Here is a 71,216-nt window from a genome sequence, read left to right as displayed (position 1 = left end):
GAAGAAGCTATAGAGATAGATGAGCAAGCGTGGATCAAGCATAGCAATTGGATGATTCCGTTAATCAAGTTTATGGAAAAAAGGGGTATTGTCGGATGACAAAGTTGAAGCTCAACGGTTAAGGTGCAAGGCTGACCACTATGTAATAAATAATGGAAGACTATACAAGAGAGGATATTCTCCCCCTCTACTAAAATGTGTTGATTCAGAGGGATTCTAGAATAAAATAATAGAATTTATATATTATGAAAAAGGTGGGTTAACTAACGAAAGAAAGATGGAACTAGATGCATTCTTAAAAGAAAGCGCTTTGCCTTACCTATGATGCAAAATCAAACTGGATGATGCAAGCTGGAGGGGATCCCCAGTGAATGTGAAATATAGGTTTCAGAAAAAGGAACCGAGGTTATGAGAGTAAGTGGAGTTTGATTACATCATGTGGGAAATTCACAAGGGAGTGTGTGGTAATCACTCCGGGGCCCGATCCCTCTCAAAGAAAATAATTCGCCAAGGTTATAATTATCCCACACTAGCTCGAGATGCATGTAAGTTCACCACATGTTGTGATCGGTGTAAGTGATTTGCAATTGTACCTAAACAGCCTCCTGAACCTATCACAAACATTATGAGCCCTTGGCCGTTGGCACAGTGGGGCATCGACATAATTGGACCCTTATCTCCAGGTAAAGGATAGACCAAGTTCGTCGTTGTTGCTGTCGATTATTTTACCAAATGGGCAGAGGCTGAAGCTCTAGCAGCAATTACCAAGCAAAAAATAACCAATTTCATTTGGAAGAACATCATATGTCGATTCGGTATACCACATGTCCTGATCACTGACAATAATCGTCAATATGACAACACGAAATTTCGCTAATTTTGCACCAACCTTAGTATCAAACATTATTTTTCCTCTTCACCTCATCTGCAAACTAATGGACAAATTGAAGTTGTCAATAAGATCATTAAGCGAGATCTCAAGGCTAAGCTGGAAGGATTAAATGGGTTGTGGCCTAAAGAGCTGCCAAATGTGTTGTGGGTCTATTAGACGACGTCTCGAACCTCGACGGGTGAAACACCATTTTCGTTAGCCTTCAAGACAGAAGTCGTGGTGTGATTGAGATTGGAATCCATTTCCTAGAGTCGAGCAATTTGAGTTAGCTGAGAATGATGAGGCGCTTCATCTAAATCTAGATTTATTGGAAGAATGTCGAGAGACGAAGAATCTAAGGGTGGCAGAATACAAGAATCATGTGACATGATACTATAATTCCCATGTGCGTAAACGAAGCTTTAGAGTGGGAGATCTAGTCCTTTGGCGCATGTCTAACACTAAATATCCAGGTAGTGGAGCTTTGGGACCGAATTGGGAGGGTCCTTACCGAGTAGCCAAAGTCATTCGACCTGGAACATACAACTTGATTGACCTAAGCGGGAAAAACTTACCCCACCCATGGAATGTCGAACACCTGAAAACTTATTTTCAATAGTTTTCTTTATGTTCTCATGATAAATGAATTTGTACTTCCCAGATTCGCTTCAAAATTCCAGCAAAAGATTTATAATTTCTTTCAGTTCGAGTGTTAATACTTATCACTTTTGAAATTGACGATGAGCATTTTGAATCTACTTCGTTACTCAAGCAACAACGTCCTTTCTTTTATGCATAAAGTTACTCGTGCATGAGTGAAGGGCAAGGAGCAATAAAAAAACGATGGGATATAGCAGATGTTAGGTTTTATGTCCTAAAACTCGTGGTTTGTAAACAATAAAACTTATTCTGAAAATTCAATAAATTGTTATTGAAAATATATATTGCTTATTTTGTTTTAGAAATAAATTCAATAAACTAAAAGATCCATGACTATAACATGAGTACTTGAACTTTATATGGAGACATAAAAGTGGATCAGATTCAAGTAAATAGTCAAAATGGTCTATAGTATATGAATGAGTTGGGTGCCTTATTCTGGTAACACTATTGGATGCGGCCCACTCTTTAGTTGTTACAAGGAGTTGTAAAGTGCTACAGACAATGTGATCCTAATTTGTACATGTTATTACATGAGGAGTGGAGGCGTCCTGTGCAATGGGTTTGTACAAGATCGCTTCACGAAATTAGTCACTTTTACTTTATAACACTGCTTATTGTTTAAGGCTGATTATTTCAAAGCGATGACCTAGATAACTTGACCTTAATCCTGAGCTAACTATGAAATTGTTTATTTGGGATTATCCTTAGATTTGCATAAGTGAGGGTTGACTCAACAACGTTGACTCAATAAAACTTCATTTCAGGGGTAAGATCGGGTAGATAGCTGGGGACATAGGGTGCAAGATGGAATTCACTCATACCTGCTTTCAAAGATAATAGAGAGGTTGTTCCCTTAAGTGCTGACTCTGGGTCTTAAACAAGGAGCCCCACCCTCTCATTGGCCCGAGAGGGACTCGGTTTGTTGATTGGATCATAAACCAATTGTTCATTAGAGGATCAGTAGAACTTAAGGAACAAGAAGTGATCTCGGGGGTAAAACAGACATTTGACCCAACCGTTATTACGAACAACCTGTGAAGGGTTAACTTACTAATCATGGTTATATCGAGTGGACATAATATATATATATAGTGTGGGGAGTGCAATTATGGGCTTTAGTGGAGTGACCCATTAGTTAATGAATGAGGGTAAATTCGGTGTAAAGAGTTTAGCCAATTAATCTCGGATCGTTGGAGCCCATGATCTATAAGTCCACGAGGTCCCTCTACTAGCTCATAAATGAATTAGCCTTAGAGTAGCGTGATAAGTTAATTTGAAACGTTTAAATTAGAATTAAGGGAATTAGTAATTATATGAGATATAATTACGCGTTTAATTTTGGCATAAACAGAACTGGAGAATTTAATTAATATTTAAATATGATTTAAATATTAAATTAATGAAGGTAGAATTTGTATAAAATTAATTTAATATTTGATATTAAATTAATTAGAATTAATTAAATTATTTAATTAATTATATATTATTAATTTTATTAGAAAATTAATTTATGAAATTAATTTTGGAAAAATTAATAATGTTTTCAATTTTGAAATCAAAATTATTTTTGAAAACATTTTGTTAATTGAAATCAAAATTGGAAAAACACAAAAATGGAAAATTGGATTTCTCCATTATCTTCAACCAAAGTAGCTCATATTGATCCCACTTGATTCTTGCTTCAATTCTCCAAGCATGAGCCGCACCTCATGTAGCCTTCTCCATTGCATTATTGTCCTACAACAAATAGAGAAGATTAAACTAGAAATCAGGCATGCATCAGTTGAGGTTTTGCTGAAAAACTTGAGTTGAAAAAGGTGTTATTCAAGATGGTGCAACAGTGAGTTTCTTCTTCAAATTCCCTTCATTCAAGCTTATTTTGAGTCTCACAAGTTAATCTAAGGCTCCAAGAGAATAGTAGAAAATACCTTGAGGTGGTTCACAAGAAGAATTGGAGAAGATTTGTAGCTGAATTCGAGATTCTAAAGGTTCTACAAAGGTATGACTTGAAACCCTTTTATTATTGTATGGGCATGCTTTATTTATAGTCAAAATTGATGAATTAGAATGTTTATTGATCCTTATTACTTCCGCTGCATGCTGATATACACTTATAACAAATTTTGATAAGCAAGCTACAAGCTTGACTTATGAGCAAAGTCGAGCGACAACTTTGGATAAGTAAGAGTTGAATAAGTAAATTCCCATAAGTCGAGTTGTAAACAAAAACCAAATATAAAACTCTACATTAAGCATTGAAGTTTCAAATCTTGCTTAGCTAAACTACAAGCTCAAACTATCAGCCTGAGCTACGAATAAAACAATCACACGCTTTAATAAGAATGATAATAAATTCAAAGACAACAAAAGAAAGTTTATTAATCTATGTGATCGATATCGCCAAGCTCCACGAGATTCCTCGAATCAGGAAAATCAGAAACTCCTTGGAGAAGAGCATTGAAGGCAGGCTGAGGGGCAATTGGCAAGGCTTGGCTGGCGAAGATGCCCACATTATCGATCCCTCAAGTCTCATCATTACGCCAAGCCTAAATTCAGATTGAATGAGATCACTATCAACGATAGGATGTTTTGCCTTAACGATGCCCATAGCAAGCATAACCCAACATTGAAGGCAGTCGTTCTCCATCTGGCTATATGCCTCCGTTTTTTGAAAACTCTCGGCCAAGTATTTGGCATCTGAAAACTTGGTCTAGGCCTCTTGTAACTTAGCTTTAACCGTGGATAGCATCTCCTTCAGCTCGTTGACTGAAGCGTCATGCTGAGCTTGAAGTGTGGCTAAGGATGCTTGAGAACAGGCGAGCCGAGTGGACGCCTTAACATACAAAGCAGAAACTCGATCAAATTCCCTCGAGAAACATAATTCCTCTTGAGGGTCTCCACTTCTTCACGCAGCTTTGCATGATTCAGCCGATAAACTCTATTTCGTTGCTTAATTTTTGGTAAGACATCATCATTTCATAGGATTCTTGTAAGAGTGAGAAAGATGAGAGTAGATAGACGGACACACGAAAGAGACAAAGGTATGATCCAACATAGTTACTTACCAAACAAAGATGTTGTTGGGCCTGTGTAATAACCGAACTAGGATCAGCATGCCATTGGGTCGGTATTTTCTCGCTCACTCTAATCCATTGAGCCATAGCCCGAGTTAGGAAGGCAATCTCATCACCATCGGACTCGTAGGCCCGTTGAAGTTAAAAGAGTGTGAAGAAGATGAGGTAGAACCTTCAGTAGTTGAAGGAGTTGGGACTATCATAGTAGGGGTAGAAGGGTTATGGTAGGGTGAGGTGCGAATGCATGGACATTGTGAAGGTGGTTCATCAGGGAGATTCTGCGCAAGATCAGACCCTCTCAACTCACTCGTGCAAGGCATGGAAACGGGGTTCGACAGGTGAAATTAGGTGGCACGTTCGTTGGCCCCCAATCCGTCACGTATCATTTGACGCAAGCTCTTGTGAGGTGCCATTCCTAAAAATGAAAAAGAAAAGAATAAACTTCAAGTTAATTCTCTACAAATATATCTTTTTTACAAAAAGAGCATCAGTCAGACCTATGTGGGTAGATGGGTCGAGCTCAAAGCTGCCTAAGAACTCTTGCTGAACCAAGTTGAGGCCATACGAAGCAAGCTGTTAATCAAGAGAGTTAAGTCTCAAAACGTAATAACCACACGAGTCACGGTAGGCTTCACTACAAGAATTATAGGCTTTAATGTCAGTTTAAAATCGACATTAAAGGGCTTTAATGTCGGTTGACAATCGACATTAAAGATAGTGTTATTAAAGCCCTTTAATGTCAGTTGTCTTTAATGTCAGTTTTAAACCGACATTGAAGAGGGTGTACAATGTCAGTTTAAAACCGACATTAAAGAGCTTTAATAACACTATCTTTAATGTCGGTTTTAAAGCCCATAATTATTATCTATTTTTTTCAATTATTATCCATTTTTTGTAAATACCATGTCCGTTTTGTTCAATTATTGTCCATGTATTCAATATAATTATTGTCCAATCCATTTTTCATGTCGATCAAATAGTTAAAAACGATATATCCTTAAAACCAAGGTAATCAACCTGTCCATGCATAAAATAAATTCTTAATTGATTTCACAAATCCATAATAATAAGTCACAAAAGAGGAATTGGATGATAGTTTAACTCTAAAACCAAGGTAATAAAAAAATTACCAAAACTCATAAGGGTTACATAGCAAAACTAAAATTTTGTTAGATCCAAACAACTTTTATTGGTGTATCAAAAAAGGGCAAGAAATTACTTTTAAACTATAAAATACAAACTAAAACTTTTAAATACCCCCCTCTCAAAAGAAAAAAAAAAAAAAAAAACTGCACACACTTGTTGCCATTTTATAGTGTTCTCGAAATAGTCTTTCAATTGCTCCTTCGTTATGTTCTCTCCACCATCCACCATAGATTTGATCCAAATTGAAAGCATGACTTCCTACAAGTAGAGAAAAATAGGCAAACATATAATAAGAATTCAATTACCCCACACAAAGAATTTATTAAATTCAAGCTAGGGAGCTATGGAAAGACAACATGGGAATTTATGATTTCAAGTCTTCATGAAAATTTGCAAAGAAGGCCAAGGTATCATGTTCTGTTATAAACAACAACACAGAAGCTCGAATCACATAATAAAAATCCAAAATATGCCAAAACATAAGCATAAGCATACGAAAGAAGAAAGGAGAAAATTAGCATCTCCAACTAAAAAGTTTTACATTATCCATATAACTAAAAGGTAAAAAGCCCCCTAAAGTAACATCAAAACTTCAAACAACTAAAAAGCACACCAAACGGATACAAGACTTCGATCAAATGAAACCATAAAAAACGTCTCCAATTAAAAGATGCTATCGAGGGTCAATCTTAGATAATGAAGAATTTGATTCAAATTGACGAAGAAGCACAATAAATGGCTAAACAAAAGATAACAAAAGATTCGACGATGATAATGAAGAATTAACCTCACCCACAATGCATGAATAATCCACAAACTACCATAGTGCAATCGGATTCATTTAGACAAACATAAATATAAACTACCAAAGGACGCCTAAGAAGTTCCATTACCATAAACCAACCAAACCATAAACTACCAAAAGATGCCTAAGAATCTATTCCAAAACTTTAGAACAAATAGACTTTTAAGATAAGCATCTTATAAATATTACCTTGTACTTGTTATTAATGTTGTTATGAAGTCCTTTTTGTGTTGGGTGCATCTTCTCCACTTGTCAACCTTCTTAAAGCATGTCCAATGCAATCTTCCTATCTTCCTTCCAAATCTTTAAGAATCAAAATTTAGCCTTACACATCAAACTTGAACCTAACAAAATGAAAAACTTCACTCAAAGTCATTTCATTATTACTCAAATAAGTTAAATCCCAAATTTTAATTCGACTAGTTTCCAAAAGAGCCTTACTATGAAATAGTTTCGTATCCACTCCCAAAGGCTAAGAAGAGACTATTTTGAAAAGAAAAAAAAATCGCCTTGTCAAGAGAGAAAAAAAAAAGAAGATAAGAAAACAAGTAACCTATCTTCTATATGGTTCAATCACCACAATATTGCTCTTTTCTCTTGTATATCCTATTCAAGTGAAAAAAAAAAGTGTAACAACAATTAGTAACCTATCTACTATTGAGATAATTTTTATCATAAACAGAATTGATCCTCATAGATTTAGCTAGTTTATCTAGTTGCAGTTTAACGCTCAGAGCATAAGAATATTATATTTTTCACAAAGGGACTTGAGTAAACAACAAAGTACCTTCTTGAGTTGGTTTTAGTAACCCACTTCTTTTCCAACCCCAGAAAAATAGCAATTGTAAGCATAACAAAGTACCTTCTTGAACTGAGACGTATGCATCCCAGCTGCTGCAGCACACCGACTCTTTCATGATTGTGTTTCATGCTTGATATGACATTCGTTCTTCCTCAAATATATTGAGAAGTGTTAAAATAGTAATTATTTAAAGTGAAACTGACATTTTATCTTACTTTTATCTCTCAACAAAATTATAAACATCCTATATATAAAAGATCTAAAAGAGAGAGAGAAAAAAAGAGAGAAATCAATGAGTTAGACGAATTTATCTGTAATATTTTTCCTTTTTTACTTCTCAAGAAATCTAAGCTCTTCTCGTGGACGTAGGCACCTCTTGCCAAACTATGTTAAAATCTTGTTGTCTACTTTTCATCCCTTACCTTGTATACGTAAATCTGCATTATAAGTCTTTTGATCTTAAAAAAATTGCCATTATTGCTAAGCATTGAGAGCTCTTAACCTTTCTCTTCCTTCTTTGTACAAAATAATTTCACTTTAGATAAAATCACCAGCAAACAAATCAATTATGATCTCAACATCTTCTTTTCATTTAATAGGAAACTTCTATTCAGACACAAGTTAGTTTCAAGGTGATAGTGAGGAGCATATTTTATACTTCACTTGTTCCTTAACTGAAATTTCAAAAATCAATGGTGCACTTTCTCCAGTAAAACCTGTAACTAAAGAATGCTTATTAGCAAATAGAAATTCAACAATTGTAGACGTGGAAAACTCGTCATCTGCAACAAAAACAAAACTCAGTAAATTACAATCCAACCAAATAGAACTCTCATATAACATTGAGCAACCCAATATAATCTTCTAAGCAAAACACCCCCACATTCCACTCTTTTTAGTTATTAGTCATCAAAGATTAATGCAAACAATTACACTTAATCAAAACTACGATTATCATAACTTCAAGATAGTTATAGCACATAATCTAATCCTACAGTTCATAATAATATGATAAAAAGAAAATAAGCGGGCTCATTCTTCAGCAGGCAATGATCCCCAAGTCATGTACTGCGTAACTGTTTTACCTTACTCTGATAAAAATTGGTAATCAAGCATATATTATCATATCAGTGCCAGTTCACAATCAAATTTTAAGCAAAGATGTAATGTATACCTTACATATAAGAAACATGTACCAAAATAGGCAAGAAAGAAGAAAATATTATCTAAGTAGAGCACGTGAAAGTTGAGGCATAAACAATACTGTAGTCATGAAGGTTGAGCTACAAAGAAGAAATTTCAACTAGAATATAAAATAACCACAAGAGAACAAGCCAGTTAATGTGTCAACATTAGATCATTTTCAGGTATCGAACGAAAACAGAGGTGAGACACAATTTTCACTGTGAACTCATATAAAAGTAACATCCACACACACCCCTTCGCAATACACACACGCTCCACTGCTATTAGTGTTTTGTTGGTCACCTACTAGACCATTAATGAATATTAGGTGAAATGAGATGCTCAAGAGCTTTATATTCCTAATAGAAGAAGAAGAGGTTAAGCCACCACCAACAAAATCAAACACAACAACAACCAATTCAGTATGATTTACTTCTTCCTTTTGTTGAAAACATTATTCCATTATCCCTCTTTAATACCAAATACAAAGAACATGACATTGTTTTTTTTAAAAAAAAAAAAGAAAGAAAAGAAAAGAAAAAAAAAAAGAAAGAAAAAACCTTTTCTTTCCTCTGGACTCCATTTACTCATTTTTAAGCCGCTACCACCAACAATACCCATCAAATAAAGCTTTAGAATTTCTTTTTTCTCAAACTGAACAAAGCATGCTCCCCATTTCACTTTTTCGCCGTTACCACCAACAAGCTTACTCTGAAGTCAGTGAGTCGTCGGTCTTCTCTCTCCGTGAAGAGTGCATTAAAGACCATCGGTTGCTGGAAATGGACAAGGAGGGGGGGTCGGGGAAGGTGTTGGCTGGATGCTTGGCCAGGTTGTGGGTTTCGCGTGGAAGAAAGAAAGAAATCACGTTTTGGAAGGGTTTCGCGTGGGTTGTGGGTGAGTGGAAGTCTGGGAATGAAAAGGAAAAGAAAAAATTATAAAAATAAGTCCCAATCGAGCGAACGTGCCAAAAACTTACTAAAAGTTCAAAAATCGGTTGGGCCCGGTAAAGAGGGCTCTTTGTAGTTCGAGGCGAACTAGTCATCGCTTCCACCCTTCGTGGTGGTTGGACAAGAGACAAAGAGTTCCCTTGCGAATAGTGACATAATAAAAGTTCGAGGAGGACTTTATTTTCTTAAGAGTATGAAAGGACATAAATTCCTCCATAGTAATAGGATTGTGTAAAACCCGAACTCTAATTACTTTAAGTAAGAATAAGTAATGTGATGTCTTCCAATGAGTTAAATAAAGCCATGTTTTAGGAGGGATAGAGGATGGAAGCAAGAAGAAATAAACTCTCGTATAGCTAAGTGTAAACCCTAAATTCTAAGTTTCCTAAACAAGTATGTTTAGCCAAAGGAATGATATATTAAATATCTAATAAGTGGAAATCCATGCTATTTATAGATGTGAAGAAAGGAAAAGAAAAACATATTAAATATGGAAACTCACTTATTGGTTTAGCTGGAAGCACTAAATATGGGGTGACGTGGCAGATAATCCTTGAACTCGGAAGGCGGTAGGAAGATTAAAAGGAAGAGAAACTTCGAAAGCTTAGTTTCGGCAATCTACATGAGCAAATTTATTGAAATTGATGCTATTTGAAAGATGGAAAAATCTAGTTTTTGAGGTTGTCTTGCCGAAGAAAGATTGCAGGAGAAGAAGAACAAGAGGTGAAGAAAGTACAGAGGAGGCAGAATCTCGGGTTAATCAGGGCCCGAGGTGAAGATTGGAAGCTCTAGGTCAAACTATAAGGAATTTTTGGCTGAAATTGTAAGGTAAGAAATTTAATCAATTATAAACATGTTTGTAGAAGGAAATTTCTTCAAAAGAAGTTTGGATTTTGAGTTATGAATTTCTAAAATTGTAACAGAGAATCTGTACATAAGCAGACAGCTACTTGGGAAGAACAAGCAAACAACTCACCATGGAGAGTTATAGCGAGATATGGAGAATGAGGATCTCGCTTATGAAGAAAATCTCACTGATTTTGTGATGAGGATCTCGCTCGTGAGGATCTCGCTCATGAGGAAGAATTCACTCATGATGAGTATCTCGCTAGTAAAGTTGTCTTTGATGATGAAAGTTCCATTAGTAAATGAACTATTTGAGGTATTTTGCTAAGAATTCTAAGTAGTTTAACCGGGAATTATGTCCTTTCAGGCCAAGAAGAGCTAGGATAGGCATATAACTCGTTAAGAGGCCAACGAGTTGTGAGTGACTATGTGATGATTTAATGTTATAATGATTTAGAAACCATGATTTCCTTGAAGTTATTTCTCATGCTAAGTGTTTATATGAAGTACCGAGCAACATATGTTTGAAGTTATTTCTCATGCTAAGTAAAACATGTTTTCTATGGAAATTGACATGATTTAAATATGTTATCTTGTCCAAATACTTTCAGCATGTTTAAGTAACTCCATTTTTATGATGAACTAGTATGATGGATGAACTAGTATGATGATTTGAGCACTAAGCCTTAGTGTTCAATTAAATGTTTGGGACTAGTTATATGACGGATACTGAAAAACAATGAGAAGGTATCCTAGTCAAGTACCTAAGGTATGACGGTACTCAGTTATAACCATGTGCATGTTAGTAATACGACGACGAATGAGCAAAAGGGTTCTCTTCGACTAAGGTTGACGTTGAGGGTTAGATCTAGTAGTTCACTCTCAACTAAGGATAAAGGCAGTTATATCTTCTCCTAGGCTAGAAGGATAGTTTGGAATTGCTAATGCTTATGAATGTTTATCAACGCATGATGTTACTAATGTATGAGTTTTCCAAGTATGTTTCCCATATCTAACACATGCTAATAGTTTTTATAAGCTAGTTCAACACGAGTTAAGCAAACTTATTTTACAAAGTATGAAGCATGCGTTAGGGTTGAAACTAAGATTGAATGAAGCTTGATGTACTGTGTTTAAATACCTAAGATTGCCAAAGTACATGCGTTGATACTTCTAAACACAATGAAGAGGAGTATGGAAGGTAAGAAAGGTATCTGAATAAATGTACCTAAGGTGTTGACGGTACATAGAAACCTCCACGTACACATAGGTAATTTTGAAGGAGAGGCCAAAGTATGGGTCTCCTAGGCCATAAACCAGCAAGGAGAGACCGAAGCATGGGTCTCGTGGTTGATAACAGACGAACGATGTATGCTCATTCTCAACTAGAGAATAATGATGTTTAATGATGTTTAAGAGTTGTTATCAATGTTTATGTTTAAAGGAAGTTGCTTGAGATGCTCATCGGTATATTTTCCCCTAGCCATAATTTAGTATGAACAGGTCAAAGTAGAGGTCTCATCTGGCCATGGTTTGGTGTTGGGAATTAGAGTAAAGAATGTTCATTAGAAGTCTCGTTTGGCCATGGTTTGGCGTTGGGAATTAGAGCAAAGAATGTTCATTCTCAATTAAGATTCAGGTTTCAGATACAAGGGTTTTAAAGGTTTTATATACACGTTTGCTTGGCATATTTTAGTTCCAGTATTATGTTTTCGAGCTTTCAGTTTAAGCATGAGATTTATGTTTTTATTAAGTCACTCACTAGGCTTCTAGCTCACGTTTTCAAATGTTTTCCTTTCAGGTAGCGGTCAGTTCCTAAAATACTTTTCTGCTGTTGCTCTGCCACTCAAAGAAACAGGTTGAAAGAAGCGTAATTGAAGACCTGTATTAGTTAGTACACATGTGTATGTCTAGTGACTAGTATTCTAGATGGGCTCACTAAATTGTAATATTCATGTATAGACAATGCTGTGAAACCCTGTAATGTAAATGTGTTAAGTTATGAGTTAATATGTTCGTATATCGATGATATGTATGTATTCAGGGCTTGAGCAAAATTTAACAAGTTAAATAGGCAGTAAGTGCCAGCAAAAGGGTTGGTAACTACTGCAGTCACCATTCCATCTAGGTTAAGAGGGTAATCTGGAGCGGGGGTGTGATAGATTGGAGTTACCTAGTTGGAGCCAGGGGACATAACACCCTAATAGCACGCAGTAAGAATTTGGAAGGGTGCTACATTTACATAGGTTAAGAATCGTTGAATAAAAGGGTGAAGGGGAAGTCTGACTCCAAAAGTAAACATGTCTAGGTAGAAAGCCACTTAAGGGTGGATTATATGGATCTTCACCTAGGGACAAAACTTTCATGCGAACCAAATCAGGAATTCGGAACTTGATCCTAAGAGAATTTAAGGCGTTTATGGTTAACGGACCTGGAGGAAGAGTGTGAGAAGTTAAGTTGTTACTTTGGAACCCACGTTCCCTCAAGGTTTGGAGCTCTTTGATTAGGAACGAAGTTAGAATCGTCAGAATTGGTCGACACATCAATCCTAAGAACTAAGACTCGAGTATTCTCCATGGATAGAAAAAAGGAAATATAAGTAAAAAAGATTAGAGTGAAGGATTAAAGATGGGGATTGGAGTGTGGTGGCCAAGTAAACCCTTTTTATAAGGGATTCTGGCACGAAAAACGAGGCTCTTCACCTAAGCCAAGCTAAGACATGGACGCCAGAAAAGCTTGAGAAGTAAATCTTGTGCTAGGCTCTAGCTAGAAGATTTGAGTCACCCAGCTCGAGAGAGGGGAAATTGTGGAGGGTGAAATTGAACCTAGATAACAAAATTAAATCCAAGGTTTGGGTAAAGACAGTTGAGCTAACAAGTGGGCTAAGGAAAGTCGGCTCGACAGGCAACCAGAAGGTGGAAGCTAAGCTAATAGACTTTCAAATAGTTTTTAGCTAATGCAATATTATATTTTATACATATAAAATGGTGTATGCATAAATAAGGAATATATATGTATATGTATATTTAAATAAAGAAATATATATGTATATGTATATTTAAGTAAAGAAGTATATATACACACACACACATATATATAAGAATGAATGAGGGGGTGGCAATTGGACTGCCCACCCCCCTCCATGGGCGAAAGGCCAACCTGCAAGGGCCTGGCAGTCGGGCTCGCCCGACTGGCAAGATAAAAAATGGGTCTGCCGGCCCCCCCACCTTGATAAAAGTGCCAACCCTTTAGAGGTTGGTAGCTGGGCCTATGGGCCCAACTGACCTCTGAATGAGGTTAGCCCAAAGATAATGGGGGTTAGCTACCAACCCCCAACCCATTTCTACCCTCAATCGAACTTGTTTTTCATGGTTTTTTCCAACCATGCATTAGATTTTCAAGAAAAGAAACATCAATGGAAACTTCTTTTAAGATGATTAATTTAAAGACTATTCATTTATCTAATTTCGTTTGTGCAACTCAATTAGTATATTATTAAAGAAGCATAACACATTTAAGACTAACTATTGGTAAATCAAAAGTCATAATTCCACCCAAAAGTCGAGCATATTAAGGGTTGAAGTGCATAACATCACGGATAATAATGGTTCAGGTGGAAAATGGATGAATTAATGATTAATGATGGCTTGACAGCCGAAGAGACAAGCTATGTTACGACCTATATAATTCAAGGGGTACCGTCAAAGAGAGGCATGCCTTTCAACTTATATAATAAATGTTACCAGTTGACTCAAATTCAAACCCGATTCTAACTTGAGCGTCAGAGTGGGTTTGGCTCAACACCACACCGGTATTAGCTTTACTCACCTTTTTTGCCGGATATCCAATTATTCTCCTCCAAATACAATTTTACCGTTAATGCAATTTTCGGTATCAACATGGTACAACATTGCTTATATTTGAACATTATAGATGTAATGGTGATTTTTTTTTGGCAATAGTGAGTTATTGTAAAATTGAAGAGAAAAAGAGACACGACGGAAATACGAAAAATCGAGAAAATATAGTACTAAAATAAATAAAATAAAATAAGATATAAAATATAACAACTAAAATTGAAATTATGAAAATAGAAAAAATTGAAATAGGAAAATATAGAAAACTCTCTTTTAATTCGCTCTAAATTTTCTTTGATTTCTCATTTTTTTTCACTACTTAATCTAATTTTTGTTGATGCCTATTGCCCTTAATTTAATTGAAAGTATACTTATCTAAAAAATTATGTTATACAGTTTTTTAACCTCGTACATCCCGAGGTGTCTTCTTACTACCAATTTTTATCCACTTTTTTCCCGACAAAATAAATTTCGAATGAAGGCCAAGGGCGGGGCATCGAAGGGCGATGATAAAATCCCCGTAGACATGGATTCACCGCCATTAAAAACTCGCCACGTCAATCCACTACCTACATTTGCACAACGGTCGATTAAGAGTCAAAATTTGGTCAAACCTCTCAATCTTTGTTTCTTCTATTATTCCAGATTTCCTTTTTCCAATAAAAACGTTCTCTTAAAAAAAAAAAAAAATCTTTACACTTATTTTTCTGGGTTCTAAAAACAGGGGGAATAATTGAGGGAAAAAAAAGAAAAATAAAAAAGGTCCGATTCAGAAATATATCCATCCCGATCTGATTAGTTCACACTCTCATGCTCCCGCCATTTCCTTTGCGCTCCACGGATCGGGTAAGCTTTCGTTCTCTCAACTCTCTTTGCTTCTTCAATTGGCTCTTACGATTCGTAATTATGGCGTTTCCACCAGATCCATTTCCTAATTCTTCCATTAATGATTTTGCTTCATCTTGATTATCCTCGTTGATGTGTGCGTCGATGGATTTGGATTTGAAATTAGCTCGATCTTTATTTCTTCTGCCGTTTTTGTATAATCTGAATCCTCATTGAGCTGTTTGTAGGTGTATTTTTGTTGTTTTCTATCCTATATCTTCTTTCGGATTTTTGGTGGTTTAGTTTTGAATAGTTGGAAGTTGAATGGATTTGATTGTTTAGATGTCGTTATTTAATTGCTGTGTTGCTGTTTCTATGCATGTTTATGTGTGGCGGTTTACTGTGGGATTGAGTAACTATGGAGAGTTCATTTACTCTGGTACTACCACTCTTAATGCTTCATGTTTTTTGTTGTAAGTGGATCTAAATCTAAACATGTGGTTTTGGTTTCTCTATGGCCGACCAACAAGAAAATATATTGAATACCTGTTGCATTTTATCGTGAAGAGAAGTAGCGTGTCTTGATCATCAATTGAAATTAGAATTTATTGAAGCTTTGTGTTTGGGAAAGAGCGGATTTGGTGTTGGATTATGGATTTGTTATGTTGTGTGTAGGATTTGAAACCGATATTTATGGGAGCTTTGTAGAGAGAGCTTAACGAGGACCGGGTAGTCTGACCCAACAATGCAAGACCTTAGAGCCAAAATCAAAATTGCTGTTCTTATAGCTGTGACCGTATGGATAAGCCTTGCTGCTACATATGGAATCCTAAAACCAATTGCTAATGGTTGTATTATGACGTACATGTATCCAACATATGTTCCAATTTCTTCACCGGTGGGCTTATCGTCAGAAAAATATGGGGTGTATTTGTATCATGAAGGATGGAAAAAGATTGATTTCAAGGAACATCTCAAGAAACTTAATGGAGTTCCAGTCCTTTTCATTCCAGGAAATGGAGGTAGCTACAAGCAGGCAAGGTCTTCTTCTTCATTTTCTGCTTCTTCTTCTTCTTTTATAATATAGATTTCTCGGACTTTATATTCCTTATTTATTTGACTGGAAGTCAGAAATTAATTGTAAATTTCGTTTTTTATAATCTGTAAATAGTAGTTATGATTTTCTTTTGGAAATTTTCTTGAATACAGGTGCGATCCTTGGCAGCTGAGTCTGATAGGGCTTATCAAGGAGGCCCTCTCGAGCAAACTTTTTATCAGGAGGCTTCCGTAGCTAAGGTGGAGGGCGAGACAGGCACTAATTTGGATGGCTTTCAGTTGCCAAACCACTACACGCGAAGGTTGGATTGGTTTGCAGTGGATCTTGAAGGGGAACATTCTGCAATGGATGGTGGTATACTTGAAGAACATGCTGAATATGTAGTACACGCCATCCACAGGGTATTTACTCTTCAAGTTTTGTAATCTAGTTGTCTAACAGATTACATCATTTTCAAGATTTTTTTCCTCTTTTCCACCAAAGTAAAAGGGGAGGGGTGGGTGCATGGATGTGTTATATGGTAGGAAGGAATATTGTTCCATCATTCACTCATTGCTCATTTGCATGTTCATCATTGATGGCACTCATTTGTTCTTTTCTGGGCCCCTCCATCCATTCCAGAAAATTTAGTTGGAAAAGGGACAATGAAACTTTTAAAATAATGTAAGTGGTCGAGATAGTCTTGAATGTATCAACATCTCTATAGGAACCTATGAAAGAGGAAGCAAGAATATTTATTGATTTTTAAATTTAGCTTGCTGGATTTTGTTATGCTGTCATAATGATTGACTTTAATCCAGATATTAGCCCATTCCTGCCAATTCCTTCGTGCAAGAATAATGCAACTAGTACCTTTTGTTCAGGCTATTTCTTTTTTTCTTTAATGTAATGGTTTCGCGTTGTAGATTTGTGCAATGAGTCTTTTGTTAACTTCTCCATTTGGTTACCAATCTACCTTGTTATGTGTGCAGATCTTAGATCAATATAAAGAATCTTTTGATGCCCGAGCAAAAGAAGGTGCTGCTAACTCTGCAAGTTTACCTAGAAGTGTGATACTGGTCGGTCATTCGATGGGTGGGTTTGTTGCTAGAGCTGCAGTTGTGCATCCAAGACTTAGAAAATCAGCTGTTGAAACAATTCTTACTCTTTCTAGCCCTCATCAGTAAGTTGCACTTACATGATGCTGAGAGCATTTTGGTTTGTTGATTTTGAGCCATCTGATGCTGAGAGCATTTTGGGTTTGTTAATTTTTTGCTTCATTTGGTTTTCACGTATTTTTCAGATCACCTCCTCTAGCTCTACAACCATCTTTGGGTCGGTACTTCACTCGTGTAAATCAGGAATGGAGGAAGGGCTATGAGGTTCAAATATCTCGAAGTGGGTACTTTGCATCTGATCCTCTGCTTTCACATGTTGTGGTAGTTTCAATTTCCGGGGGTTATCATGATTACCAGGTATATTTGCAGCCAATTAATGCATTGTGGGAAGTTTGTCTCGATTAAAGTACAATTTGGTCTTTTTAGGTTCTATTTTGAGGACAGTATTTTTCTCATGCATATTTGGTTTGAAAATTCATTAAAAAAATGCATATTTGGCTTAAGTACATAGAATCTATCATCTAACTTTTGACTTTGATGAAGGCTTGTGGCCTCGATATGTTTATTAGGTGAAAGAAAATCTGAGACCAATAAACACCAAAATAAATTCCTTTGGTTGTGTTACTCTCAAAAGATCAAATTTTAAGTGGTTTATGTTTCAACTATTCAAACTGTCAGAATCTCTTGTCTTCCCTAACCCATAGGAATCAAACACCCCAAATCTTAGTTGCAAAGAGACTTTGATTCCTACCCTTTGGACCTTGCCCACTTTCACCACAAAATGACTTTAATTCCTACCCTTTGGACCTATCATCTTTGGGATAATCTTGGTGAAGCCCACCAAAAGCCCTTAACAATCCTTCCTCCTCTTCCCGAAGACTTGGCTAGCCCACACCCTTCCTCCCCATTATCATTAATGGCCCCACCTTCTCCCAAAAATTTTCCTCTAGAATCATCTCATAGATCTTTAACTCTCAGTGATATGGCTGTTATCCTTACTGAACATGACCTTTGCATTATGGTAACTCCCTCTCAACCCCCACCAAAACCCAAAAAACACCATTCTACTACTGGAAATAGAATAAAATGCAAAGGGAGCTCCAAATTCTTCACTCATCGATACATTATGATAAATCCACTTTGGCCATTATGGAGGGCACAAACGCTAATCCAGGAAAATCATTTCTTGGAATGTTTGAGGCTTGAATTCCTTGAAAAAACGTGCCTTGGTTAAGAAGTCAATTCAACAAAATAATCCTCGCATTGTTATTCTCCAGTGAACCAAATTATCTGATGTAGATTCGTTTATGATCAAATCTATTTGGAGTTCTTCCTTCATTGATTAGACAACGCTTGATGCCATTGATTCCTTAGGAGGTATTTTAATCCTCTAGCCTGCTCCTGATTATAACGTCCAGGAGGTTATTACGAGAATCTTCTCTATTTCTGTTTACATCTCCTTGGCGTTCGATTTCTCTCTTTGGTTCACATCGGTATATGGGCCTTCATATAATGCTTACCAATCAGATTATCGGCAAGAATTGGATGATTTGTCCGCTATGGGTGGTGATAGCTGGATTATTGGTGGGGATTTTAATGTGACTCGTTGGTCCTGGAATAAATCTCACGATCATTCTATATCCTCAAGTATGAGGATGTTTAACCAATGGATATCTAATTATCATTTGTGTGATTTACCTTTGAGTAGTGGGAATTTTACTTGGTCAAGCTCTAGTTCTTCATGTTATTTGTCTTTGTTGGACAGGTTTTTTACTACGGGCAATTGCCTTGCCAAATTTGCAACTATGACTGTGCAATGTCTTGACAGAATTACATCTAATCATTACTCTCTGGTTCTCTCTTTAGGTAATATTGTTTGGGGTCCTTGCTTGTTTTGTTTTGAGAACTCTTGGCTACAAGTCCCTTCTTTTCGGTCTTTGGTGGAACCGAAACGTTGTTATTGGTTGGCCTGGTCATGGATTGATGATGAAACCTAAACGTTTAAAGCTCTTTCTTCGCGTATGGCGGCAAAACCAGGATAGTTTTGCTATGAGGCTTCCTTCACTTGTGTCTCAGCTTGACTATTTAGATAATCTGGAAGATTTCAATCCTCTTACTGAGGATGAGGTTTCTTCTTGCCGATCCTTTGGCGATCAGATTGAAGGTTTGACTACTCAAGAACATATTTCCTAGAGGCAGAGATGTAAGCTTAAATGGCTTCATGAAGGGGATGAGAACACTCGTTTTTCACCGTACTGTTGCTGCTCGTAAACAGAAGAGCTCCATTATGGAAATTCTCTCTTGAAATAGTCATAGTCTGGTAGCAACGAATGACGTTGAGCATGAATTCATTGATTTTTACTCGAAGTTATTTTCCAAAGATGGCAAGATCAACGTTTTCTTCTCACTAATATTTAGTGGAGTCGTATTAGTGCTGTACAGGCTTTTGATCTTGAACGACCTTTTTCTGAGAATGAGGTTTATAGAGTCATCTCTTCTTTGAGTGTTAGTAAGTCTCTTGGTCCCGATGGTTATACTGTTGAGTTCTTCAAATTTTTTTGGACTGCCATTAAAGGTGATATTATGTCAATGTTGACTAATTTATGATTCTAGTGTGATTAATGCCTTGTTGAATAAGATCGACATTTGTCTTATCCCGAAGAAAAGTGATTCAAAATTGGTTTATGATTATAGGCCTATCCGTCTTATTCCATGTGCTGAATGCTTATAAAATCATTGCCAAGGTTTTATCTAATCGTTTGAAGATTATTCTCCCATCCACCATTGTTGCCAATCAATTTGCTTTGGTGGCTAATAGGCAAATAATGGATGCTTCTCTTTTGGCAAATGAGTTGGTAGATGATTGGTTTCTAAATGACAAAGAGGGCGTGGTTCTTAAATTGGACCTTGAAAAGGGTTTCGATACTGTGGATTGGAATTTCCTTGATGCTGTTTTGCAAATTAAATGTTTTGGTCCCATCTGGAGGTCTTGGATTCATGGTTTGTATATCGAGTGCAAATTTTTCTATTATCATCAATGGTCAAGGGCAAGATTATCCCTTCTCGTGGTATCGGGTTGGGGGATCCGCGATCACCTTTCATATTTATTCTAGTTGTCAATTGTTTGAGTCGTCTTATGGATCATAGCACTTGCTACTTGTTCTATAGGCGATTCTACTTTCTTTTTGAACCACTTATAATTTGTTGATGATACTCTGCTTTTTTCTACTGCTGATCGTATTGTTTTGAGGCACCTTTTTGATGTGGTCCGAATTTTTGAGAAGGCCTCTGTCTTGGCTATTAATTTTTCCAAGAGTGAGCTCTTGGGGATTCATATTAGTGATGTTGATTTGGCTTGGATGTTGAACACTTTTGGCTATAATCAGGGTAACTGGCCTTCTACTTATCTTGGTTTTCCTTTGGGCGGGAACGCTTGTTCTTCTCGCTTTTAACAGCCGGTTGTTGAGCGGATTCAACATAAACTTCACAATTGAAAATATGCATATATCTCTAAAGGGGGGAGACATACACTTATCCTGTCTACGTTATCTGGTATCCCTACTTATTATTTTTCCCTTTTTCGTGCTCTTATGGTTGTCATCACATCTTTGGAGAATTAGTTTGTGATTTTCTCAAGGAAGGATCTCGTGGCGATGGTGGTTTGCATATTGTTAATGTTAATTGGGAGATTGTGTAGCATCCTAGATTGATGGGTGGTTTGGGTGTCGGCAATTTCCGTTATGAAAATTCCACTTTGCTTGCAAAATGGATTTGGCATTTTATTCATGAGCCTAATGCTTTATGGCATAACTGTATTGTGGCTAAGTACTATTCCTCTTCTTGTATTTGGCCTGCTGTTGTTTGGGGTGGTTCTTGTAAATCCCCTTGGCGGTTCATTTCACAGACCATTGATTTGATTGCCTCTCGTACACGATTTGTGTTGGTAATGGTTCTTCTACTTCCTTTTGGAAAGATCTTTGGCTGGATTGTGGTATTCTCTACAATGTTTGTCCTCGTTTATTTTTTTCTTACGCTTCAACCTGATTTTTCTGTGGCTAATGCTTGGATGGTTGATAATGAGGCTTGGAACATGTGCCTTCGCCATAATCTCAATGATTTGGAGACGGTTGAATGAGCTTCTTTGTCCCATATTTTATCATTAGTTAGGTTGCATTCTACGTTTGATTCTTCGTCTTGGACTTTGAATTCCTCTTCGACCTTTTCTGTGAAATCCCTTTTCGATGATTTGGTTGGGGTGGAGGAGCCTTTTATCAAAAATCTCTGTTATTTGGAAAGATTTTTATCCTAAGAAGATTAAAATTTTCCTCTGGGAGCTCAATCTTGGTGCGGTCAATACAGTACAGCTGATCATTTGCAACGTCAGATGCCTTATATGTCTCTCTCACCCTTTTGGTGTATTATGTGTCGGTGCAATGAGGATTCGGCACCTCACCTTTTTGTGCATTGCCCTTTTGCTCCTTGTTTTTGAACATTGTTTTGGAGGCTTTTGGCTGGTAGAAAATGCTCTAACCATATTTTTGATATTTTGGCATCTCTTATGGTGTGGATTCCTTTTGGTGGTACTAAAAGATTGATTTGGTTAGCTCTTACTCATGCTTTCTTTTGGACTCTTTGGTGCAAGCGCAGCGGCTGTCTTTTCAAGGATTCACCCTTTTAATCATTTTAGTTTATCTTATTTGATCTCCAATTGGAAATGCTTCTTGTAATTGCCTAATTCATTAATCAATGAAATCATTCTTTAAAAAAAAAAAAAACAACTAAGATTTAGGGTGTATTATATATCCCTCTTTGAGGCAAGGTTTTTTTTTTCAGCCCCTTGGCCTTGAGGTCGTTCTTTCCTCTCTTCCTAGTTTCTGTGGGGTAATTTTTTCCTGCCTGATCCATCTTTTGTACATCTATAATGCTACGATCTTCTCTTGTACATCTATTTCATATTATCAATGAAATGGTTTCTCGTTTCCTATCCAAAAAAAAGAAAAAAAGAAAGTTTCAGCTGGGTCTTGTGGATAAGTTTTCAATTTTTGGAACTGGGATGGAAGAAAGATTCTTTTTTGGAAAATTCCTTGGATAATATGTCACTTTGTTAAGTTGCAATTTTGAATCTTATTTGGTTCAACAGAAACTTTAATGGTTTCTGAGTCCTGGGTCGTTTCAGGAAACACAATGGTAAACGCAAGATGTATTTTCCCAAAAGTTAATGAGGGCATGGCTGAAATCTGTTGAAAGTCCAAGAAAAGTTAAAATTTTAGCTTGGTTGGTCTTTGGTTCATTTGGAGGGCTTAAATTCAATCCTACAGAATAAACATCTTTCTTCTAAATAAGAGGAAAGCCACAACCTTATTTAGGGTATTTGGACCAAAAAAGATCAAAGAATCCTTTTTGGGCTTGCCGATTGACCAACCAATCGATTTTTCATTTTAAAAAACCTACTCCGACAGAAAAATCAGGTAAACCGACCAACTGGAGTCTGTTTGGTCAGTTTTGATTGGTCGGCTTCGTTTTCCAGTCACTTTTGATCACCCCTAGCTCTAATTGTGTGTGCTTTCTAAACTTTTTGTAGTCATAAGGATTTGTCTGTCAATGCTATTCTGTAAAGTAGGAATTTTTTATCTAGTTATGCTTTAAGAGTATTATGTTTCTGTTTCATTTATTATTTTTTCTTTATATTCAATGCACGTTGATCTATCCTCGTCTATAGGTAAGGTCAAAGTTAGAATCCCTGGATGGGATTGTTCCTTCTACACATGGCTTTATGATCAGCAGTACAGGTGTCAAAAATGTGTGGTTATCAATGGAACATCAGGCGATTTTGTGGTGTAATCAATTAGTTATACAGGTGAGTGAAATTTCTATTCGAGTTTGGAACTTTGCAAGAATGTAAGCTGTCTTTAAATTGTTCTGAAAATTTTCTTTCTTGTCTAGGTGTCACACACCCTTCTTAGTTTGGTAGACTCTGGTACAGGCCAACCATTTTCAGCCACCCGAAAAAGGCTCACTGTATTGACAAGAATGCTTCATAGTGGAATACCACAGAGTTTCAATTGGAGGACCCAATCACACACTTCTCAACAAATTGCTCATTTTCCTGCTAAAAACGTGGAAGATGCACCTGGTAATTTGTTGCCTGTTTTTGTGTTTGCACATTGATGTTGCTGCTTGTTTTTTCTTATAACATTCTATTCCAATGCATGGATCGAATTATTAGCTATTGCATGTATCAAAATAGTGTTTGGGAAAAAGGAAACAAGTTCACTTTCCTTTCTGAATTCATGGATCTAAGTAGTTGAGCTTATACTTTTGCATGCAAGAGGTTTTTTCTTGGTCTTTTCTATTAAGAATTTTTTGTTCTCTTGCATCGGATCTGTGGTACAAATTAGAAGATAGAATCAGGATCAATGTTTCTTGAATTCATTAGTTTTTCTTTGAAGTTTCAATGTACAAAAAAAGTTGTCTAATACAACCTCTGTATTTAGAAGAATGATAGCTACTTATATATTTCAGGATCCGTGGTTCTATCTCCAGATGCTTGTCCCAAAAGCGTCCATTGGAGTGATGATGGCCTGGAAAGGGACCTATATATTCAGACAAGTACTGTCACTGTTTTAGCCATGGATGGTCGCAGGCGGTGGTTGGACTTGGAGAAACTGGTTAGCTTCAGTAATAATTACATCTGCAATCTTGAGAATTTTGACTCAACATGTTATCATTTCATTTCTTGCATGACATCATATATTTCCTGATGTGAAGTCAGTCTTACAAGGCATTAGAGTATATTTCATACAACTATGAAATTTGTTTCTTATAATCAAAGAAAACCCCTTATAAGATGAAGCATTAGATGTAGTTTAACTAACTTTGTTGACTTTGCTATCGCTCAAACGGATTAAGTTTGAGGCCTTCCCCACCTTCTAAATCTTATCTAAGTTGACACTAATTTGCAATCTTCTCTCCCATTAGTTTGACGATATTTATTCTTGGTTTTACATTATTCCTTGGGTACAGGTTCTAACTTTTTGATCTCTGTAGGGGTCAAACGGCAAAAGCCACTTTATATTTGTAACAAACCTATTACCATGTTCTGGGGTGAGGCTTCATCTTTGGCCTGAAAAGGGAAAGTCTGCTAGCTTACCTGTAAGTAAAAGGGTTCTTGAAGTGACCTCAAAGATGGTGCAAATTCCTTCAGGACCAGCACCGAGACAGGTACTAGTTTTGTTTATACGGTGGATCTCTCTCTTCGACATCTTTATCTTTGTGGGCTAGACGTATGACGGTCTAGGATTTTATTCTTGTATTGATCTGTGCTATGCTTGTTAGATTGAACCTGGGAGTCAGACTGAACAAGCTCCTCCTTCTGCTGTACTGATGTTGGGACCTGAGGATATGCGTGGCTTCAAATTTCTTACAATTTCAGTTGCACCTCGACCGGTATTGATCTTCACTCAGTCATTTAGATTTATCCTTTCTACTTCCATAAAAAAACAGACAGTCTTATAAAAGAAGAATAGTCTTTAAGATTTTCCCTCTCTACTACAATAAGTTTCTGAAGTGGTTTTTTCGCCTGATTTCTTTTTCCATTCTTATAGATTTAGGTTGGAATGCTTACAACCTAAAAATGTTGATTTCTTCTTTGAATAATTTTATAGCGTGTGAATTTTACTTTTCTTTTTGTAAATGAGCGAAATTAGCTTATTTATTTATTTTTAAAGAGCAATGTGTAAAAATTAGTGTGCATGTATTATAACTATTTTGATGTCAGACTGTTTCAGGCAGACCTCCTCCTGCAGTTTCCATGGCAGTTGGGCAATTCTTTAATCCTGATGCAGGGAGGGTGAAAATCTCACCTTGGTCGATGCTTCTTTCCAAGTACTATAATGATGTAAAAACCTCATGAAAATGCTTTCCTTAAGTTCTCCAATCACTCTGTGTCAACTTGATGACTAGACTATTTTAAAATTAATTGTGGTGTAGGACATATTTGTGAAGGAGGATCATTCTCTGGTGTTGAATTTATCATTCCCCATTAGCTTAGGACTTCTTCCAGTTACCTTGCAACTTGAAACAACTGGGTGCGGAATTAAGAGTTCTGGATTTTCAGATGATCAAGCCGGTGATATCGAAAACAATAGTAAGTTCAATGCTTTCTTGCATACATTATGACTTATGTCATGTTTTTTATGTATCTATGTTATGAATACTGTAACTTGCAATACATAAATTTATATTCTAGACATGGATTTCTTCATTTCCTTCCATTTTTTTCCAGACATGTACATCTTTCTATAGCTCTTATAAATCATATTCTCTCCTCTTTTGTTCAACGGGGGAAGTCTTTTGTAGCTCATTTGGTTCAGACTTTTGCCCTTCTTTTATAAATTTCATACATCAATGAAATTTGTTTCTTATCCTTTTTTAACATGAGGCGAGATTTTTCATTAAATAAGTGAAATGAAACTAGTGCTTGAAGATACGAACTTCGTAAGAGAGTGAAAAAAGATCAGAACAGAATAAAAAAGAATCAACAAAGAGACCCATCAAAGAACGAAATACTGAAAAGATCACAAATTTCTTCCATCATTTTCTTATTTCAATAAATTATATGTTTTGTCATCCTACACTTAGCTCAATTAGTAATTTACATATACCCTCAACCAAAAAGGTCAATGATTCGAATCTCCCTCCGCCAGTTGTTGTTTTTTAGATGAGAGTGATGAGAGCATTTCATTGATAAAATGAAATTACAAAAGGGCAAGGAATGCCATGAAGACTACAGAAGACAATTCCATCGAGAAATAAGAGAAGTAAGGTCGTAAACTCGTAATCACAAAAGAATGAGGTGAATTTACACCAAAATAAAGCTATATATGTAAGGAGTTAGAAAAAGATGAGAAATCCCTAGCTTTGTCTTTGAAGATGTGTCAGTTTCGTTATAGTCAAATGTTTCAAAGGAAAGCTTTAAAGAAAAAAGTCTACCTGACCTCTTTTTCCCTCTTAAAAGGATGACCATTGAGGAGCAAATAAAGAAGGATAAGAGAGTCATTTGAAAAGACCATGTGATAGTTGAAAGCCTCCAAAGACTTTGACCAAAAAGCACGAGCAAAATCACACGTGATGGAAAGGTGCATGGTAGTCTAGCTGGGGCACACCATCTAGGAGCAGAGACGATCCATGGAGCTATTTTGATCAATACATCCACTGTGTTAATGCAACCGTGACCGAATTCCCAGAGGAAGAATTTGACCTCTTTAGGTATGGGGCCTTTCCATAAGGTTAGTATAGATTCTTAAGGAGGAGGAGACCAGTGGAAGAAAGCTTGCTTTATCAAAGTTGTATATATTCCCTAGGGAGTTCATAGGCCATTTCCCATAGTCCTCCTTCGAGGGATTGGAAGGAGAATAAGAATTGTGGATAGCTGAGCTCATTTCGTTATCAGTGAGGTGTCTTCTCAAATGTAACTTGCAATACATAAATTGTTGTTGAACTCGAAGAATATATATATATATAAATTGGTTTTATTCCTCCTTTTCCTTGTGGGTGAGGACTTTGATGAATATTCTATCGGGATAATTATAGGATGAAGACTTCATTGATGTATGGGAGTTACAAAAGTCTTCTCCAATTGGACAAAAGAGTATAGGGAGAATCAAAGGGAGATACCTCTGATAATGGAGGTAGATTACAAGTTTTTAGCATTTAGATTTGTGAGGCTTCTGTTTCCTCTTCCAGATCCTCCTACCCAAGTCATGTAACATTCAGCCCAGAAGTGTAAAAGTTTTCAATGCTTCAGTGAGAAATTCCCTTCGCCCCTCTTTTGTACATCTCAGGAAATTTGAGCTTCCAAATAATCTCGGAGACGACAATTTGATCCATGAATGAAAGTAAAGAGCAACACGAGAAGAGAGGGGACATATATTGGCCTGTCTCGGATTCCTAGAATACAAATACATTTCATATGCTCATCATAGGAATACTAGCAGTATGATCGAGGAGTTCCTCCTCAATCCGCCTCGTGGGGTGAACGGTCGCTTTTTATGGCTTGCTCAGGTGTGAGTGATCTTATGGAGTTTGTGGGGTGAGCAGAATAATAAGACTTTTAGAGGGAGGGATAGGGACCCTAGTGAGGTTTGGTCTTTTGTTTGCTATCATGTTTCTTTGTGGGCTTCGATTTCGAAGACTTTTTGTAACTATTCTATAGACATTATTTTGCACAGCTAGAGTCCCTTCTTGTAGAAGGATGCCTCTTTTTGTGGGCTTGGTTTTTCGTATGCCCGTGTATTCTTTCATTTTTTTCTCAATAGAAGTTGTTTCTATAAATAAAAAAAAAAGAAAAAAGAAAAAAGAAAAAAGAAACATCCAAATATTTATTTAATCTTCCATTGTGCAACCGAGCACATAAAAATTGATTTCTTTTTTAGAATTTTTGTTATTGCAATCTATTTTGTAGGCTCAAGATTTGATTTGTCTGTGAATTCCATGCTTCGAAGAGATTCCTGTTTGAAGAGGCAGCAGCCGGGAAGCCTTCTTATTCCTTCTGCTTGATGGTCTGGTCTTGCATTTTTAGTAGTCTGTCTAGGCTTAATTCAGAGTTTCAAAGTTTGCCCATCTCATATGTTACGTACATCCTATAATGCCTGTCAGATGTCACAAGCCATTCAAACTTCCTATGCATCAATTAACACACGTATGTTTTTTTGTCTATCAGAATAGTTCAACTGATAAAAATTAATTGGTTTAAGGTACCTCTCATGGGTTCTAATCCCCCCAACCCCAATCCAGCTCCATATATATACATTTCATCTATTCCGCTGCTTTTTTACGACCTCCCCAACAGCTGACTGCTCCTTCTTGAGATTTTTCATTATCATTTCTGCATGTTGTCATTTAGAATTGTAAAATTAACTATCCCATAAATCATAATCATTGCTAAATTTTATGAGATCCATTTTTGTGGAGGTTGAAAGATTTTTTTTTTTGAAACGAAATGAGCCTCTTTATTAGAATAAAAAGAGACTAATGTTCAAGGTACAAGAGAGTTATACGAGGAGCATGAATAACAAAAAAAAAAAAAAAAGGAAACAGAATGAAACAAACAAAGCAAAACTAAAAGAAAGGATCAGGAAGCGCACCCAGGCATCTTAACTAGGTGACCACCCCCTTAGTGCCCTCATCATTTCCATACAACGGTACAAAGGCCAAAGAAATACAAGAAAATTGATAAAGCGATAAACCGAAAATAAATCTAGACAACAAGCCTAAGGAGTCGGGGAGATGAAAGCCTGCCAATTCAAATTTATATCTTGTATAGAGAAGTCCTCGAAGTCACTGTTTAAGGAGCACCAGGCTGAAGCATTTCTTTGAGCTGAGTCAAAACGAGCCCTCCAACAAGTTTCTTTATCGTGAAAAATTCTTTGATTTCTTTCAAACCATAGATCTACTAGAATAGCCTTAACCATATTGATCCATAATAATCTTGGCCTCTTTTTGAGAAAGGGGCCTAATAGGAGTTGGAGTATGTTGCCTCTAAAATTATCTCTAAACACCCCGACGAAGTTAAAGATGTGGATAAAGTTCCACCAACAGCTTTCTAGGTATGGGCAATTGAAGAAGAGGTGTTGCAAGTCCTCTCCTGCCTTTTTGCATAAAGGGCAAAAAGAAGGCGATAAACAGGCCGAGTGGAGTTTTCTTTGCATGACCGAGGAGCAGTTTAGGAGACCAAAGAGCATTATCCAGATTTGGATGTTGACTCTCCTCGGGCTCTTAGTCTTCCATAAAGCCTTGAAAAGGCTTTTATCCATTGGGGACGAAGGGGAGAGATGTGCAATGAGAGATTTAATTGTGAAGAAACCTGATGCTTCCAAAGACCATGATCTTAGATTTGGGCTAGCTGAGACTGATCTTTCTGAGAGGACAAGTAGCAAGGCCTGAAAATGAATTACTTCCTCCTCTTTAAGCAAACGGCAAAAAATGATGGACCAAGAGTTCAGAGAATGATCTCAATGAGAAGCTATTGAGCCCTTGGCAATAGGATAATTCTAAACAAACTTGGATAGAGTGTGGACAAAGGGGTTGAGTCTATCCAAGGATTAGACCAAAAACCTGTTCGAAAGCCATCGCGGAGGTTGAAAGAATTATAGTCGTCTTTTTAGGAGATGGAGTGGAGTTCATATGGAGACCATGTTCTTCCTCATGAATTGCTTTACATAAGTCTTTTTTGTAACGATGAATCCTATGACCTTTCTATAATTATTGACAGTTGGAGGTTTTCTTGCTCATTTGGCTTTTGTCTGCTCTAGCCTTGTACATTTCATTTGAAAGAAAAAAAACAGTTTCCCAAGTGTTTTTAGCACCCTTCATTGTAAAAGTGGACATCATATGAAAAGAAAAGGAGGGGATGAAACTGACATTCATTTGAAAGATCTCTTATTATTCCTCAATTTGCTGTGTTAATAGTTCAAATTTCATGGATATACACTTCATATTCATATCATTTGCGAACATTATGGAGCAGAAATTTCCTGACTATGTTTAGGGTTTAAACTTTGGCAGTTCTCGTGTTATCATCTGCAAACGTCTGTTAGGTGTTTTATTTCGCTATAAAGTGAGCATAAAATGTTTATGGTTAATCTACTAAGTACCAACCACTTTTATGTTACTTCGCGACTCATCATGGACTTGTGAAAGGAACTCCCTATTGTTGAGAGTTGGGACAGAGCTTAAATGACATTTTCATGTAATTATTCATCCACCCTGATTCACTTTTTTGGTAATCCAGGGCTGTGCAGACTGCGTTGTTTTCCCCCTGTAGCACTCTCTTGGGATGATATATCTGGTCTTCATATTTTCCTGAATCTTCAGAGTGAGACAATTCTTGTTGATTCCTCACCAGCACTCTTGAGTTCTAGTGCAGGATCTGAGAAAACAACCGTTCTATTGTTGGTATGAAGTTTCTTCCAGAATTCTTCTTTTATTTGTCCTTATGTAATAAAAATAAAAAAATGTTGATCTTGTTAACTCTTTTCATCTCTACAGGTAGATCCTCACTGTTCATACAAAACAAACATTGTTGTCTCTCTCAGTGCAGCTGCCAGCAGATTTTTGCTTTTATATAATTCACAGGTAACAGGCTTATTAATATCCGAAATATGTACTTGCTTATTTCTTTAGCCACTAAATGTTTCACATTATTCCCCGTTGAAAGAAGAGTCCTGCATATATTTATTTTATTTTTATGCTTCATGTTTTATTTTATCTTTTTTTTTTTTTTTTAAATATTTGGATGAGAAACCAAACTTTCATTGAGAAAGATGAAAGGATATACAAAGGACGGAAACAAGCCCAGAAAACAAGCAAACCCCCACACCCAATTACAAAGAGGGGTCCCAATCCAAAAGAATGAGGCTTTGATAGTTACAGAAAAGAAAAAAAAACGAAGAAAAAAACTCCATTAACAGATGTCATAAAGAGAAATTAAGTTGATAGTTACAAAAAGAAGTTCTTCCAATTCGTTGAACATGTTTCCCTCTCTTAGATGGAGTCCATTCATTAACAAAAAATTAGCTAAGATATCGTTAAACCGTCTTTGCTAATTGTTAGCTGCCGAATGGCACTCTTGTGTCAGCTAGCTTAAATTAAAACAACACTGAGTGCAAATCTTGATTTTCCGTTATGCTTTTCAAATGCTTCTCTTCTAGTATTCTTCCTCCCTTTTGAGTTTATGATATATTTTTGAATTGTTTTCGTTCTCTCATTGGTGAAGACTAAAGAGTCTTGGGGAAATCTTGGAAGAATCTTGGAGCTGAAGTTTTTATTCATTGATTAAAATGAGTTTATAAGCTTCCTTTAAATAGGCTCAAAGGGAAAAGGCTTATACACACCTAATTAACTAACTAACTTAACCTCCTTTAAATAGACTCAAAGGAGAAGGGTTTTGTTACGCCTATTCTAAAATTAAAACTGAATTTAAAAAGAGAATACAATCTGTCATTTTACAAGAAATGTCCAAAATACCCTCAATATCCCTACATCAACTCGGCCCCCTTAGAATTAAACTCGTCCTCGAGTTTTAAGTTGAAAGCTTGAGCTCATCCGAGGCTTGATAAGGGAAGATGTCTGCAACATCGAAAGTATTGCTTATGTTGAATGAAGATGGGAGGTCGATCTTGTAAGAATTATCACTATACTTCTCAAGGATAGTAAATAGTCCGAGCTTTTCGTCATTAAGTTTGTTGTATGCTCCTTTTGGCAAGTGGTCCTTTCGAAGATATATCATTACAAGGTCTCCCGGCTTGAATGAAACATGTCTTTTATGACTATCCGCTTGTATGTGGAGGTTGCTTTCTCTAGGTGGTCAAGGACTTCCGAGTGTAGTTCTTGAATACGTTCAGCAAGTTGTTTAGCTTCTTCGCTAATATCTACGTTAGAATGAAAAGTTGTAAGATCAAAAGTCAAATGAGGGGGTCTAGTGTATACAATCTCAAATGGACACTTCCCTGTTGATCTATTCTGCATGTTGTAAGTAAACTCTGCTTGTGCAAGGTTAGTGTCCCATTGTTTTGGTTGATTTCCACTTAGACATTGAAGCATATCACCCAATGTTCGGTTTGTAACTTCTGTTTGACCGTCCGTTTGTGGGTGGCTTGAAGAGCTAAATTCGAGGTTAGTACCAAAACGTTTCCACAAATTTTTCCCAAAAAAACCTCATAAATTTGACATCTTTATCAGACACAATTGTCTTTGGAATTCCATGAAGCTTGACAACATCTCGAAAGAAAAGATTAGCAATGTTCAAAGCATCATATGTTTTCTTACAAGGTATGAAATGAACCATTTTGCTAAACCTATCCACAACAACAAATATAAAGTCAAACCCCTTTTGTGTCCTTGGCAACTCTAATATAAAATTCATCGATAAGTCCTCCCAAATGTTAGTAGGGATTGGAAGAGGAGTATACAAACCGGTGTTTTGAGTGTGACCTTTGGAGATTTGGCAAGTAAAGCACCTTTTTACTAAATTGTTGACATCTTTGCGGAGTTGAGGCCAGAAAAATCGTGTGGCAAGGGTTTCATCGGTTTTGTCACGGCCTAAATGAGCTGCTAGACTGCCCGAATGGGCTTCCATGATGATAGCCTTGCGTAGAGATCCTTGTGGGATGCATAACCTATTACCACAAAATAAAAAACCATCCAAAAGGTGGTAGTCCTTAGGAGGAGAGTTAGAGAAACATTTATGCCAAATATCATGGAAATCAGAGTCATTCTCACAACAATTTGGTAGATGGTCAAAGGGAATAATTTTACTTTGAAGCATGGTAAGGAGAGATGACTTTCTACTCAAGGCATCAACAACTTTGTTAGTGATTTCAGATGTATGCTTGATGATAAAATCGAATTTTTGACCCTCCTAGGCAAATCTTGGTTTCTTTGAAGTAATTGATGCAGGTTTTCAGGCCTTTGTTGAATTTCTTGCAGCTGATCTTGATTGTTTCAACCAGCTTGGAGTCCGGCTAATGCTTCTTGATGAGTTTTTGGTTGATTTTCAACCATTCTTCCTGCGTCCAAAGTCAGTTTTTCAATTGCTTGTTGCAAACCTGCCATAGAACTTTGCATAGCACTCATATGATCCATGATGCCATTGATGGTAGTTTCTAGATTGCCTAATCTTCGGGTGGTGGTTTGAGGAGAGGTGGAAAAAGATGCTTCGCATCATTAGAAGAGAGAGGGAGAAGAGTGGGGAATTTACCGAGCCCTTTACTCGTCATGAGGCCCCTTCATGAGGTCGCTCTAATACCAAATGATAAAGACTAAAGAGTCTTGGAGAAATCTTGGAAGAATCTTAGAGCTGAAGTTTTTATTCATTGATTAAAATGAGTGATAAGTTCCCTTTAAATAGGCCCAAAGGGGAAAGGGCTTGTACACACCTAATTAACTAACTAACCTAACCTCCTTTAAATAGACCCAAAGGAGAAGGGTTTTTTCACACCTATTCTAAAATTAAAACTGAATTTAAAAAGAGAATACAATCTGTCATTTTACAAGAAATATCCAAAATACCCTTTTTACAAGAAATGCCCAAAATACTCTTAATATCCCTACATTACTCATTCTCTCACATGCATGCATTAGATTTGTCTAACATATTCCAAGTAGGTTTAGAAATCTTACGTTAGGCATTGTTTTCTTGCAGATAGTTGGTTTTTGTATTGTTGTTGTTTTCTTTGCACTGATGCGGCAAGCGCAAGCATGGAATCATGATTTTCCCGTACCCTCAATGCTGACAGCTGTAGAGTCCAACTTGAGAATACCATTCCCATTTTTTTATTTGGTCATCATACCTATTTTACTATCTTTATTCCTATCGCTTTTAACTTCTCAACCGTTACCTCCTTTGGCTATCTTCATCACAGTCTCAGTAGTCTGTTATTCATTTGCAAATGCTACTGTCATTATTGTGATTTTGGTATCCCAGCTGATTTTCTACATGATGGCGGTTGTGCATGTTTTCATCAAGACAAGGTCAGATTTTTATTCCGTTGTACAATTCACACAACTGGAATACTAATTGAATAGATGATATCTTAAGCATTTTCTGATAGATGAAACTTCTTAATCGAACTACACTAGGAAGGGGACGGGTAGGCTATTGGAGTGTCAGTGGTGTAAACATATTGGTACTAAATAATCAAAGGGTTTAAGGTCATTGATTCATTCATCACGCTGGCCAGTATATTAGCCATCTTTCTGAATGCCTATTACTGCATGCTTATGTGCCTGATTGACTGCCTGACATGTTGCAGGTGGCAAGTGTGGGAAGGAAATGTTTGCTTTGTGCTGTTTAGTTGGTTTGGCAAACTATTTTCACGTTTTCAATCATCCAAGGTGTGATTTTATCTGTGATAATAAATGCAGTTAATCATTTACCGTTCATAGTATGCTAGAACTAGATCTTCGCCAGACAAACCAGACCCTGTTCAAATGTTTGTCATCTTTATTTCGAGTCATGATGTGTTGTGTGCTTCGCTCGAGTTGTCCAATAACTATAATGTGCATTTACCTTTACTCGTTTGGTTGTGAACTAAAAATGAATTGAACAATCATTTTCGTGTGGACTTTCAGATTTTCTGATTCAGCAGTACTATGCCTGTTTGGTGCAACGAACCTTGAGTATCCGAACAAGGGTTCCCAAGTGTATCCTAGTTCTGTTTCCATAAGAAACTATGTTGTCCATGACTTGGACTATCATGTATGTTAATAACTTATCATATTAATACTTGAAAAGGAGCTTGTTTCCAAATTTATACCTTTGGGGAGAATCTAATTCTGAGAAGCATAGAATTTGTTGTCCCTTGTTGTCCATTTAACTTAACTTGCTTCTGTTTCGATAGTGTAAGGTTATGAGCTGTTGATTTCCAATTTGATCAGATTATCTCACTCATTTTGTAATAGGTTATAAGGGTGTTGGGAGTCAATCCGTTACTGGCTACTGCACTTTCTGCTATTACCTTGGCATGCTTTATTCACCCGGCTATGGGATTGTTTTTGCTACTCGTTTTCCATGCTTTCTGTTGTCACAATGCCCTGTCCAGGTACTTGTAAGCTGGCCCTTTTCATCATTATTTTGTCTTTTTGTGGGGGGAGCCTTTTTCCCCCATTTTTGTTTTTTGTTTTTGTTTTTTTTGTGTGTGTGTGTGTGACGAGAAACAGAAAAGTTATCATAAGAAAAGCCAACAAAAACACCCTGAGGGCAAGGGGTTGTGGGGACCCCTACCCAAGGAACTAACGAAGGAGAGCCTTCCAATTGTTAATAATTAAAAAGCTATAATTACAAAAGAATTTGGTATAATTTGTGCACCACCAAGTGGCTGTATGTCATACAATTTTTGTGGAGAAACCTTAATAATGACACCATTTTATTAAACCGGAAATACCCATGTACATGTAAGTTGACCCTTCCCATCATTATTTTCTTCTCTTGGGGGAAACCTTAAAATGCCTTCTAAGAAATGTAATGTTATTAAACTTGAAATGAATCGAGAAATATGAATATCAAGATTTCACCAAAAATCATTGGTTGAAAAAACTACGACTATTAAGGGTTTCTACAACAAAATAAAAAGTAACTGGCATCCGGGACTAAGATAAGGTTGTCAATCTCGTATGATACACACAACTCACATATTAGTAGATCAGAACGTGTGGTTGAATAAAAGATTTATGGCATGTACATTTCCGATGGTTTGATAGAAGGAAACGCTCAATAGTGTGATAATGGGGTGGCAAACAATGAAAACAAAATGGGTCTGGTCGATGAGATCAAAAGTTCTGGCAGCCAGTTTGAATAGAGTCCTTGTACTCCTGTGATGGCATGAAATCTTTGAGAACTGATGGGAAAAAAAAAAAAAGTCCACCTTCACAATACGTACAATCTTAGAAAAGACACTTTATTATTCTCTTGCACTTGCCTGAGTTCAGATTTTCATTTTCTCCTATGCCGCTCCAAGTGTTATTGCGTCATTTTTTTGACAGCTTCCTTTTGCAGCCATGTACGAAGCAAAAAATTACAAGGTGGAAATGGTTCTCAACAATCTGCATTTCCATTGCCCAATAAATTGAACTTGAAGGAGTCTATTGAAGATAACCTTTCCACCAGTCCTGGCTCTTCAAAAAGTTTTGGGGAAACACAATTGGAGATATTTCATCATTGTCATGGCTTATTGATCTTGCATCTAGTGGCAGCAGTAATGTTTGCACCCTCACTTGTTGCTTGGTTGCAGGTATGATTATGAACTAAATGATTGTCGAAATCTTAAGATATTATTTTCGTCTGAAATCTTTAGCATGACATAGTTTCTATTTGACATCATTTGGGGAAAAAAAGTCTTTTTATTTGTGGTTCCTTTTCTGTTTAATTGGATAAATAACAAAACAACATTGTTTGTTACATGTTTTTCTAATTGCATAGTCAAGTTCCTGAGTTTTTGGAGTTATCCTCCATTCTCCTCTCTAAAGAAAACGACTCTGATTTTTCACCTTGCATTTAAACATCTTGTGGGTTTTCATATTGCCTATTCTTTGGGATTGCAGAGAATAGGGACAAATCAGAGCTTCCCATGGTTGTTGGATTCTTTCCTTTGTACTGGAGTTATCCTCCACGGTGTCTGCAATTCAAAACCCGAGTTCAATTCCTATTTATTTTCCTTCTTTGGCCTATCACGGGCAGAAATTAGACTGGACTTCATCTATTTAATTGCTGGAAATTATACCTACATCTGTAGCCTGGCTTTGGCTCCATATAAAGTCTTTTATGCCATGGCCGCCATAGGGGCCATATCGTTAGCCTTGAGGATTTTACAGAAGAGGACCAGGGAGAAGTTAGAGCCCCATTTCGGCGGTCGAAAGCACTCTCACAGACATTGAGAACAATAACAAACATCAGCCTGAGTTTTATAACTGGCATTAAACCAGTTGCTCCCATTTGCTTGGTTCTCTAAAAAGGTTCAGATTTGTAATGGTTGTTCTAGCGACAAAACTTGCCATAGATTACATGTAATTGCAAAATAGGGTGAGAATTAGATCTTATGAGTCTTACAAGAGGCTGAGGCGTTTTTATCACATGGCCATCCCAGCTTTTATTCTTTTTTTTTTTTTTTTTAAAACAAAAAAAAAAAACACATTTAATTGTATTTTGTTCTGACATATGAATTTGGAGAGAGTTTGCTTTGGTGTTGCGGCTTGACAGGTAGCTAATTCGTTCGTGTATTGTAGAACATTAACAAAGTTGATTATCGAAAAAGAGGTACGCGTTTTTTCTTTTTTGTTTCAAAAACTTCATTTGATTGTAGTTTTTCCATGTCTGTAATTGTATGTGCATTTGATCTGTCAAGTTAATGCTCTTCTTTCCTACATCGCAAATACATAAGCTTCCAGATTTGTTTTGGCCTTTTTATTCCATGAGATTAAAATATCTAACATTTTGGTCGATATTATAATGTCTTAACCGGTTGAGTTATATGAACGTCAACATAGTTAAACTGACATAAAATTGTACTATCAATCTCGAGGTTAGAAGTTTAAATCTTCCACTCTACAAAATGACATAAAAAAAGAGAGAGAAAACTAGTCGAGTTATGTTCAAGTTGTCCAAATACATTTTTGTTCGCATAACAATAAGGGTTGTAATGTGCAGACAAATGATTTGCATTTATTTTTAGTTAATAGTTTAACCTTTTGGTAATTATTGCACATGAATTTCTATTTAAAATAATGTAACAATGTCTGTGATTTATATATAATGCTCCAAACTTTCGTTTATCTGATTTACAGAATGAGATATGGCGGCGCCATGTGTTTCTTTTTTTTTTTTTTTCTCTTTAGGTGGCTTCTTTGTTAGGTTGTCATTTTCAGTTTCTCTTTCTTCTATCATTGTCTCAATTGTCGGTCCTCCTAAAAATATCCCTTGTAAACAAAAATCTTGTGTGTTTGAACAAAAGGATTGAAAGGAGATGAAATTATAAAAAGGGATGAAGTATATGCACTATTAAGGTTAAAAATCTGAGAGACTGAATTGATTGTGTGACAAAATTGATCACTAAACTGACTGAAATAAATTGAACTAATCAAGTTCAAAAAAAGAAAAGGTCCAAAACGAACCAAATGGCAATAATTCAAGTTTATAATTTATGCAATTGAATCGATCGAGATTAGTTGAATGAATCAACACAACTTAATTGCTTGCAAAAACATAATATTGTATTATATGAAGACTGGCCCATAGGTTGCAAGGACCGAGTGATAAATGGTATGTATATATAATTTTTTGATAATACATCGAGTGAGAGATTTGATAATCTGATCTTAAGGTTAAGAGTACAAATTTTAAGTCACTTGAACTAATGATAAATGATAATTATATGAGCGATTTTTTGTTGAATTTAATAATCAACTAACATCCAAAAGTTGACAATATCATTGGGTGAAAAATAACACAATAATTTGATGTGTTCTATAATTACATATAATAAAAAAGACATTTGCAAATATAGTAATCAAATTCAAAGTATTTGTAGATATAATACAATATAAAAGGATTTGCAGCAAAATTTAGATTTTGTTTTCAAATTCTATTAGTGATAGACTATATTACTAATAGGGATCTATCAATGATTCATATCATTGATATGAGTCTATTAGCGATAGAGTCTATCACTAATGGATTTTGGTATATTTACAATGCTTTAAAAATATTGCTATACACTCTAGTAGTGCTATAAAATACAACTGCCTTGACAACAAAAAAAAAGTTGAGTTGATTTCATAAGATTTTTACGACTATCGTGTCTAATAAAGAGACAATGGATACAATGAAAATATCACGTACATAGCATGTATTAAATAGTGGTTAAAAGGGTCCCAATTTAATCATTTTCGCTCCTATTATATTATTTTTTGAAAGTTATAACTTGATCGCTTTTTATAGTCTAAGAGTACAAAGTTTCTAATTACCGCTCTAAGTTTTTTTGAAAGATTGACAGAAAGTGCAATCTTTCATATCTTTGCTTACAAAATTTCTTAACTGAATTACTATCAATTCACTATGCTGTTATTGAAGAATATTATTTTGGTCTTTAAATTTTGAATTTTGTTTATTTTGATTCTTGAATTTTTAAAAATATTTATTTTAATTTCTAAACTTTTAAGAAATATTTATTTTGGTCTCTGTTATTATAATTTTGTTAATTTGTTAACAAAATGGTATTTTTGGATGACTAAGTTATCAAATAAGATAACCACATTAAAAAATTTACAAAGCGATTTTCTATAGAATAACTTGAAAGTCATTTTTCGTTCAAGATTTCGATTGTTCACTGTTTTGGCGTATTGGGTGTTGGAATTTTACTTCACCTTTATCTTAATCAACACATCTAGAGCCTAAACATACAAGTCGTCTTACATTTTTGTTTAAGTTTTAACAAAATTTTAATTGTAAGGATTAACATAAATACTTTTTAAAAGTTTAAGAACTAAAATGAACGATTTTAAAAGTTTACAGATCAAAATAGAATAAGATTCAAAGTTGAAATATCAAAATAAGATTTAAATGTTTATTTTTTTTAAAAAAAAATTGAAACTAGACTGAAAAAAAAATCTCGTCAGTAAAATCAATCAATAAAAATAATATAAGAGAAGATAAGATATCAATTACAATCTAAAGTTGAATTAAAGAAAAAAAAAATACACGTATGGGGCCGTAAATATTGAGAGAAGCCAACTGAAAGATGATTTAGCAGTTCACAGCTTGCAATAATCGAGTCCACCGACAACCACAACCATTAGGTTTGAAGCTACCGACAATTTCCGGTGTTTCTCAGTACAGCCTGTTAACAGCAAAACCAATATATTTTCCTTTTTTTTTCTTCTAATTAAATTATCTTTTATCCTTCCACCTCGACAATAACACTTCAACTAAACCCTCCACGTGTAACAATTTCAATGGCTATTCTTTCAAAGTCAACTAACGCCCTAAAATTTACCGCTCTCCATCCAATTAGATCTTGGCACGTCGTCAACTGCCAAAGTATCCGAAAATCCCGTGGCTTACCGAGCCGAGTCGAGCCGTTTAGAGGACAATGGAAACCATTCGATCCGGTAGTAAGTAAAGAGACAAAGAGACGGAAAAAAAAATTAAAAAAAGACAAAAAAGCGAAATATAAAATATTTAAGAGACAGAGAGAGAGAGAGAGAGAGCAGCTGGTTTAGAGTAAAGTGCGATGGAGATGGCGTACTGAGTGGGAGAAGATTTAAGGAGAAAGAAAATCAATCTGTTCTTCTTATTTGGGTTCCGATCTGCTTCTGGTCCGGAATCTGAAGAAATTCCGACAAGATGGAAGCAAATGCGGGATTGGTGGCTGGATCTTACAAGAGGAATGAGCTTGTTCGGATTCGCCACGATTCCGATAGTGGGGTTAGTCTTCATCCACATTCAATTCATCAACATTTTAATCTGATCTTCTAACACTGAATTTGGTTTTTCATTGTTGATTTTATGATCTTAGTCACTTGTGTGGTGTGTTGATCTGTGAAGTGGAAGTTCAGATGTGGGGTTTTTTTTTTCTCCTTTTCTCGTTTGCGATCTTGGGGAATTTGGAACTGATTGCTACTTAAGTAGATTATATAGAACTAGATCCATTATGTTTTTTTTTGTAGTTTGTAATATATGAATCCGAGTGTTGATTTGATACTTATTGATGAGATGATTGAGCTTCAACTCCAATGTCTTAGCCGATGATGGACTATTGGTTTCTCTGTTTCGTTCATTAGTTGGATTTTGACATTTGGGGCTTTGATTTATGCTTTTTGCAGTTTGGTTCTTATTTGGCACTTTCCCCCTTCATTTTTTTGTTGTTTGGTGTATCAGTCTGTCATTCTTCAGTTCATGTTTCAGTACTGTTGTAGAGTTCGACTTGCTTTGCTAGTGCTTTTTGTGAAAATGCTGAAGATCTGCGTTTGTATCTCTTAGTTGAGATCTGTACATTATTTTGAAATTTTTACTTAACCTTCTTTCCATGTTATGGCCGCTGATATTGTAACTTACCCATGTTCCATTTTTCTTTGAATGATGCAGCCTAAACCTCTGAAGAATATAAACAGCCAAACATGTCAAATATGTGGTGACACGGTTGGTCTTACGGCCTCTGGTGATGTCTTTGTTGCTTGCAATGAATGTGCCTTTCCCGTTTGTCGTCCCTGTTATGAGTATGAGAGGAAAGATGGAAACCAGTCTTGCCCTCAGTGCAAGACTAGATACAAGAGGCACAAAGGTTTGATTGAATTTTTATGTCCTTTCTGATGCATGCTGACTGCTGTCTTGATCTGAGTTTTTTTTTTTTTTTTAAAAAAAACTCAATGATATGCTATTTCGTTGCAGGGAGTCCTCGTGTTGATGGTGATGATGATGAGGATGATGTGGATGACATTGAGAATGAGTTTAATTACATGCAAGGAAGTAGCAAGACTAAACGACAGTGGCATGGGGAAGATGCTGAACTATCTACTTCTGCGAGACATGAGTCTCAACCTATACCACTCCTTACAAATGGCCAATCAGTATGAATTTATCAATTTCCTTATGCATTTCCATATGTTGAGTTGTACATTCATGGTTATATTTTGCTTGCTTAACATCTTATGAATATGCTTCGGATTTTACATATTTCTATCACCTCCAATTGTTTAACATTTGGGTTCTTTAGGTGTCAGGAGAAATTCCTTGTGCTACCCCCGACAATCAATCAGTGCGAACCACATCTGGTCCTTTGGGTCCTCCAGAAAAGCATATGCAGTCCCATCCATATGTTGACCCACGGCAGCCAGGTATAAAGAAGCTTGAATTTTTCATGATCTTTGAGAAAGCTTTTCTGTTGTTTTAGGTTGGAACTAATTTCATTTTTTCATATCACAGTTCCTGTGAGAATTGTGGACCCATCAAAGGATTTGAATTCTTATGGCCTTGGGAATGTTGACTGGAAGGAAAGAGTGGAAGGTTGGAAACTGAAACAAGAGAAAAACATGATGCAGATGACAAGTAGGTACACTGAAGGGAAGGGGGACATGGAGGGCACTGGGTCAAATGGAGAAGAACTTCAAATGTAAGTACTTCATCCAAATCTAGCAGTTATATATACAGTTAAGTTATGAAAGCTGACAACAAATGAAACATGTTATTTTTCTTCAAAAATCATTCTATATACCATTAATCTATTCTTTATGTACTTAAACATCAGTGCTAATTTCATTGACTTAATTTATTTATTTCACAGGGCTGATGATGCTAGACAACCTTTGAGTCGTGTCGTTCCTATTCCATCCTCTCACTTGACCCCATATCGTGTTGTGATCATACTTCGTCTTATTATTCTGGGCTTCTTCTTACAGTACCGTTTGACACACCCTGTGAAGGATGCATACCCCTTGTGGTTAACATCAGTTATTTGTGAAGTTTGGTTTGCCCTTTCCTGGCTTCTGGATCAGTTTCCAAAATGGTCTCCTGTCAATCGTGAGACCTTCCTTGAAAGACTTGCGCTAAGGTCAGTCTAGTTTTTCTGCATTTTGTCTAATCTAAAGGGTTTGGTTTGGAAGACCAGTGGCAATTAGTTCTACTATTAAGTCAATTGTTGTCTTCACCATGCAGATATGATCGTGAAGGAGAACCATCACAGTTAGCTCCTGTTGATGTCTTTGTTAGTACAGTGGATCCGCTCAAAGAGCCTCCACTTGTCACCGCAAACACTGTGCTTTCCATACTTGCTGTGGACTACCCAGTGGACAAAGTCTCCTGCTATGTATCAGATGATGGTTCAGCAATGCTCACTTTTGAAGCGCTCTCTGAAACTGCAGAATTTGCAAGGAAGTGGGTACCCTTTTGCAAGAAGCACCACATTGAGCCAAGGGCCCCTGAATTTTATTTTGCTCAAAAAATAGACTACTTGAAGGACAAGATTAAACCTTCTTTTGTCAAAGAGCGGCGAGCAATGAAGGTAAGAAAGCTATGCAAATGATGATTTGATATTCACATAGTTGTGTCCATTGTTTGATATGCACTTTCTTTCATGGTGTGAGTTACTCATACGGAGTAATATGAAATAGTATGAAGCAATAGTTTCTCAACATTTAGAGTGTTTTGGAGCTGGAAATTCTTAGAATTTTATGTCTGCTTCAATAATGAGAATGTGGTCTAGAAACTGCAAAGCATGCCCTATGGAACCCCCAAATTCATTTAGCTTTGGAATAACATTGATTCATCTAATTTTAAAAGGCTAAGTAGATGGATACATATTTTTTATTCTCTTGACATTGAAAGTTAAGGTGTTGTTTCACAGAGAGAGTATGAAGAATTCAAGGTCCGGATCAATGCGCTTGTTGCCAAAGCACAAAAGATGCCTGAGGAAGGTTGGACCATGCAGGATGGAACGCCATGGCCAGGAAACAATCCCAGGGATCATCCTGGAATGATACAGGTTTCTTAGCTTTTAAATAGTTTGTTTCGCATTTTGTTTTATCATTTTTTGGGGCAATATTGATGTTGTGTATGTTCAAGTGCAGGTTTTCTTAGGCCACAGTGGAGGTCTTGATACTGATGGCAATGAACTACCACGACTTGTTTATGTTTCTCGTGAGAAGCGACCAGGTTTCCAGCACCACAAGAAAGCTGGAGCCATGAATGCATTGGTTTGTCATTTTTCTTTGATACAATCGTGCATAAAAGACACAAGAAATTGAAAGAAGAGGAAGAATTTGACTTATAAATGTCAGAAAAAGAAATACAACAGTAATAGTGAAGAGATGAGACTGCACTTTTGTGGTTTTCTGTAATTATTTAATGACTTGGTTTCATCTTATCTGCAGATCCGAGTTTCTGCCGTGCTTACTAATGGAGCATATCTTTTGAATGTCGATTGTGATCACTACTTCAACAACAGCAAAGCTCTCAAGGAAGCCATGTGTTTCATGATGGACCCTGCTTATGGGAAGAAAACATGTTATGTACAATTCCCACAACGTTTTGATGGCATTGATTTGCACGATCGATATGCCAATCGCAACATAGTCTTTTTTGACGTAGGTTATTTGACCTGTCATCAAGCATTTCAATCATATATTTTGGCGTAATTTTGATGCTTTTGGGGTTTGGCTTGTTACTTGTAATTGACATTGTGTTCCTTCTTGCTATGCTCTTCAGATAAACTTGAAGGGGTTGGATGGCCTCCAGGGTCCGGTGTATGTGGGAACTGGTTGCTGTTTCAATCGGCAAGCTTTATATGGTTATGATCCAGTTCTGACTGAGGCAGATTTGGAACCAAATATCATCATTAAGAGTTGCTGTGGTTCAAGAAAGAAGGGCAGGAACAAGAAGTACATCGACAAAAAGAGGGCTGCAAAGAGGACTGAGTCTACCATTCCTATCTTTAATATGGAAGATATTGAGGAAGGTGTTGAAGGTTGGTTTGCCCTCATAATACTCGTTCTCGTTCTTTATTCTTCATTTTAAAAACGTTCTCTAATAAATAAATGAAGGTATGTCTTACTTTTTTTTAAGAGACTTGGTGGAGAGTCCAGCTGCCACTTCTATAACTGTTGGACGTACGAGAGAGGGAAAATTATTTTTTAACCATGTGAATATTGCAACATTGTGACATCTGGAACTTCGTAATAGTTTTCATGAGATAAAGTGATAGAGATTGCAATTTTAAAATAGAATGTTTACCTTGTTTACTGTATCCTACAGGATATGATGATGAGAGGTCACTCCTGATGTCTCAGAAGAGTTTAGAGAAGCGCTTTGGCCAATCTCCCGTTTTTATTGCAGCCACTTTCATGGAAATGGGAGGTATTCCACCTTCAACCAATCCTGCAACTCTTCTAAAGGAAGCAATTCATGTCATCAGTTGTGGATATGAAGATAAGACAGAATGGGGAAAAGAGGTTAGTTGCTATCAGACAACATCCCCTCATCCTCCTTTCTTTTATATTTTTCCCTCTCTTCTACCCCTTCTTAAGAGAGAGCGCTTCAAAGATGAGACTGATTTACTCAGTTCTAACACTTATTTATTTATTTATTTATTTACTTCTAGATTGGGTGGATCTATGGTTCTGTGACGGAAGATATTCTGACTGGGTTTAAGATGCACGCTCGCGGGTGGATATCAATTTACTGCATGCCTCCTCGCCCGGCATTCAAGGGATCTGCTCCCATCAATCTTTCTGATCGTTTAAACCAGGTGCTTCGATGGGCTTTGGGTTCCATAGAAATCTTGCTTAGCAGGCATTGTCCTATCTGGTATGGCTACAATGGAAGGCTAAAGCTTTTGGAGAGAATAGCATACATCAATACTATCGTCTACCCTATCACCTCAATTCCACTTATTGCTTACTGTATGCTTCCGGCGTTCTGTCTTTTGACTGGAAAGTTCATCATTCCTGAGGTAATTTGATAGTTTCTTCCTTATGAAATTGAAGTTTGATCAATTATGTTTCCATGATAAATCATTTGTTTCATCTGATCTAAATGTGGGACTCCTCAAATATTTTGATAGTATATGCAACATTAACGATAATCGACATCCTCTTTCAATAACTTGTGATGAAATAACAATTGCATTTTCTAATTCGAAGACATCCTATATTCAATCTGTATATAATACACTATGCTTTCCTCTCAATTTTTATATAACGTACCGTTTTCATAACCTAATTTGCAGATAAGCAACTTTGCCAGTATGTGGTTCATTCTCCTTTTCGTCTCCATCTTTGCAACGGGTATTCTTGAACTCAGATGGAGTGGGGTTAGCATTGAAGACTGGTGGAGGAACGAGCAATTTTGGGTCATCGGTGGAACTTCAGCTCATCTGTTTGCCGTCTTCCAGGGTCTTCTAAAAGTTCTTGCTGGAATTGATACCAACTTCACTGTGACGTCAAAGGCTAGTGATGATGACGGGGATTTTGCAGAGCTTTATGTGTTCAAATGGACTTCTCTCCTCATCCCTCCCACCACTGTCCTTATTATGAATATGGTTGGTATCGTGGCCGGTGTGTCATATGCCATTAACAGTGGTTACCAGTCTTGGGGTCCTCTCTTTGGTAAGCTGTTCTTTGCATTGTGGGTTATTGTCCATTTATATCCTTTCCTAAAGGGTTTACTGGGAAGGCAAAACCGTACACCTACCATTGTCATTGTCTGGTCCATTCTCCTCGCTTCGATTTTCTCCTTGCTCTGGGTGCGAATTGATCCATTCACCTCGGCCTCGACAAAGGCTGCCAACGGTCAATGTGGTATCAATTGCTAGACAGTTACGTCATAGTTTTGTCCCGCGGTATGGTGATTTTCCTGTGAATATGACAAGAAAGAAATCAAGGCAAAGAAAAGAGCCCTCAGGAAGGAACGAATTTGAAGAAAATGAGAAATGATGACCTTTTCAGATTCTCTCACAGGTCTTTACACCAGAATTTGTAGGTGTTCTTGAAGTTGTATTGGTATGTTATAATGTTATTGTGCAGTATTGTGAAGTCTCATTTATTTAATGAAAATAGATAAAGGAATTATTTATATCAGGAGAATTTGTAAGAACAGACAGACAAGGAATTTTTTGATGTTTCCGAATTGTTATGACAGTGAAATTATAATTTATTAACTGTTCATGTTCAAGTGGTTCCCGATCAGCACCAGAAATGTGAAATTTATTAACTGATCATTTCACCTATATGTATATATAACAAATTTGGTTTCATACGTTTGGAAAAAATAAGAATTTGGTTCTTACGTAAGAATTGGTTCATCTAAATGGTTTGATAATAGAATTCAAGGAGGATTTTATCCAACTACATGGTCTATTATTGTTAAAGTTTATCAAGTTATAAGGATGAAATTTAAACTTAAGAGACTAAATTTTAGTTTTTTTTGAACCACGGGACTAAATTTGTAATTTAACATTTTCTAGTTCACATGAAAACAGATTCAAACGTTTGATCTTTTAGTTGAGAACGTATGCTTTAATCAGTTTGGACAATTTAATTATGCATAAGCATGCACATGTCAGATCGTTGTTCTTACTAGTTACCTATAGTTGAAGCATAGACATGTCGATTAGAAAGAAATCAATTTCTCACACTATAAGAACCATAAGAATAAAGAACAGTACAAATTTAGTATATATACTTTCACCATATTTTTACATTGTTTTATGAAAAGAAATCGATGCAACTCATTCTAAAGTTCTCTTACATCATGAGGCAAGTTCTCTTTCTCAGCATTGGGAAGATTCAAAATTCGACATGCCACAGCTGAAATCCGCTCCTTAGCTATAACGTTCGAGAGTCATGCAGAACAAACACTAACCACTAACCGACCAAACATTACTTTACTATTTAATCAAGCATATAAAAATCCGAGGTGGGTTTTGGTATTCTTCTCCAATTTTTAGCTAAGGTTTGATGTTAAAATTACCTTCTAATTTTCATCATCTTTGTCTACAAGAATCCTCTTGCAAGCTTCATAACACATGAATGAAATGCCTGCATTAGGCACTAGCTTGATGCAGCTGGGGCCAAGCCCTCTATATAAGCCCCGAATCCCTTCCCTTTCAACTATGCTTATAAGCGCATGAATAACATTCTTGTAGACTTGTCTTCCACTGAGAACCCCAACTTGCATCTGCTTGCGAGCTACCTCCAGCGGGAACGTTGCACTGCTCGAAATGGCACCAGCAGCTGATCCTATTAAAAGGGTTTGAATGTTGCCAATTTTTTCTTGCTTGAAGACCTTCCGGTAGGCTTTCCGCAATGTGTCGTAAGCAAAGTAATTGGTGGCAGAATAAGGAATCACTCCAATCAAACTAGGAGCAAGGCCTCTATAGAATTCTGCAGGCCCCTTCTCTTGAAGTATCTTTATGAAAGCATCTACCAGACCATCATAAACGCCTCTCTGCAAGAGTTTGCAAGAGATGGAGATTCCGTGACAACGTTTAAAGAACAAATAATGTTGTTTCAGTTCACTAAAATTTTCCAGCTACCTGTATGGTTAATCGGGTTTTGAGCAACTCGAGGGGGTATGTACAGAGGGTTGCACTAACTCCAGCACAGGCTCCAGCAACTAATGAAGCAGGGATTGGAATTTTTGGTTCCTCCCCTGGTCTGGGCGATAGGTTCTTGTTGACTGTATCAAAAGCAAAAAGCTGCAGAAAGAACAGCAGAGGAATCTGTAAGCATTGAAATAAATATAAAAAGCAGTTTTCACCTGAAGATGGGGTCGAGTCCTTCCTCTTATAATCTGGAAATGGATTTACTATGGAAAAGTTGGCACTTTCAGGGAGTTTAATCGTTAAGTTGGTGGAAACGAGAAGTTGGCTACATTAGATTATATTCTCAGGACTCATAAGAATATTAGGGAAAATGAAAAATTCTACATAGATGAGTTTCAAAGACACGACGGACTTCAAACCATAACAAATTGTTCGAGAAGGAAATTTATGGGTTCGATCTTCTAGAGATTTTATCATTTATGGATTCAATCAAAGTACAAGAATGATAATTAAGACGAACCTTATTTGTCTAACTCAAAACAGAGCCTAGGAAATATCCAAGCCGTAACTAGTTAACTACTATCAGGGTCATCTTTTTCATGGTTCTAAGAAGATGTTTTGGTTGACCATTTTGTGAGTTTTCTTCTAGATTGTGGGGCTAGCGCAATACTGGTCTTTCTAGAGACTCGGTTACAGTTTTTGATAATTTTATGAATTTGGTTCTATCTACAAGTTTGTATTGGTGCAAAACTAAGCACCCTTTTAAGCACAGTCTTTCTTATTTAGTTTCCAATTGGAAATCTCTTTTGTAATCACCTATAAATGCATTGAGGTTACCCCTTTATTTTCATTTATTCAATGAAATATTTCTTATCTAAAACAATACTGTCGAGGTCAGTTAGTTAAAGAACACAAAGGAAGGGAATTGTAGAGAATATATAAAATTATCAAATTTATCACATCATGACGCCATAAGCTTTTGGGTCCCAGTACATATACAATTAGACAGGAGGTCCTAAGTTTGAATTCCTTCAACAACTTCCTCCTCCAATTCATATTAATAGTTATAAACCAGGTCTTGTGAATCATACAAATATTCAGCCAACATGAAGGGATATCAAGAATGTACAAAAGGATTAAATTTAACAAAATCCAAAGAACCATTCTAGTAAGCAATTACCCAACAGGAAACCATCAAAAGCAAGCATAGATATTCTATTTCTATCCTAGTTTTCAAGTGCAATCCAATATCAACAAAATACAGAGCAAATTCAAAAGCAATAAATTAAAACAACAAGAAATCAGAGTTTCAAGTACCTCAATCGCTTTGCTGGGTGCAACCCGAATAACATTGACCAAATTCCCCCTAAACAATCCCTTCCACCCATCATTCTTCATAATATCATTGAACACCTCTGTGACAGAATGGCCACTATTACCCACCATTAAATGAGTCCTTATGGTCTCCAATGGCGCCACACAAGTGTTTGACACTGTTCCAGCAATTGCACCACTTATCAACCTCCTCAGTGAAGGATTTTCAACCTTAATTCTCAATTGAAAACCACCCTTCTTCTTGTTCTTGTTCTTCTTCAAAAACGTTTCCTCAACATTAACAGCCTCAGCAGAAGGAACATATTTCATACACAAATTGGTGTACAGAGAATTGGTGTCATCCGAATTTGAAGAATTCGGTGAGATGCCGAATCCGACACCCATCTGACCGACACTGGCGAATAAGCCTCCAGGGTGGAAGTGTCCTTCCTGGATACTCCATTGGGAGCCCAAATCGAAGACGGAGAAAAACCCATCTCTCTTATAGGCTAAAACTTGAGTTCCTTTACGACCCATCGGTTAGGACTCAGAACAAAAGAAGAAGAAGAAGGAAAGAGCGATTCTAATCGATGAAGAAAACCATAGTGGTGGTGGGAAAATTATGGGCTAAAGAACACGATCAAACAGTAGGGAATCGGGCATGAGAGGAGTTGATTCAACTGCAAATTTGAATTGAAAAAAAAGAGAGGAAATATGGGCTTATGGAAGGAGAAGGATGAACGGCGAGAAGAGAGAAAGAGTGAGAGAGACGAATCTCCCTCTCTTTGCCCGCCCAGCCTCCGATCCCCAGGGAACCCTTTTTCTTTTTTTTTTTTCCCTCTCTTTCTTTTTCATCTTTTTGGAAAGATTCCGATTCCGATCTTTTGATTTTTGATTTTTGACTTTGGTGGTAATATGTAGGTAGAGAAATCAACTCCTCTGCCTTTGACAATTCAAATTTCTTGATAGTGTATGCTGATTTTAGCTCTTATTAATCTAATCCATTTAATTGATTATTTTTTGGCTCGATGCTTTGTTTTAAATTTAGGGTTTATCATTTGGATTTTTTTTTTAATTTAAATTACGTTATGCTAATGATTTTGAAAACAATGAATACTACATATCATCTAAATTGCTTTGACGATTGGAGTAGAGCAAATGTTCATATTCTTCTCTTAGATTATCGCAATCACGATAAATAATTAGAAGGTAGTTAGAAACATGAGTATGAATATTTGTCAGAGCGTGTGATTTACAGTCAGTCGGTGATCTAAAGACGAGTGTGAGCATTCGATGAAATAAATGATGAACGGTCAGACGTGACCATAAACGCAAGTAAGAGAGGAGGGAAGAAGCAAGAAGCAAGAGATGAAGTGAAGAAGGAAACACGAGCGAGAGGGAGAAAGAAATGAGAGCAAAGTCGGTAATAAGCTCGGCCTACATAGTATGTGACATAAGCGAAACATTATTATTCATCTTTTTTTAAATTCTCTCTCTGTAAAAATAAATAAATAAAACAAATAAAATAAACTCTTATCATTTACCCTTTTTTGGAATAAAACGTTGTCGTGCATGCATAAATATGGTGCCTAACACGTGCATACTTCAACAACTAAAGCAACATTCCTACAAGCAATAATGTTTTAAAAAAATGAATAAAATACTTTATTTGAAACTATTTATTTTAGGCCTTTTAATTTAAAATTTTAAGTTTATTACTGTGCTGGTAAAATAAACTAAGGGACGAATTTCTACTCGGGAATGTAAAATGAAAAATGGGGATACCTTCGACTCGTTCAAAATTCTTCAGATGCCCAAACTTCATAGTTACCAACATATTCAAATATCAATTGAACTATACTTGATTTGGTTTTGTCACTAGTTGCACGTATTTACTTGTTTTTAAAAAAACAAATAATTAATAAATTAATAACAACTGAAGGACTACTCAATCTAAAATAAGTATTAGTCCCTATTAAACAAAAAACCATTAGTCCCTAACATTCTTTACTTTAATTCATGTAAATAAATTAAGGTTTAAATACCCTTTTGTTCTATTTTGTTCCTTTTTTTGAAATGTCTAATTCTAGTCTATATATTTTTGGTAAATCTTTAAAAAAATCTTAATTACAATATTTAATTTTAATCTACATTTTGAGTTTCTTAACATTTCTTTTATAAATTACGAAAATATAGTCGCATAGTCTCTCTCTTTTTCTTTTCATGAAAACTATTATTATTATTTAAGAAGCTTCAATTTATTAATTTTTGAAGAACTAAATTGTTGAAAACGGCAAGACCCTTAGAATGACGAACAGCAAACCATCAAGGTACGACGGTCAAGTGAAGAGTAAAACCTGCAAACAGAAACTCATTAAGGCTGAGTCGGGGAGCTCTCTTTAAGACGTTTTGCGGCTCTGCCCAAGTGTGCAAACAGGTCTAAAAATTGCCACGTCGTCCCCAGAATAAAACAACCAAATGAAAATCGATCGAAAATGCATCGTTATCGATCAGAACATACACCCTTTCTAAACTCACTGCTCGGAAAGCTAAGATGGAGGAGGAGAGGAAAATGAAGAAATGAATTCTATGTTACAAATTGCTGAAGGCCTCGCCTTTTATAGGCATTCGTTGAATTGTAGGGAGCGAGAAGGGCACTCCGCCACAGAACGTGCGCAGACCAATGGACCATTTTATCCTCTTTTTCGGTTAATAATAATAATAAAAAAAAAATAAAAATAAAAATAATCACACACAAACGCAAATGGCATGCGTGTGGGATGTCCGTTGAACCCATATTAGTCTATCTCCTCACTCCCTCCAAAACATAGGAATCCCTTGGGACCCAAACCTAAATCACAAGGTTGGAGTACATAAAGGAGACTTCCAACACTAAATTTCTCAATGTGGGATTCTCCAACCAAAAAAGTTGGTTCTCTCTAATTTTGAAAGTTAAATTTTTACCCTACATAAATTTAAAATCGTAGACCGAAATTTGTAATCCACATAAATGAAAATGTCGGGTAGAATGGGTTGTAATCCACCATTTTCCTTTCTATTCAATAAGTTCTTCTTCTTCTTCTTCTTATTATTATTTTTAATTTTAGACTATTTTTAAATATAAGAAAATGAGTCAACATATTTATAAATATAGAAAAATGTTACTGTCAGTAATAGAAAATGATAGACAATAACATTTTACTATATTTAAAAATATTTCCAATAATTTTGTCATATAAAATAGAAAAATAAGAAAAACTATTTACACTAAATAACAAAATTTAATATTTTTTTTATAGAGACTGATAAATAGTGATAGAAGTCTATCATTGATATTATGTGATAGACGTTGATAGATTTATCAGTACTTTTTTTACTATTTCTATAAATATTTTGACATTTTTCTATCTACGAAAATTTTCCTAGATTTTAATTTAATGTTTAATTTTATTCTTTTAAACACATTTTCATACTTTTTTTGTTTAAACAAACACTTTTTTCAAACAAGTGTGAATGATTTTTTTGAGTGTTATTGAAAATGACAAGTAATTTTAACTATTTCAAAATCATTTTTCAAAGATGTCATAACATAGTTTCCTTATTGATTCGAGAATAGAATTTATTTCAATTTTGATTTATGCAATATTATCATGGCATTGTATTATTCTATTTGGTACAACTAATGTAGGAAAGCAAATTTGAACATACAATTTCATAAAGAAAGGTCTTAACTGTGAAAGTATTTAATTCATTTTTGAGTTAAGTAATGCCGTACTATGTACTCTTTCATCCATACAATCAGGTACTAGAACGTTTTCCGAAGTATTAATGTCACAATTATATTGTCGTGAGTTTTTTTTTCCCCTTCCCTCGAGAGTTCTTTGCTAGGTCAGACATTGTTAAAAAACACTTCTCATCTCTAAGATTCCGTTTAATGATCATTTTGTTTTTTTAATTTTTGTTTTTAAAAATTAAGTTTATAAACACTACTTCCACCTTCAATTTTTTTTTATATTTGTTATCTACTTTTCACAAATGATTTAAAAAACTAAGTCAAATTTTGATAACTAAAAAAAAGTAGCTTTTAAAAAATTATTTTTGTTTTTAGAATTGGACTAAGAATTCAACCATTGTAGTTAAGAAAGATGCAAATCATTGTAAAAAATGTGAATAAAATAAACTTAATGTTAAAAAAAGAATCAAATGATTACCAAACGAGACCTAAACTTTCATGAAAATAACAATTTAGTCTCTTAACTTTGATTCATAACAATTTAGTCTCCGTATTTTAAATTTTGTAACAATTTAATTCCTAAATTTTAGTATGTAACAATTTAGTCCGTGTACTTACAAATTTATAACAATTCAATCCCTAACGTAAAAAAATTCATCAAAATTTAATGTTGATATTTATTATTTTATGTAGTTTTTGTATTTTATAAAAATATTGAGTCTAATGAGTTTTATTTATATAAGAAATCTCATTAAATCTTCACACCCATCTCTAAAATGCAAACTAAAATTTTATAAATTTGAAAGTATAAAAACTAAATTGTTACACAGTAAAATTTAGGAACTAGGTTGTTACAAAATTAACCATTACAAACTAAAGTCCAAGGACTAAAAATGATTTTGATGTTAACCGTCTATAAAACTGAAATGCCTTCTAAAGAGTTCTCTGATGAATCAATAACTTATCAACTTAAAGTTCCTTAATAAAAGTAATTTACGAAATAGTAATAATTGAAAATTTATTTCAAAAGGACAGTCATGATAGTTATATCAAAACTACCAACCATGGAATCTTGTGAGAGAAGTTCAGAAGTTAATATGAAAACCAATGGTCATATCTATTTGAGACTATGCAAAAAGAGAGATCAACTTTAAGAAAGTTTTGATATACCAGTTGACCTATTAAAAAAATGACATTGATCAAATGGCCTTCTGACTAAAAAAAATTATTCAATCTAGAAACATGTGTTTTTCTTCATAAATAGGATTAGATTTCCCCACATATTATCACAAAAGAGAGAAAAAAAAAACACTCATCTCAAAACTTTCGTAATTTAAACTTGTAACAATTTAGATCATATACAATCAAATTTGTATATAATAATGAATGTTGTAACAAATTTGTAGACTACCAATGTTGTAACAATCTAATCCCTACAATGAAGAATCTTATCAAAAGTAGGTATCGAATTTTTTTATCAGACAACGATTATGTCTTTGCATTCGGTACGCACATTTGATTCTCAATCAATCTATCAATCTACATATAAGAAACAAATCTCATTAACTTTTCATGATATGGACTCAATCATTAAGAAATTTACCCACTAAATTTTAAAAACTAAACTGGTACAAATATGAAAATTCAATTCAAGGACTAAAATGTTTTATAACCATTGAATGGAAACTTTATGATGTCAGTTCAGAAAAGAGAAGCAAAAGTTCAGTATGTGCGTAAGTAGTGTCGTTGGGACTTTGGGAGGTCTAGAAGCTTCCAAATTGAAATCCAAGAAAATGACTTTGTTAAAAAAAATCCAATAATCTGAAAAAACCGATCAACCCAACCTAATCCGTGTGGTTTAGATTGGATTATCAACTCATTTGAGTTAAATTGGATTTAAATAAATGAAAATTTTGTAGATTGTGTTGGTTCATGGATTCATCTAAGATAATCCAAACTAATCCAAATTTTATTGTTAACTTTAATATATATATATATGTTTCAACTTATGATACAATTATATATGCATATATTTATTTAAGTTTTATTTTTATTTTGGATAATTTATTCTTCAATAACTCCTAAAAATAGTTTTTTAGCACTTTGGAAAGAAAAAATGAAATTATGTTTAAATCTTAATTCAATATATGAAAATAATTCAAATAAATTTTTTCGTATTATCTTACTTTTTTTTAGAACATAAATTGAAATAAATAACCCAATTAACTGGACTAACTCAACCTGAATGTTTCATGGTTAGGTTGGATTAGGTTCATTTTTTAATAAAGGTTATTTGGGTTGAAGAAATTAACAATCCGAACAATTGGATTTGGTTTAAAAAATCCTTCAACCCAACTCACGAACAACCCTACTAATAATATTTTTCATGTATTCTAACCATGTCATTCAGAAATCGCATTGAATTACTTCAAGAATTCGTCACATTGGATCCCAAAGTGCATGTGCGAGTAAAATTATAGAGATCAAACAAAAAGGAACCTTACCAAGTATCTTTCAACTTGAGGTGAAAAGATTAACATTATTAATGGGTAGGAAGAGAGGGGAACAAAGGCAATGAGCATTATTAAAGCTTATTAAGTTACTATAATTTCTATTATACTACCTAATGTGATTTTATTTTGAACTCTGTTATTCAGATATTATAACAGGCCTCAGATGCAATACACTAGTAAGCTCTAGAGAATTAAATATATATTTTATCCCCACATGAGAGAGACTTTGAACATTGGAGGAGTACCTTATAAAGTCAAGATGATTCCTGAAACTGGAGCCCGGCCGTTGGATCAACTGACGATTCTTGTTCTCGTCTTTGGAAATATGGATGAAGGTTTCGCACTCCCTCCAAGTACAACGGTGTCTGCATCTCAATCAATCGAGAAACCTACACACGAAACTAACCTTAGAACTCAAGGACACAAGTTGTACAACCTATAGAAGAGCTAACCTGTAAATGACAAATCAATATATCCACTTCTCTTTCTTTATATATATAACTACCAAAGCATTCGTGAACTATGGAGTTGGTTTCGTGAACTATGGCAGTTGGTTTTAATAGTACCTCCAAACTTTTAAAAGTTTTATTTTAACCCTTGAACTTATATGTATAATTTTGCAAGACTCGTGGGATAAAAAACGACAGATGTTACAGCACAATTAAATCAATTGATGACTGATGCAGAGAAGAAAATGGTAATAATCAGAGAAAAGTATACAGGGCAAACTGTCTTCCAGATTTCCAAATCAAAGGATTAGGATGGAAAAGGGCATTGATGGTTGTATATTCATTTTTGTTACTATAAAAGCTAAAAAGGAAATATCAGCAAAACGTGATAGGGGAGTGCACTTGTTTTCCGTTCATTGTGAAAAGAAAAAAGAAAAACAAAATATCACAGTTTCATTGCAAATTAGAAGGTTAGATTACAAGTTTAGTCCTCGTCGTGTCTAATAGATCCTTAAACTTTCAACTATCCCCAATAAATCTCTAAATTTTCAATTTCATGTCTAATAAGTCGAAGACCTATTCAATATTTTTCAAAATTCATGAATCTACTAAACATAAAATTGAAAGTTATGAAATGATTAGATAAGTGATTAGATAAGATTCAAATTTATATCTAGTAGATCAATTGATTTTTAGTTTTTTTTTTTAGTATATCAGAGACCTATTACACACAATTAAAAGTTTAGGAATCTATTAAACACAAGATTTAAAGTTTGGTACCTATTAGAAACCAAATAGACACAAATTTCAAAGTTTGGGGACTAAAGTTACAGTACAACCAAAATAGAAATTCACCTTTTACTACCAGAGTTTCTTCACTGAACTTTCTATAGTCTTAACAAGCAATAAAGAGTCAAAATTACCGTCTGTATCCACAGTTCTAAATATGAATTAGCATTCTCCCTCACAACCTTCCCAAAATCAACCTTAAAAAATGGGCGCAATTACTGATAACATCAACCCCAACAATCACCACAGAGATGAAAACCACGTGTTTCAATATCAAAAGCAACCAAATCTAGAGCACAGCAAATATATAGTAACATATTTGAAATTGCATCCCACGCATAAATTTCAAACTAAGAGGAAAAACCAAACACGAACAGAACCTGTTGGTTCCACGGAATTAAGCCTGCTTCGTCATAGTATTCTTAGTGTAACGACATAAGTACAGGCACTTTTTGCATATCATACAAATACCATTATAGAAACCAAGGAGACAAAAGAAACTTACAGCTCGACGGAATGCAAACATCTCTTCTTGACCAGATAGCATTGACACAATTGCAGTCGGAGCACCCACTGATCCTACATTGCCTTCCACTAGGACATTTCGACGAAGCTTTCCCCCTTCTGCCTCTGTTTCAAACTGAAAACTGCAGCCAGAGATACTAAGTTTATAGCATAGTTGCAAAGCCTAAATTGATGCTCAAACGATAGAATCCATTTCAAAGTTGGTCTATAAACTGAATGATGTGGGTCAATTACTACTAAGAAAGGGAATCAAAATGATCCAATAATATGCATATACGCTCATCAAAGACCTACATATCAACTTAAATCTATCTCATGTCAAGGTTCGGAACAGAAGCAGCATGTAATCGATGTGGGGGTACTCAGTACACTTGGTCTTCTACACTATCACCAAAAGGCTTAGAAAGATATATAGTTATTAGAGTGTTGGTATAATACTAAATTTATCATAACCCATTAGCTAAGTTTTTGGATTGATAGGTGATTTAACATCATATCCGATTAGGAGGGTCTAAGTTGGAGTGTCTCAGTTCAAACCTCCTATAAAGTCATTTCCTCGTCAATTAATATTAAATTTCACTTATTGGACCTTCAACAAATTTTCAAGCCTATAAGCGGGTGTTAGAGTGTCTATATTATATTAAATTTATCATATTCTATCAACTTAAACTTTTGGATTGATTGATGAATGTAGTTAGCTTAGATGAATAGAATAGGAAACAATACTAATTAGAACTAGTACACTCTAGTGCATGCAAACACCATTACATGCTAAACAACCTGTTTTTTCTATTTTTAGGAGATTTGAACGCTGGACCTGGAGAAGCAAGGAATGCTAAAAGTCAACAGGCTACAAACCTGAACGCGTGTCAACAATCTTTAAATATACTGGAGGAAAGGACGGAAAGGGAAGGAAGACTACTTATGAGCGGAATAAAATTTTTATTCAAATGTAACACATTTGCCAAACTCTTCTAGCCGTTATTCATTTAAAAAATGCAAAGGTAAATAAGCATACTCGAGCATGAAATGAAATCTTGATTGAAGTACATACTTGACAAATCAATGTACTCCAACTGAAGTTGGAAAGTTCACGTAAAAATGGAAACATCTAAAACTGAAGATGGTACATCATGGCAGCCTTCACATTCAGATAGTTTCTCCAAAAACAAAACAAAACAAAACAAGACAAGACAAAAAGAAACAAAGAAAAGAAAAAAACAAATCATAGCAATATTCAACCCAAACATAGGAGGAACAATTACCTCTCTAAATCGAAAAGAGCACCCTCTTCAGTGCCTTGAAATAAGTCCTCAATTGACGTAGCTGCTAAGCAAAATAGGCAGCAATGGTGATTGTATAGCTCATCAATGAGAGTGATGAACCGCCGGGCCTGAGAAAAGGCAATTCACTAAGTTTAAAATGAGTAAAAATGGTGGGCAGCGTGGAAGATATTCAATGTTACACTTCAAATGTGTCGAAGGCCAGGCTCCAGAGAGAGCAATATTCAATTAAATATGCATGTAAATTACCAAGGGAATGTTGCCAATATGCACACTTAAATTGCTTTTAGCCACTTAGGCTGGTAAGATTTGCCAGATTGAAATTTGAAGCTTCATTAAGATCACAGAAAGTATATTGAAAAAATGCTTGCTCATACCTTGTCACGAATGCGCATGCTCATCATTGGGATGTCGGATATGAAGACAGTGTGGTAGTTTTTGGCTAATGCAATATAATCTGCAGCACCTACCTATGGAAACCAGTTAAAAGAAAGGTGATATTATGAAACATTTAACAAGCAAAGAACTAATACAAGTGTCACCATCCCCTACCAGAAAGTTACAACGAGAGAATTTTAGTCTTAATTCAGGATGATTCAAACATTTCTTTTTGCACGGTGAAGTATTTTGTGTTCTTGAGTCTTTTCTGTTGTAATGTCTAAGTCAATATGTCTTCTCTCTATATAGGAATGCATTGGTTCAAGAGATAAAGAAAACCTTGTAAAGTCAAAACTTTCAGAATCATAAAGAGCTCTGGAAAAATTGATAAGCCACAACTAATTACCATGGACCAATAATCCTACATATCAGAGCATATTTTACTAAAAGGTTGGAAGAACCTAGGAAAGATGTGCATGTTTTATCAGTTACATCATTGCAGATCAATAAAACTGTCTTGTTTAGGAGTTTTCTAAAGGTATCTAACCTTTCCCCTTTTACATTGATCTACAAGGCATTCATCAAGACCTTGTCTTTAAGATTTTGTAATTGGTACCACTTCCTCCTCCCTCAGGCTACAAGACCATGCGATTAATAAAGGGTAGGAGGTTTGAATTAATATAAGAAGGTGGACTTCCCACGTAAAACATTAATCACGACGTTGAGAAAGGAAAGCTAGAAACATTATATATGCCCTCACAGAAATAACTATACTAACAATTGATAGACATGTTGTCCACCATTCTGTACAACAGTCCTAACTATCAATTGTACACCACTACAAATGCACAGAAGAAGGCACATAGAACCAAATTGTATCCCATTGTGTCAATCATACAAAGATAAGCATAATACCGGTTGACCACAGAGAAAATCAAATGCAAATCGTGCCACTCCATTGCAGTTTTCTGACACCTCCAATTTTCTGATTGATATACATACAATCGGTAAAGCATCCACAATGAACAAATTTGAGTTAAGTTTAGTAAATACCTTCCAAACATCACAGGAATAGTTTTAGAGGTGATTTGTCCTCCCAATTGACTGGTGATTTCGACCCACATATTTTCAAATTTTCCCACTGATGTGGAATCTAAAGGCCAGAAATAATGCACCTACATGAGCATCCAATGATAAATGAATAAAAATCTGGACCACTGTAGGAAAGAAATAGCAACCAGTAAATGAATAGCGTTAAATCCATTGATGCAGTGCACCAATGTCGATAAAGATTGTTCAAGAAATTTAAAGATTGAAAAGTCACCCAAAAGAATGAAATATAATGGTAAGGACAACCACAATCCAATCATAATGAGAAACATCAGAATAACACGAGTGGATGAGAAAGCATCAGTTCCTGTAATCAGTAGCCAATACAAAACATTGACCACCCTCTCATAAGTCATGAACCCACCAATTCAACAATTTCTCATAAAATAGGAAAAGAAGATAATATATTTACGCATACCAATTGATTTTCATGTAGAAGAATTGCAATTTATGTATTCACATTAAAAATACAATATTAAAAAACATACAACATGATTAACAAAAACACATATTGGGATCATAGAAAAACATATACGATTCAGTATCTTATAGGAAAAGAAAATTCAGAATCAAATATATCCATATAATTAAAAGGTTAAAATGGTTTTTTTGTTTGTGTGTGTGAGAACCGGGAGTCGGAGTTTAAAGAACAAGTGAGATGTTTATCATTCGAATTTCATTACCCTCCTCTAATATTTCATATAATGTCTGTGCCAAAGTGGATTTAAAAACTCATAAAAGATCTAACACTCTAATTTAAGTATCCAAAATATATCGGGGAATTCAACTCTGATGTGTCATAGACACATCATCAAAACTAAAGTACTTGCACTTTATAACTCATGACTATGATAACATAACCTTGTGTAAATAATATTAAACAAGCAACTAAAGATAAATTGGGTTGGACAGGCAAACAAGTTTTCAAAATTTCAATTGTTCTAACAGCTTCAGGTGGAAATATTCATGTGGATAAGATGTACATTCAACAACATGTACGTCAAAATTGTATGTGCGGTTTTTCCTTGAATACCTAGTTACACTGTTAATAATCTCACCTGGTCAAAAGACCTTTGGGCTATAAAGCGCCGGTAATCAATCTCACTGCCAATAAGAACAAATTCACAATGCTCCTCCAGTTTGATGACAAAATTTTGGAAGATCTCCTTCTGCATCCCATCCTGGATTAACAAAATCCGTCTGACTCAGTCAAAATGATGATTTTTCATATACAAGTTCACTGCATACCTGCTTCTTGACTGGTTAAGTGGTTTATTATGAATTTTCTCCTTAACATTCTGCTAATGTTCTGCTACAGTGTGTCCATTTTGTTAATTATGGTTTACAACTGTTTATATCCCATAGTTCTATTAGTAGCTCTAATGGGATAAGAAATGGCCACTTAAAGAAGGTACTAATTGCATGGGAATATCTTGATTAAAAAATATATATCGGAGGCTGATCCCTCAAAGTACGCTCTGTTGTTCACAGAGTCACTTGCCCTAGAAGAGTTGATCTAATAATCTTTTAGCTTCCAATCCTCAAACTTTGGGATCAGATTATTTAGGTGACATAACCAGTCAGACTATAAAGGAACTCAAAGTGGCAAGCAAAATTTGGAGAAACCAATGAAATGTGTAGTCAAACCCAGAAGGAATTGCTATCTCAAATTTTGAGATGATTGATTGTAACACATTACAGATAACAGACATGAATACTTGAGGACAAGAGGCTGAAATCTATAGTCACGATCAATTCTATCATCTTAGAGTGGATGATCGATTCTTTTCCAACTTGATGTAACAGACGCATTCGGAGGAATGTTGGTCATGTCAGGATCTCTTCTACAAGTTTTAGGAAATGAAAAACCTCTCACATAGCACCAAAGAATAAAAGAAAACATAATTGTTGCAAATTTGAGGGAAAAATAGAGAACTGAAGGAAGATCTTCACGTTTCCACCAGTTGTGTAGCAGGACTGGAGTAGCAGCTGGCAGTAATGCAGGTGCAGTTAGTGATGGAGATTCATTTTGGCACTAGTGAGTGGAGATGACCACTAGTGGCTTTTATTAGAAGGGATTTTTCTTTCTTTCTTTCTTTCTTTTTGTTTTTGTTTTTTGTTTTTTGTTTTTTGTTTTTTTTTTGCACATAAGGATGGAATTCTTTCTGTTTCCCATCAAAGAAAAATAAAAGTATATCAAGGACAGGTTAATGCCTTATCCTAAAAAGAAAGGTCAGATGAATCCCAATCCCAAACATCTTATCAAGTCGGAGGAGACAGTACCTCCCAAATGGAGTTCTATGATTTTTCCTCTTTGTAATAGAATTGTTTTAACTAAAAGAAGTATTAAGTTATTCGCTCTGAAGGAAAGGGAAGAATGTCCTTAGTGGCCCCAACTAATTGATAGGGCTGGTGTTGTTTGTTTTGATTTTCATTTAGCTGTACTAATGTTCTGTTGCCAAGTTGATTTTTCAATTACTTTCTTCTGTTTAGTTATGTCCCTTCTCTGTAGTTTTACTAGTTCGTTTCAATGGGTATTATCAGTTTCCTATACCACGAAGAAAGTTGACTGATTATGTGGATGAAAAATATTGACTAGTTTATCTTTCCATTCCCTTAATCTACCATTCATATTTTACAGAGACTTGGCTCAATCAAAGAGTCAATTTCATCTACATAAAAACTCATTCAAATCATTACATTGAAAATGTAAATACCAGAATTCACCAGCCAGTAAGATTTGAAAATTAATAACATGGAAAAAAAAATTCCAGCGACCAGCTAGTTTATGTCTTCTCGTTCAACATTTCAGTTAGAATGGTACCTGATTCAAGTCCTTTGGAGCTCGATTGCTGGTGGCTACAAGAACTGTTCCAGTACTTAACAATCTGCTTACAATTCCAGACAAGGCCACAATAGCAAATACATCAACTGTCTGAAAGAGAAAGCAAAGTAAGACAACACATATCAAATAAAGCATCATGGATGAACAGAATCATTGGTAGCTAATTTCAGAATGTTTGCTTACACAAAACGTGTGTGAACAAAACTTGTTTCAGATATCAGTGACAAAAAAACAACCTTCTCCATAATAAACACCTCAAAATTCACTCCAAATTTTCAAAACTCTAGTTTTCCTAGGTTAACCTCCATATTTCAAAAAATATAGTTCTACTTCTACACCATACTGCATGATCCACTATTATTCATATGTTATTTTGACAGGGTCAGGAATACTACAATCATGAAGCAAACATGTCAACCAGAATTTTCCCTTTGTTTATTTCCATTTACCTGTATCTCGTCGAAGCAAAGAATGCTAGCTCCTACTTGGCCTGCTTGCTGATCAACAAGAAATTTATCAGCAACAGCAGGAAGAATGTTTTTCATCTGTACCTCTTGCTTGTATTTTTCTTCTGCAGCCAACCACTCCTTCACTTTTGTATCAAATGGGAGATTCATAATCCAACTCGAAATGCTTGATTGTGAAGATTTCTCCCTCATTTGATTTTTCCATATGTTGTGCATATCTTCGTTAATTTTAAGCATGGCCTGCCATACAATAGAGTAAAATTGAAGACCAATTCCAATCCTGAAAAAGGAGGCATGCATCTCTGAAACGTTGAAGCTTAATACAATGGTTGGAAAGAAATTGTTACTGAATGTTCCAATGTTTTCAATTTTCCAAACTAGAATAAACGCTCACCTCATGGAAATGGTACCTTTGCCGATGTTTAACAATTCCTTCAGTAGCATTGTAAAACATATCCATGAGCATAGTCTTCCCTAGATTATTAGAAATTAGTTCAGCAAATCAGAATTAAGTTGATTGTAAGATTACAAGCATAAATCAGAACGATAGTTAGATTATAAGCTTAAATCCTTATGAAGTGGTAACTAATATCCAAGCTTGCCACATAAATTTTATCGTCATCAGAACTTACCACTTCCAACATTGCCATATATGTACAGTCCTCTAGGAGCATGTGGAGCAGAGGGACAGCGACCTACAAGTGAATCCAACTTCCTCTCTCGGTTAAGGTATGAAACCCATTTTCCAACTCCAGGTTCAATATTTTCAGAATTTTTCCTAAGGCAGAACAAATAAATATTTGCAAAAATTAAATTTTACAAAGTTTATCACAATCAGAAACCAAAATGGAGCTGCTGAAGATTTTAAGCTCAGTAAGGTGACTGGGGAAAGGAGTGTGCCTAACCGAAACATCAATGTTTCAACAAGTTTGCTTCGGCGCTTGTTTACTGATGTCCACACATTACCCTGTTGTTTAGACTCAGCTTCCTCCATTAGAAGTCTGCGCCTCTCCTTCTCCCTATTCTGCTTCCAGTTAGCTAGTTTTACCTTAAAAGTAAGAAGTTCAGAAAAGTTCCTTAGTAGTAGGTTTCGACCTATTTGTAAGAATAAAAGCATATCTGACATTCAATCATCATAGTTTTATCATTTCCAATTAGTACATGATACTCTTCCATATCCTTTTCATATTGCTCCAACCTTCCAAGCAAACTCTCCAATTCGGAAGCCACTCTCTCTTGAAAAGGATCATGTTGTAGCTCCCCTCGCTCAACTAGAAGCCTGTACTTATTTAATAGCCCTGAAAGAATGGATTTCATATTAAAGTCTGAAATACAGCTGCGCATTACGGAATCCAGCGCCTATTCACTATCAACATGAATCACACACGAACTCGCATATCTAAAATAACTAATTATAACATTATCCACTTCCTAACCCGGCCTCCTTCCATCCGGAAACTAAACAAATCAACCAGCAAGTTCGAATCCGAGAAAATGAGATCAATCAATGCAATGCTTAAACGTCAATCGACCGCACCATAACGAACAGAAATCAAACTAAAGGAGCATCAGCGATCAAACAATTACCAAATCACGATCAGAAATACGACACATCATGCGAGAAATTCAATCTCTCATAAATCATTAACCATTAACCACAACAATAATACAGTACTGTGCATAAGCAAGAGAATGAACTTCCACACGCATACACTACGTGCTAATTTCATACTTCACATTATAATATGCAAATATCAAAAGCGAATGCCAAAGTGAGAGAGACCTGGAGGCTTCGTAGACGAAGAGAGGAATCGAACACGAAGCGGATCAGCGCCGAACTTCGAAGACTGTTGACGAGTGAACCTCAGTGACAGTAGCGAAGAAATTGTTGAAGTTGAAGGACCTCTTTTCATCTTCAGATCGCAATTTCTTCTTCTTCTTCTTCGATTCGAAGTATAACGTGTAGTTTTTCTGCAAGAGGAGAACGTTGCAATTTCCCGAAATCGAGAGTCCAAATCGTTGATGTACCTGAAAACGGCAACGAAAACGGAAAGTGACGACGTGTTCTTCCCGCTAACCAGCCACATATTGGCAAAAAGGTACTTACCGCGCGCAGATGACGTGGATAGAAATCTCACCGTTGGATAATTATAAGGGAAATTTGCATGGATGACCAAAAAAAAATTGGCCCAAATTGTCAAACGAATGACGAATGAATGAAGCTACAAATTTGCCTTTCTTTTCTCCTTCATTTTTCTTTGACACGATTTCCTTTTCTTCTCAAGCTCCAATGCGATTTTCTTCTTCCTATCCCACAAACTTCCACCCTTCCACTTGCTCGACAACCGAGCATGACCTTCATTCCATGGTTCTGACCACCTTCATCCATTCATTCCTCTACAAAATTGGGTCAAAATCGATGACCCTCCTTCGACTGACCAAAATTGACCATCCTCCTCTATTCCATGCCCAGATCTAGCAAAACGATGACCCTCCTTCATTCCATTCCTCAGCAAGAGCAAGAGCACGAACGAGAGCGAGAGAGAGCGAGAGAGGAAAATAAGAAAACCTATTTTGTGGTGGCGTGTGGTTCTACGATGGATGTTCACAAATTGTTCGATGGGTAAATGGTTCGATGAATGTTCGCAAATGGATTGTCGTCAAGAACGAGAGCGAAAGAGCAAGAGTGAGATGGGCTTTCCACATACGCTAGTTTATTTTGGTAATTTCACCTGAACTTGACGTTAGCATATGGTTGTTTGAATTTTTTTTTTTAGGATTGGGGTCATTTGGCATTTTGAGCCCAATTTTTGGGTTATCCGTACAAATTTCCTTAATTAGAAGCCCAAATATTTTTAGTATCCCAGAGTATGCAACTTGTATCTTGTCACGACATTAAATGATATATCATTTTAATTCATAGGTTTATACAATTCTTAAATATTTCTCTCATGTCAATCAATAAATAGTAGTATAAAAATTATACATCGGAGTACTAGACATTCTTCCATTAGAAATTACAAGGAAATACATTGTACAATCTTTATTAGGGTTTGTCTTGTAAGGTTTAGATTTTTTTTATGAAAAATAACTAGTTTTGTATAGAAATCTCACCGTTGGATAATTATAAGGGAAATTTGCACGTACAACCAAAAAAATTGGCCCAAATTGTCAAATGACTGATGAATGAATGAAGCTATAAATTTGCCTTTTCTTTTCTCCTTCCTTTTTCTTTGACACGATTTCCTTTTCTTCTCAAGCTTCAATACGATTTTCTTCTTCCTATCCTATGAATTTCCACCCTTCCGCTTGCTCGACAATCGAGCACGACCTCCATTCCATGGTTCTGACGATCTTCATCCATTCATTCCTCTACGAGATCTGGTTGAAATCGATGACCCTCCTCCGATATGTACAAAATTGACGATCCTCCTCTGTTCCATACCTAGATTTAGTGAAACGGTGACCCTCCTCCTCAACAAGAGCAAGAACGAGAGCGAGAGAGAGGAGTAAGAAGACCTATTTTGTGGTGTCGTGTGGTTCTATAGTGGATGTTCACAAATTGTTCGATTGGTAAATTATTCGATGAATGTTCGCAAATGGATTGTCGCCGAGAATGAAAGCGAAAGAGCGAGAGTGAGATGGGCTTTTGCACGAGTTTATTTTGGTAATTTCATCCGAACTTGACGTTAGCATAGGGTTATTTGGAATTTTTTTAAAGATTGGGGTCATTTGGCATTTTGGGCCCAGTTTTGGGTTATTCGTACAAATTTCCCTAATTAGAAGCCCAAATATTTTTAGTATCGCAGAGTATGCACTCGTATCTTGTCACGACATTAAATGATATATTATTTTAATTCATAGGTTTATACAATCTTAAATATTTCTCTCATGTCTTCAATAAATAGTAGTATAAAAATTATACATTGAAGGAGTACTAGACATTCTTCCATTAGAAATTACAAGGAAATATATTGTACAATCTTTATTAGGGTTTGTCTTGTAAGGCTTGGATTTTTTATGAAAAATAACTAGTTGTGTCCTAAAATATATTTATCTTTATGCAACCCACTAAATTTTTATCTATAGTTTGTTGTATCGCAAACTCTTTTTACTGTTATAAAAAATATTTTTGAGTTTTTTATTTGTTGTGCCGTTGGGGTGGGCTGTACAAAGATGAGTTTTGGATGGAGTAATATTAATGGTTGGTTTAGTTATAGGCTTGTAGTTATGTTTTGCTCCTCAGTGGTGCAATCATGTAGTGTCACGTGGCAATTTTATTTAACTCTTAAACTTTTTGTTATATATATATATAAGTATTCTTTAAATACAACATGTAGAGTACAAAGATTTGAACTCTAAATTCAAAAGAATAAGAATTCCTATTTTAGGAAATTGAAGTTAATAAAAATGGAAAGAAAAAAGAAGTCTAACTCAAATAACAAAATTAATTCCACATCTTATCCTACTAGAATTTTCCCTCACACAACTTTTTTTCTCCCTTTATTATTCCGAGTGTTTATTTATTTTAAATTGGGCCCTCAAATGTACAATGCTACATATATTTTTCACTTTTTAATACTTCGATTAAGTAGTTCTCAATTTCTTTAGATTTTTAGATTTGAGTGTTATTGAAAGTTACAAATATATATTGTTATAGGGTGAGAATTATTTTAGAAAACAATCGATGTGCATTCTAAAAAATACAACATGCTTTTACAACTCAAAACTAGAATAGAATTTAGGGTTTAGAATTACTTACTTTGAAGATAAGTCTCTTTGTAATCCTCTCTCAGTCTCGAACTCAACGATCTCCAACAATCACGAAAATTTCAAATCACGATGGTCCCAAAAACATTACCACAAGGAAATCTCTGTATTCTCTATAGGGTGAGAATTGTAGAGAGAGTTTTGGAGGTTTCTCTTTTTATTTTGGGGGCAATGAGGGAATTTAAGAGAATTTTGAGAGAGAAGAAAAAAATTGCAGAGAGAACAATTGGGATAATTCAATTATCTTGTGTGTGAGAAGTGAGGAAGAACATCATATCCCAAAAAAAAAAAAAAAAATCCACGATAGAGAGAATTAAAGGGAGGGAAGTTATCTCCATAACTTCCTCCTTTTAATTATTTTAAAAAATTAAACTTAAAAATATTTTAATCTCATTTAAATAATATACATTATATCTAATATAACATATAGCCCATAGTTTATATTATATCAAATATAATATAACTTCTAGTTTGATATTCTCTCATTTAACCTATAGTATTTAATATGAGTCAAATTTCATATTAAATCTAACCTATAGTTTTTTATATGAATCAAATTCATATAATTAGTATTTGAAGCATATTCAAATATTTACTTTCTCTCAAATAAAACTTTATATCATAATGTATCAAATACATTATATTAATTATGTCAAATATAATTAATTCTCTCAATTAATTTGAATAATTCAAATTAATCTAAAATTAATTCAATTCTCATTAATCCCAGTTGAGCTACCGAGGGGACCTTATGGACCTATAGATTAAAGTTCTAATAGTGCTTAATTAATTAGTTAAACTCTTTAATTAAATTAACCAACTTCTATTAATCGCCGGTCACTCCACTAAAGACCGACAATTGCACTTTTCGCATTTCAAATATATTTCTATGTCCATTGGATTAAACCAATCAACGATACGTTGACCCTTCACAAATTTCTCGTAAGTACAGCTCAGCCAAAATTTTCGTTTTGCTTTCATAGTTACATCTAACTCCTTAAGTACCACTGATTCCTTTAATGAACAATAAATCATAGTCCAACCATGATCAAACCCCTCTCGGATCAGGAGAGGGTGTGGCGTCACGTTGTTCAAGCCTTAGAATCAGCCCTTAAGGGAACAATTTTTCTACTTACTCTAACAATAGAGAAGTGAATTCCTTCATGTGAAGCTGCGTTCCTAGCTTCCCAATCAGACAAATCTCCAAAATGGAAGGCATATTAAGTCGGCTATACAAGTCACTCTCACATATGCAAATCAAAGGATTTCCTTCATAAGCAAGAATTCATAATTCACTTAGGATTCAAGTCAAGTCACCTATGGTCATCCTGGTGAAATGTAAGTCTCTTTTATCAATGGTGTTATATAGCGAGACTATTCATTTCGTGGTCCAGTCTTATATAAACTCTTTGTATAGAACACCCCACTCATATATCTCCACATGAATGATCAAGATTAGATAATTTGTATCACTTTACAACAATTGTAACAACTACAAAGTGGATAGTGTTCGTAGTGTCACCAGGATAAGGTACTTACTCTTATCCATCAACTACAGACCATTTAGGTTATCTCTTAAACATGATCTACATGTATGTCTCCACATACATGTTTAAGTTCTAAAAGATAACATTGGATCTTAGTTTATTGGTTTCGTGTGTTAATTCTACTAAATGTCAAATAAAACACCTCTTATTTCATTAGATAAGTAATTTTTTGTGCATTAAAATTACAAACTAAAGAACCCACAAGATTTAGGCTATCAAATCCAACAATCTTTCGCTTGTCCTAAAGCTGGTGGGGTGTACATCATAAAAGTAAAACTATTACAAAAGTACAGAAACAAGAAATTACGCGCCCAGTACAAAATCTACCATTTGCCCTAGACTAGATGTGGCCTATCCTATAGACTCATACTCTCTAGACGAATCTCAAACACCTTAGCCGTGAAGGTATTTGTAAACAGATCGATAACATTGTGCGCCATAGCTATCTCTATGATGATTACGTCCCCTCGATGCACAATATATCGAATCAGGCGATACTTTCGCTTTATGTGCTTCCCGCGCTTGTGACTTCTGGGTACCCTGGAATTGACCATAACACCACTATTATCACAATAAAGGGTGATGGACTTTGACATGTCTGGAACTACTTCCAGATCAGTCAAGAATTTCCTAAGCCAGACAGCTTCCTTTGCAGCTTCACAAGCTGCTACATACTCTGCTCCATGGTGGAGTCAGCAATGCACCCTTGCTTGGTGCTTCTCCAGACTACAACCCTCCGTTAAGAGTAGACACTGATCCTGAAGTGGATTTTCTGAAATTCTTATCAGTCTGAAAATCAGAGTTTGTGTATCTTATAAGGATCAAATCCTTGGACCCACACACGAGCATGCAGTCCTCGTTCTCCAACGAACTTTGATGATGGTTTTAATGGTAGTTCAATGATCTAATCCTAGATTTGACTAATATCTACTAACTACCCTTACTGACATAGTAGAATGTCAGGTCTAGTAACTAACATCGAATGCATCAAGTTACAATTTGCATAGGATCTCATCTCTCAACTTCTTAGGTGTCTTAAGACATGTTCCTTAGATGTAGCAACGTCCATGTCTTGAAAGGTGCAAAATCTCTGCCTGGAGTTTTGCATCAAAATTTGACAGCATCTTGTCAATGTTATGAGCTTGAGACAAGACCAGCATTTTTTCTTTTCGATCCTTAAAATCTGAATACCAAGAACAAACTGCACTTCCCAAATCTTTCATTTGGAAATTTGGCCGTCAACCACTATTGAAGGAACTCTTATTCAAGAGAGCCAGTGAGCGGAAGCAAGATCGTTCCAAACTCATTGTGAAGAATAAAGCATTTAATAAACATACAACCATAGTTATGCATTCATCGAGTAAATTTACAGCATGCTTTCAATTAAACACAACGAGAATTGAGTGACATACCTTTGAAGATCTCTTCTTTAAGTATTCCCTCGATCTACACCAGTCACGTCCAGTAAACTCGATCACGAGCATGAACACAATGAACAACCAGTGCAATTCACGAACTATTAGATCCTCGAACCCAATCAAGTAAGACTCGATCCTCGATCCTCGAATAGTAACACTCGACACTACCACTCAGTTGCCTTGGTATTCTCGGTGTGAGAATCCAAGAGGTGTGGGCTCTGTGTGGATTTGGTAGCGGGAAGGAGGAAGTATACGATCAAGTAAGTGAGAGAAAGACTTAAATCTATATAGACACTGGGTACTCGGTAGTAAACGA

General features: G+C 35.6%; 4 protein-coding genes across 10 annotated transcripts; 2 read left to right on the top strand and 2 right to left on the bottom strand.

Moving 5' to 3' along the window:
- The first annotated feature begins 14,886 nt into the window (after positions 1-14,886).
- Positions 14,887-37,009, top strand: LOC120084702 (GPI inositol-deacylase). 5 transcript variants are annotated; one of them, XM_039040515.1, is made up of 19 exons: positions 14,887-15,042; positions 15,697-16,057; positions 16,231-16,479; positions 17,050-17,240; positions 17,361-17,532; positions 22,895-23,032; positions 23,119-23,308; positions 23,719-23,843; positions 24,223-24,396; positions 24,511-24,621; positions 24,953-25,072; positions 25,165-25,321; positions 29,966-30,129; positions 30,223-30,309; positions 33,377-33,705; positions 33,987-34,068; positions 34,636-34,775; positions 35,729-35,963; positions 36,274-37,009. In XM_039040515.1, exons 2-19 carry the CDS (start codon positions 15,767-15,769, stop codon positions 36,604-36,606), a joined length of 3,288 nt encoding a protein of 1,095 aa, XP_038896443.1. In that variant the 5' UTR covers positions 14,887-15,042; positions 15,697-15,766; the 3' UTR covers positions 36,607-37,009. The 5 variants fall into 5 exon arrangements, with proteins under 5 accessions (XP_038896443.1, XP_038896439.1, XP_038896441.1 ...); XM_039040511.1 differs by having other exon boundaries at positions 23,698-23,843; positions 36,274-36,606; XM_039040513.1 differs by lacking the exon at positions 14,887-15,042 and adding an exon at positions 15,090-15,460 and having other exon boundaries at positions 23,698-23,843; positions 36,274-36,606.
- A 3,060-nt stretch (positions 37,010-40,069) lies between these two features.
- On the top strand, positions 40,070-46,387 carry LOC120086155 (cellulose synthase A catalytic subunit 1 [UDP-forming]). Its single transcript, XM_039042632.1, has 14 exons — positions 40,070-40,150; positions 40,811-41,006; positions 41,114-41,292; positions 41,439-41,559; positions 41,648-41,834; positions 42,006-42,272; positions 42,377-42,722; positions 43,065-43,202; positions 43,288-43,413; positions 43,591-43,803; positions 43,925-44,183; positions 44,471-44,667; positions 44,817-45,167; positions 45,444-46,387. The coding sequence occupies exons 1-14, from the start codon at positions 40,070-40,072 to the stop codon at positions 46,026-46,028; spliced, it is 3,246 nt and encodes a 1,081-aa protein (XP_038898560.1). The 3' UTR covers positions 46,029-46,387.
- A 478-nt stretch (positions 46,388-46,865) lies between these two features.
- LOC120086156 (adenine nucleotide transporter BT1, chloroplastic/mitochondrial-like) lies at positions 46,866-49,967 on the bottom strand. Its single transcript, XM_039042633.1, has 3 exons — positions 49,077-49,967; positions 47,751-47,912; positions 46,866-47,662 (listed from the first exon to the last, which is right to left on the bottom strand). The coding sequence occupies exons 1-3, from the start codon at positions 49,608-49,610 to the stop codon at positions 47,189-47,191; spliced, it is 1,170 nt and encodes a 389-aa protein (XP_038898561.1). The 5' UTR covers positions 49,611-49,967; the 3' UTR covers positions 46,866-47,188.
- Positions 49,968-54,105: 4,138 nt separating this feature from the next.
- Positions 54,106-65,212, bottom strand: LOC120087210 (AFG1-like ATPase). 3 transcript variants are annotated; one of them, XM_039044120.1, is made up of 15 exons: positions 64,949-65,212; positions 64,327-64,463; positions 64,071-64,213; positions 63,798-63,943; positions 63,560-63,639; positions 63,148-63,405; positions 62,678-62,788; positions 60,912-61,034; positions 59,797-59,918; positions 59,659-59,728; positions 58,743-58,835; positions 58,348-58,475; positions 57,063-57,204; positions 55,565-55,708; positions 54,106-54,345 (listed from the first exon to the last, which is right to left on the bottom strand). In XM_039044120.1, the coding sequence occupies exons 1-14, from the start codon at positions 65,076-65,078 to the stop codon at positions 55,574-55,576; spliced, it is 1,818 nt and encodes a 605-aa protein (XP_038900048.1). In that variant the 5' UTR covers positions 65,079-65,212; the 3' UTR covers positions 54,106-54,345; positions 55,565-55,573. The 3 variants fall into 3 exon arrangements, with proteins under 3 accessions (XP_038900048.1, XP_038900047.1, XP_038900049.1); XM_039044119.1 differs by lacking the exon at positions 54,106-54,345 and having other exon boundaries at positions 55,251-55,708; XM_039044121.1 differs by lacking the exon at positions 54,106-54,345 and having other exon boundaries at positions 55,251-55,708; positions 64,364-64,463; positions 64,949-64,980.
- Between the last annotated feature and the right edge of the window lie 6,004 nt (positions 65,213-71,216).

Source organism: Benincasa hispida, chromosome 9 (genome assembly GCF_009727055.1).
Source record: "Benincasa hispida cultivar B227 chromosome 9, ASM972705v1, whole genome shotgun sequence".
Classification (NCBI taxonomy): domain Eukaryota; kingdom Viridiplantae; phylum Streptophyta; class Magnoliopsida; order Cucurbitales; family Cucurbitaceae; genus Benincasa; species Benincasa hispida.
Note: the sequence above shows the minus strand (reverse complement) of the source record. Positions and strands in the feature narration are given on the sequence as shown.

Excerpts from the sequence above, each read along its gene's own strand:
- LOC120084702 (XM_039040514.1), top strand. The coding sequence starts at position 15,767 with ATGCAAGACCTTAGAGCCAAAATCAAAATTGCTGTTCTTATAGCTGTG. Across the intron at positions 17,241-17,360 it reads ACTCTTTCTAGCCCTCATCA|ATCACCTCCTCTAGCTCTAC; the intron begins GTAAGTTGCACT and ends CGTATTTTTCAG. Across the intron at positions 23,309-23,697 it reads AAACGTGGAAGATGCACCTG|GATCCGTGGTTCTATCTCCA; the intron begins GTAATTTGTTGC and ends TATATATTTCAG.
- LOC120086155 (XM_039042632.1), top strand. The coding sequence starts at position 40,070 with ATGGAAGCAAATGCGGGATTGGTGGCTGGATCTTACAAGAGGAATGAG. Across the intron at positions 41,560-41,647 it reads TGTTGACCCACGGCAGCCAG|TTCCTGTGAGAATTGTGGAC; the intron begins GTATAAAGAAGC and ends TTCATATCACAG. Across the intron at positions 43,804-43,924 it reads GCAACATAGTCTTTTTTGAC|ATAAACTTGAAGGGGTTGGA; the intron begins GTAGGTTATTTG and ends TATGCTCTTCAG.
- LOC120086156 (XM_039042633.1), bottom strand. The coding sequence starts at position 49,610 with ATGGGTCGTAAAGGAACTCAAGTTTTAGCCTATAAGAGAGATGGGTTT. Across the intron at positions 47,913-49,076 it reads CACCCAGCAAAGCGATTGAG|CTTTTTGCTTTTGATACAGT; the intron begins GTACTTGAAACT and ends TTCTTTCTGCAG. Across the intron at positions 47,663-47,750 it reads AAACCCGATTAACCATACAG|AGAGGCGTTTATGATGGTCT; the intron begins GTAGCTGGAAAA and ends AAACTCTTGCAG.
- LOC120087210 (XM_039044120.1), bottom strand. The coding sequence starts at position 65,078 with ATGAAAAGAGGTCCTTCAACTTCAACAATTTCTTCGCTACTGTCACTG. Across the intron at positions 57,205-58,347 it reads GCTCTTTTCGATTTAGAGAG|TTTTCAGTTTGAAACAGAGG; the intron begins GTAATTGTTCCT and ends CTCTGGCTGCAG. Across the intron at positions 55,709-57,062 it reads TGTTTGCATTCCGTCGAGCT|GTTTCTCGATTGATTGAGAT; the intron begins GTAAGTTTCTTT and ends TTTCGTGTGTAG.